A 72,089-nucleotide genomic window follows, 5' to 3' on the forward strand; every position below is an offset into this window, starting at 1 on the left:
AGCTTAGCTCTTTGCAGCACTGCATATGACATATTTCACTATAAATGACCTCAGTTCCCAACTTGTGACCTTTCTAGTAAAATGCTGGTATCCCTTCCTCTGAAGAACTTCACATCTTCCGTAAGGTAGGATGGAGGCAAAACTGAGGACACTAAAACATGCTTTGGGTCATGAATTATTTGTTTCCACTAGCAGACATAATGTGTAATACTCAGAAGAAATGCAAGATGCTAAGCAAACAAAGTGCAAAAAACTTTAGCTTACTTTTCAAAACACAATTGGTTTTGTGTATTTCTACTACATAGCACTTCTTGAGTGTCCATCTGTTAAAACTTTATCAGCAATTTACAAAATACAGAAATGCTTTTAATTAATTGTGGTAATACAGTGCATAGAAAAAAGTCAATGTCTTCTGGTTCCTCTTTTAGGAGATTTCAAACCTTCGGTACTTCTGAGGTAACGGTGGCAGTGTTTTAAATTATTTGTATCAAACTAACATATCACAGGCTCAAAAAGGACTCAAGATCCTCTGTCTCCACATGTTCAGTTCCCTGCTTGCTGCACTACCAAACCCCTGACAGAGAGGTGCCTGTCTCTTAACTTTAGTCATCTAAAAGTGATGTGTCTAGTCTAAGCTAACTGTCAAGCCATCTGGTCAACACAGTAATAGCTCTCCAGGGAATGATTAATATCACCTGCCTAGGACAATATTTTAGGATGGCTTGAATCATTCTCTGGAGATGTAGTGAGAGCACCTACACCGCTAGTTCACACTATCTGCCCAACTTCTAGGCATTTAAAGTCATATAAAGTGAACCCCACCAATATACCAGAACATCAAAAATATGATTATTTATATGATAATGTCAGGACACTGAGCTATTCCAGAACTTTACGATTACTGTTTTAATTTCCTTATTAGCAAGCAGCAATCATAAAGAGTAAAAGAGTGCATAAGCCAATAACCCCTCTGGTTATTCTCAGCAACAGTCACATTTCAGTATTAGTAGTGTCTAATTGTCTGTTTCTTGGCAACCTAGACCACAGTGAATTGCAGAAGTCCAAGAGACAGGTATTGTCTTATTATACTGATTAGAGTGTTAAAAAAAAGTCTGCCATTTGATCAAAGCAGACACAGCTACAGTCAATATACAGTCGAGGATGCTGCTCTGTTTCCATGCTAGGGTGGCATGCCAGATTAGTATCCTATCTGAAACAAAATTCATTTCCTTCCATCCTCTTCAGATTTCCTGAGTAAGATCAGCATCAGGCCAGTTTTTGAAGGATGTCTCCTACAATGATTTCAAAATAAGCAAGTGATAATACATCTACGTGCAAAAACACCCAAAGATATAATTATACAAACAATGGTTGCTCTGTGTCCATACATAGACACACACAGAGACAAACACACTCATACACTTAAGTTTCCCAGAAAGGTAGGTTTGTCAGTCTTCATGCAGTGCTACATCTGCAAGAAAAACAAAAACTCATCCACAACACACAATGTCCAATATACATAATATTCCCAGCAGGTGATCTTGCACCTTCCAAAGGCACCTGCTGCTACCTGTTGTACTAGGCATTGGAAGAAACACTCTGATGAGGATTCCCATTTTGAGAATCTATCATCTTGCTACTGCTCCAGGCTTCATCAGTATTAGCATGTGATTTTAAGTCTGCTTTGTCCATTAGTGTGGTGGATTTGGAAGGCTTGCAAACAAAGCAGAGGAACTTGAAACAGGACAGCAAACCTTCAGAAATGCTGGATGAGAAGAGCTTTTTGCATGGGTGGCAGAACTGATAGAACACCAACATGAAGAGGACAGCCATGCAGTAACCTATCAGGAGCTGCAAGACCAACAACGGGGCACAGACATACAGGTAGATATCCGTTTTATAGATGTACCACATCAGCAGAAGGAATGCATTCTCAATGAATCGCAGCATATAATACACAGTCAGTCGGTACCAATTTTGGGATTTATTAATTAAGTCAGGATCATTGAGCTTCAGCTGTACTGCTGACCAGCAGAACATGTTAATGCCAGCATACAAGAAAGTGAGGAGGCACAAGACAATGGTAGTGCCAACCCTGCTCAATGCCTTCTCTATGTTCTCAGGAAATGGGGACTTGCTTTGCCAGAAGAGAATCCAAGGATAAAAGAAAAAAACAAAGAAATTCACTAGTACAACAGGGAGAGTCCAGATTTGAAGGACTGAACTGAAAAGGACCAAAACTATAACCCGTGTAGCAATTTCAAAGCTTCTCCACATGAATATGCAGAGGTAGGCAGCTGGTTTCACACTGACATCGTAATCATCGTACTTAATCTTAATAGCCAGGATGTTGCAGCGTAAGGCGCCATATACAATTGACAGGAGAGAAAGGACCATAAAAATACCTATAAAGAGAAAAGACAAATCAGAACCTCCAGCTTAGCAGAAGTAATCACAGTAATGCAGAGAGTCTTCATGGCGTAATACCAAAAAAGTCATTCCTTGTATCCACTTCTGGATTATTACGCTAATCTTGCCTCCCATTTTCTTCATCATGTTTCTTTTCCAAGCAGATACAAAGCAAAAAGGCACTGAATGATCACAAGGGTCTCCCCCCACCCAGAGCTGTTTGTACATAAACTACCTTTGGTAATTATACAGCTTAATAATAAAGATACACAAGTTAGTCTCAAACTTCAATATTATTCTCACAGAGGAATGCTATTAACTCTGTGTACAGATGAAGAACAGAGACAGAAGCTAAAATTCTTATTTGGGCATGCAGATACCACAATGTTTTTGAAGTTCTGGGCTGAAGCAACTTGCCTAAGTACACAGAAGAGGCCTGCAGTGGAGCTCAAAATTGAAAGCCAGAGCATGCAGTCAGAGGCCAGAATTATACCCAGAACTGTTTTCACTTTTTCAGCCTGTGTAGACAGATATTTGCTCACCTTGCTACACTGCATTTTCCTTATATCTATCTATATCATGCATTTTTTTAAAAAAAGAAAACTTTAAAAAATTTTCTTTAAAATTTAGACCATGTAGTTCTACGGGATCACCCTTCAGTAATCTCCCACTGACCCTAACTCCCTCACGTGAAGAGGTTTCACTGCTTTTATATTCAGTAGAAAGTGGCAGAGGCCAGCTGTTAATTTGCCTTCCAGCCTTACAGAGGGAAAACCTCATGGCACTGAAGCAGGGCACCTCGTCTTGCCACTCAAAGGCTCACACCATTGTCCCAAAAGCTCTCTAGCACATTTATCAGCTGAGTCTCTTGGCCAAAAATGAAAAAGAAACATAGACTAGAGTTCTGAACTGCCCTATCACAGCCAAGACCCAGCAACAGACAACCTCCGGGGCTACAGCACTCTGCCAGCTGAATGCCGCACAAGATGTGAATTACAGTGCTGCATAAACAAGCATACTGGAAGCTGGGAACAAACTAGGGGAAAATTTCAAAACTAAGTAGGTACAGCTGTATAAGAACTCTAGATGTATGACATAAACATTCAAAGAGAAGTATCTTGACATTCAGAGGTGCTAATCAACCATTTTGTTAGCATTAGCATACTTCCTATACCACTTTTACTGGTATGATGATTAGCAGACTTAGGGGACTGATTTTAGGCACCCCTATTCCATACTTTCAGCTTCAACCTTTGCCTTTTTTCCATTCAAGGAACATCTCAAATGCAAATGAGTTAAGTACAGTAAAAATGATTCAGTAGTTTCTTTTAGAATTTGAATTAAAGTAACCAAGCTAATTGGTCATACTACAGAGCACTATGTTGCTTCAGATATAAAAACAGAGTTGTCAGTGCTTGATTAGGTCAATTACTTTAAGTAGTGCTTAGCAACCAGGGCCGTCTGCAGCCTTCAGTCTGTGTGTCATTATCCTTCAAATGGACTGGATTTTCTGTTTTGCTATAGCTATTTAAACATGATTATCAGTTTCTCCTGTTTAAAGTTATTAACCTCTGAGCATGACTTTGAAAGAAACAAGTATATTTTATAATCCCCAAAAACTTGCTAACAGGATTTCCTCTATCCTTTTAGCTAACCTCCCCCCCAACCTCAATCCTCAGAAACTCTGAATTACTCTGGGGGAAAAAAAGATCATTTATATCTGAATTTCTTATAAGCTGAAAAATGTTTACACACGCCAGCGTGGTGGTGCACATATTCTCTGAAAATAAACAAACACATAACCAGTGTTTCAATTTTTAGTGTGCATTTTCAAACACCTTTTTACAGCACTGCACTTGATCTGAGAATTTTAAATGTTAAAAGAGTTCAAAAATATCAGTTAAAAGCAGAAGAGCAAGTAAGTGCATTCAAGAATACCAATGATATTCTGTGGCTCTTTTCAAGAATATTTCCTGCAGTTTGGAATGGGCTCTAGAACTATGTGATAATAAATAACTTCTATGAACTAATTCAGCAAAAGAATATTTTGACAGTTAAATACATTGCCCTCACCCCAAAAAACAAACAAACAAGAAAAACCCTGGAGACTGACTGCTTCTGTCCTAGAACTCTGCCTGTCTTCTGGTTTGATAAGCTGAGAAATATTAAGCTCACTACCTGACTTCACTTTAAGGCTTTTAAATCTTAAATGTGTCTTAATAATGCTATAAAGACATTCCTCTCTGTCCTCCCCACTTCCAGAAGGCTATATTTTTCTTAGGAATCAGAGATGCATGCTCCCGACATCATCCAGAGAGGCACTGTTATACTTTGTTTTTTCTATTATGTCCTGAGTCTTTTCAGGACCTGATCTTTCTTACTTAGAGTTAGTAAGAAAGTGAACTTTGCACTAGAAGAAATACATCAGAAAGTATCTATGACTGAAATCTTACATTCATCTTTGAAGAACCATAAGTTACGTGTTTCATATATTACAGCTTTCTAAAATGAATCATTGTTCTACATTTCATAAGGGCATCTATTTCGTTCATTAGAGATAATATCTAGATACCAAAACTTTTGCCTCTAAGATGTAATTTCCACATTTAAAAACAACAATTAATGATCAAAAATACATAAAGTATGTTGCTCAAACAACGAAAAAAAGCATTTTGTGCTCAAAGCTCACTGAGATGAGAAAACTGTAGAAGCATCTTAAGATATATAGCAAAAACATCTAGAAATCATTCAATGGCTTTTCATCTTTGTCCCAAAAGCAGACTTTATACTCACTACAAAAAGTGATATTGCAGAAACTACTGAGTTGAAAAAGACCATAAAAAAAAAAAAAACTTCTGTTCTTGGAGATGGCAGTCACAGTTACAAATTTTCATAAAAAAAAAAGATGACATTCAGCTTTCAGTAGAATGATTTTATTTTTAAAATGGTGGGAAATCCACCTTTCGGGATGATTTTATCACTATAAGCAACAATCAAAGAAAAGAACTTCACTGCTGTTAATGACACTGTTTAAAGTTACAACAAGATCACTACCCAGTGGAAGCAAGTCTTACACATTCAATACTGCAGGCTGAGGACTTGCCCTTTTTCAAGGGCAAGAGGCCAAGCCATGCATCCTCCCAACTATCTCCAGACAGCTATTTTTGTAATTAATGCCGACTCAGGCCTTTCTGGCAACTCCTGGCCTTGGCTTTTTCAGGTGATAATACCTAAAAGAAGAGGTCCTGGTATCTGCCCAACACTGTGTAAGCAGACCTGAGCCTGATGCCAGCCTTCTCCTAAATACAAGGTTGCAGTTGGCTCTAAGACAATGCCTGATACGGACAGACCCATTCAGTAGAGGGTGAAGCCTAGATGCACAACAAAGATGTCTGTAATTGCTGCTCCCAAAACAAAGTCAGACTAGGGATTTCACAGAGTAACAAGTCAAAAAACTCGTTCCCAATTACACTGTAGCTGAAGAAGGAGCTAAATGTCTAGGACCAGGACTCAAATTGGGCTATTATTTGTGGGTTTCCAATGCTGCATTTTATCCACCAATTCTTTTACGCATTTCACTTAACAGTTCCTGAAGTCATTATGTCTTCCACCACAAAGCTAGGGGCTTTGCCCTGTTTTTGCAACTGTCTTTAGCTCTCTTTATCTTACGTTCTTGGCTGCAGTGGGTTTGGCATACAGTGATATGACAAATTTCAAGAATACACGATATGGGCAAAAATCTAATCAGTCAGTAGAAAACATTTAGAGAACATCATGAGTGCCATGAAGTATACAATAAGGATGCATCGTGGGTCTGGCTGACAAAAAGGATTAGCAGCTCAATATCACAGATGATACTGACCTCATTACCACTAACTAAGCCAAATCTACAGAGAATGATGGATAGGATAGAGTAGGAATCCAGAAAATACAGACTGATGATGAGACAAGACAAAAAAAAAGTGGAAATCATAAGACACAAGGAAGAGATTAATATTGTAACTAGGACAAATGGAGAAGTGCACACACCTTGGAAGACTGATGTCAAAGAACAAGGAAGATGAAGACCAGATGATGTGTGGAAGAAGAGCTGGATCAAGTGCTAAACTATGTTCCTACACATGAGAATCTCTGTATATACACATATATGCATATATAACAAATGCCAAGCTGAAACTGTGGTATGCATCATTCTTGCTTACTCTGGAGGCTGAATAATACTGGTGGACAAAAGATATCACTGCAGAAATAAGCCAAATGAAGAGACTGTAGAAAGTTTCAATATTTCAGAAGATAAAATAAATCCAAAAGGAATATATTTATGACAATAAGGTTCAAGGGATGACAGCTTTGGTTTGAACACATGCCCAGAATGGAACCAAGAATATCCACCCTTTACAACAACAAACATAACAGAATGGTATGTATAAGAAATGGAAGAACTCAAGGAAGAATAAAAAGGTTTGGGATGAATGACACTGCAAATTTAATACAAAGCAAAGAGTAAGTCTGCCTGTCACACCGGTCAGCTGATAAAACACTTGTGTGTACAGCTCATTTAAAAACTGCACTGGCAAAGCAACGTGGCTTTTCTTCAGCTTCTCCAATTCAGTCTCAGTCTGTTTTGAGTATGGGTCTGGTTTCATTTTCAGGTGTCTGGAGAAATGCTACATTAGGATTTCTTTTGATACCTTCCTCCTATAGTACTTTTTAGTTTTTCTGATGAATGAAGTCTAATAGACTTTGCTGTTGTTCCTAGGTCACTGTTTTTTTTTTTTCCTTTTTTCTTTTTTTTTAAATATCTAATCTTTTTATTTCCAACTTCTGTATTTTATGGTTACACAGGCTCTGCAGTGCTGATAGCCTCTGGGAGGCACAGGATGCCTTCTGCATTTGTCACGGGCTCTGTTCTGCTCTGCCTAACTATGCATATATATTCATATGTATGCATATGAACTCTGTTGAGCCAGAACATCTCTGGATGTTTAAACTTCACCACAGAAGGTCATTCACTAGTTTATGATTCAGAGTCACCCTGGGCAGTAACTGATAAAAGTCAGAAGTAATATAAAGTTACAAAACATAATTAAATACATAATTCTCTAATGATCTGGGACACAGCATTTTTCCTTGGCAACAGTGAACAATAATGTCAACACCAGCATCAGAAAAAATACAGCAAGATTTTCTTTCTCAGGCAGATGCCATCTGCAATTAACTACTTGGAAACTGTGTGTTAATGGCACTGCTCAGCAAAGGATTCAACTGTCCTGTTCTTATTCCCATGTCGCAGACACTACAGTCATTCAAAGAGCCCATCATAACTGTGAGGTACTTGGACACAGTCAGGAACAACGCCTTTCAACTGTCAACTGCCACAGTCTTAAACAACCTCTCATATATATAGTGTGTATGTATATATATATATATACACACACACACATTTTTTTATACATACTTTAGATATACTCTATCCCCAAGCAATATCCCTAACTGCTTTGTCACACTAAGGTTTTCTGTTCCCTGAGTTTGGGGGAGAACCCTGACACTACTATGTTGGCTTCTCCAAAAACCTCAGCTCTTCATCTTGGTACGCTGTCAACAAAGGCATGGGGAGGGGGGAAGAAAAACAAACAAACAAACAAACAAACAAACAAGAACATAGCTGGGTTCGTAACACGTTATCTATTCTCAACCTCCCTCCCTGTGGAGTAGATAAAGATCCTTGCCCTTTTAAGGTCTCGTAGCTACAAGAGCTATTTTGTTTTCCAACGGAGATGCACCTGAAGCTCACACAGGTGACACAGCCCTTCCTATACTCAGTCCATGGTGAGCTTGATCTCAGAAGATCTTATACAAGAAAACAGCTGTCCTGCAATCCAACAAGAATAATCCTGCTATTATCAGCCAGCCAGCAAATCAAGATTTTTCAAGGAACTGGGGCACATCATGAAGCAAGATGCAAAGAGTCCCATAGCAAGAAAGATGTGACCTGCTAATTCCATGTGGTACAGCACTCCTTGGTGAAGACTTGAGAGAGTCCTCTGGAGATCATACAGCCACCTTTGCATATTAAGCTATTCAGTCCTGCCTTTTGATTCCATGCTCAGAGGCTGGCACAAGCAAAGCCAGCTTATGTCTTCAGTGTGTATTTGAGACTGCATTCCTTTAAAGTACGTCTTCCTTAATGCAGCATGACAAAGTATACTTTGCATTGTACCCCTAGGAATTTGCCAGAAAGCTTGCCCAGAAATCTAAAGGGAACAGGTAACTTTTTCTTCTCTTCAGAGAAGACAGCTCAGTCCCTCCAGCTGCCTCCCTCTCCTGCCATAATGGTCACTTATCAAATTAACGTTTCTACAGCAAATGAAGTATGCTACAGTAAGTGTCATAGTCTAAAACATGCTGCTATAATGCAGTAATGATACTGCAACTTGAGTGCAGTATCATCATCAAAAGCTGTCAGGGAACTGAACCCTTTGCACTGTTTTCAGTTCTTGTCAAGGGCAGCTACACCTGACTGCTGACCCTTCTCCTCTCCCTCCCACAAAAACAAGCAAGTGTTAACAACAGCTCTACCTACTTCTAGCAGCTGTTATCTCCTGCTGCAGGACACAGATGTAGAGCTGGAGTGTGAGCTGGGGCGCAGAGCCAAGGAATGCCTGGATCACAGATGCCCTGCTGAATGCAGATCTGTGCGTACATAGTTTGCCTTCAGCTTGGCCCACTTCTTTCTCAACTTCTTCCGAGTACCCATCCTTGGGCATCTGCCTTTTCTTGGTGATGCTGACATAGGGCTCTTCAACTCTGCCGGCACGGAAGTAAATGTAAAGGACTTCCACACACCTACAAGCAAATCAGTAAACAGAGTAATAGGAAAAAAAATTAAGCAAAAGCATAGGTTTTCCTACTCCTTAGTATTTTAAGCAATTAGAGTACTATGTCATTTTTTGTTTATAGTGCAAAATGTGCACATTTTCCCCTCTTGGTATGCTTGAAATAAGACAGATTCCATCTGTAAACATGAACCACAGGTGACCAGAGGGCAAGAACCTGGGAGCACCCTTTAGGCCGTCTGTAGCAATATTCAAAAACGAGGTTTACTTGTTTCCCAGGAACTGCTATTTCACTCTGCTGCATTATTGAAGTCCTTAAACTACTTGCCCACTGCAATGATCATAATTTCCCAATCTGGGACCCAAGTTGGAAGGGTTTCTGCAGATCCTCATGTCTTTTCGCCCCACTGTTATCCATACATCTGTGACACACTAATGGGACATTGCAAGAACACTACCTCCTGATATCTATACCTTAAATAAAACCCCTCAAGACATTGGAGAGAAGCTTAGGGCACAGCTGGCTCCAAGCAGGTACATGCACCTCATAAACAGTCACCAACCAGGGATCCCAAAACACAAGTCACAAGCAACAGCAGCAATAAAGAAAACAAGTAGCCATCTTGTCTTCAGTTTAGAGCCTTACAACTCACGCAGGCTATTAACCTTTTTAAAAGGACATAAAAATCACAGCTTTACTGTTTGCTTACATTTATTCCACAGTTTAAGGAATATTAAACACAGTGTTGCAAAAATACTCAAAATAAAAAGATACAGTATTTACAGTTGCTGTAACTCTCTGTACTTTTCACCAAGGTGAACTAAGTTCCCTTGTTTATATATCTCTAACTTACTGCAGATCAACTTCCACAGGAAAAAAAAGGGGTGCCCACACATGCATTTCTATTCAGGAATTACACATTGTTAGGTCATGCTGCCACTAGCTATTTGTGTGCACAGAAAAATCCTGGTGTTAGGAAGAGAATGGAAATGGCCTGAAGGGGTTCGCCAACAACATAGCAATGAGGAAAATCTGGGCTCCCTAATTTGCAAATATAGGCAATAAACTCTCAGTCAAATTATCCTTTCTGAAACTCCCCCCACCCCATGACTATTTTTAGACCAGCTAAAGCTCTAGAAGTGCAATTCTAAGAGAGTTCCTGGGGTATGAAGGTGTCAAGGATGGGTTTGGACAGCAAGCAGGACCTCAAAGATGCCGGGGAACAGCGAACATTGTCTGGGAAGTAGTAACAAGCAGGTACAGGTGGAGTCACAAGTTGAGGGGGGAGGGAGAGGAAAAACTCCCTACTTGAGTCTGCACAGTGTCCTGAAAATACAGGACCTGCTGTGGAAAAGTCTATATATAGCAAGAACATTAATGATAAATTACATGGCTGAAAAAAAAAAAATCTCCCCAAACCCAAACTTGGTATGGGCACAACCTATTTTCTCTTTTAGGCCCAATACCACTACAGACTTCAAAAGGTTGTTGTGAGAGCTGCAGAACTAAGGAGGTCTGGCTGCCACCGAAGCTCTCTCCCATCTGAGAGAGAACTCCCGGGGAGGGAGCACCTAGTGCAAGGTGTTCTGGGGTGCCTGTTCTTGTCACGGCTCCTCGAGCTGCCAGACATGCATTGCATCTTCCTCTTGGGTAGCTCCTCTGATAACCAAGGAAGAGTGAGCTGCCTTCTCTCCTGTTGCAATGCCTCACTGAGGTTCATCTCCTTTACTTGGTTGCCTCCATATGTAATAGTTACAGGAATGTAATACCTTTGAGACTACTGTAGGTCAAATTTGGTTAAAACTGACCAAAGCTTTGAAAAGTTACCTAAGTAACTGAGTGACAGTCAGACACACACACGGATATATGCACCACTATTGGATAAATCTCATTCCTGTAATAAACCAGGATAAATACATGATATATCACCATTTGTGCCTCACTGACTCCTATAAACACTTGCCAATAAGCTTTTATAATTAAAAACTTAAGGCTTAATTTTCTTGCTTTTAAATATATCTCTCAATTACAAACTATGAAGGTATGCTTATCTGAGACTACTACTTTGAATTTTTCCCCTCTTCTCAGCTTTTTTTTTTTTCCCCTTTTTCTTTCTCTCCTTCAAACTACTAGCCAGTCTGCTACAGCCATTTGGAGGAAAGCTCACAGACCAAACCACAGAATAGCACAGATGAAAATAAAAGTCAGAGCATTCTGATCCTTGTTTTCATAATCTTGATGTCCTTTTTTCCATCCTAACTGGACCTCTAGCAAGTTGCAACTGCTCTAGACAGAAGCTAGTTTTAGGATTCTGTAGCACTATCCTTGATTCACTAGGCTTCAGCTACTGTTACCACTATTTGAAGGGCCTGGTGCACCAGAAGCTCCATACACAGTGGTGAGTTTATGATTTCCCCTTGTTAATCTTTCCAATCTCTGCCAATCTTGTTCTATGTGAAGGAATCCATACAGTGAAAAATGTGCGGAAAATTAACAGAGTACAACAGCTTCTGGAGCCATCAGAGATTTTGAAACCAGCAAATTGATTTTATTCCAAAAGAAAGATCCTAGAGCATTTAAGTCTCCCTTAGTGTTCACATTAATCTATTCATTCTGAGCTGGGGGCAAGCCTGAAACTATCATGGAAACTGAGATCTCAGCATCAGCCTTTGAACTATTTCAGAACATGACTAGAAGCAGATATAGCCAAGGCACCCATCTAACAAATAAGCAATAATCCCAGAAAAGAAGCAATAATATTCGTGAAACTACTGACAATAGCAAATATTACAGTCAACAAAATGTTGGGCTTTGGAGCAAGTCTTTGATATGTATTAGCTAGCTATTTAGTAGCAGTGTATTGAAAATATCCCATCACAAACATGGTATTATGTCAGTGTATGAAAGCAAAGACTACCAATACACTGTGAAATGAATAGTCTGATCAGCACACCTTACAGCCAAAGGGGATGTTTATTAACATAACACGGTCATAAAAATGATGTATGTAAGCATGCAGATTATGTCAGTGGTGATGCCCACCTTCTCCTGAGCCATGCCAATCTCAAGCAAGAGCATCTTTTGAGGTCACTGCTTTTGGGGCTGACGTCAAACGCACTCAAGACTCCAGCTGATGCCACAGGCCAAGCAGCTTCTTCAAGGAGAAGCAGATTGACAACTGATATGCTAAAAAGTAGCACCAACCTAAATGTTGAAGTAATAGACTGTAGAATGAGCACAGGCACTTCAAGGGCCAGGTAGACCCGAAGGGTTCAGAACAGTGCTGAAGAACCAAATTTTGTACCTGTACTGTGTTAAGATTTTGTTTAAAAAAGTGCATTCAAAGAGGCTGAGCATCTGGTCTTTAAATGTACTGGCTTGTTTTGCTGGTTTTGTTTTTTATTTTTTTTAAAAACATAAAACACAACTAAAAGACAATGCAAGATGGCAATTGCTCCAAGCCAGCTTTCCTCCACAGTTACAAAACTGTTACAAAACGGGGAATTTCACAGAAGTCCAATATGCTCACTGCTCCTCTGCTCTGGAGGACTGGGAGTGAGAGATCCTAAAGTAGGAACAGTCCTGCACAAACCCTCTCCTGCAATACAATGATACTTAGTGTCTTTCCAACAAATCCTAATACAGAATCAACAGTAAATGTGATTGGATTTAAAGCAATGACAGTTGCAGCATGGGCCCAATAGGAACTAATATTATTTCAAAGAAAAAAAAAATACCAATTCACCCTCCACAGTGCAAGTTAAGAGAAAAAGATCCTGCTGCTGCTCTCTCCTGCTACCAAATCTTGGCAGAGGAAAGAGCTGTACATTTTCAAGGATCCTGATGATGCCTGTAAGGAGTGACAGCAACACATTCGTCTTGCACAGTCAGTAGGAGGAATAATCCTATCTTTATATGCCCACTCAGACTGGGCACCTCAATCTCTCTCTTAATCACAAATGTGTGGGATTTAAATACAGGCAAAATAGTGCTATGAAGAGGGAGTAGACAGTGAAAACGTGGAACTTTCTACACTCAACAAGTGCTCCAAGGGCAAATGTCTTTCAAATGGCTTATCCATATGTCTACTGCAAGAGTACAACCAAATTAGCCTAACAACCTTTTAAATAATTCCTTTTCTCCAATGAAGTGTGCAAAAAAAAAATCTTTTAGTTTTCCAGAGTTATTCCTAGGTTATGGTATACTTCAGTTAGGTAACACAAAAATTTGCTCCTCACTCATTATTCTATCTTTTCTGTGCTGATTTATGTCATCTGGGACACCTAATGCATCTGCTTAAGAACAGAGGAAAAAAAGAAAACTGAAGAAGGACTAAGCACATTCATCCCATCTGGAAAAGAGGGAGATGCAACAACAATTGTAAAATTCAGAGCTAGCAAAATTTCCCAAAGTCTGCCAATGGAAGTCCTACTTCTTAAAAAAAACTGTGCTATTCTAAATTATAAAGCAGGTCACCAGAATAAACAGAGTATCTACAAAAGACAATCTTTCTGCAGAATATATCTGAAGCACTATTAGATTTTAAGCTGCAGAATTAGGTGCCTAAAATCTTAAATAACTTTGAGAATTACAGCCCACAGGGTTTTTCTTCCCTTCCCTGAAGCTCATGAAATCTAACTTCATCTGTAACAGCCGCTCCTCAAGCAGCTGGATGAGAACTTCCTACTACATCTCCTTTGCTGCTGCCCACATTGTACATACATGTATGTAATTTTATTTCTCCTTATGCCTTGAGAAACAAAGCCTGATCTCATTAAAAAAAAAAAAAAAAAAAAAAAAAAAAAAAAAAACTACTGATTTTATCCTTGTCCCATTAAAATTAGGAGGAAAACACTCATTAGCATTCTATTTACTTGGAGATTTTTGCAAGAGAAGCTCATCACCATGCAGACAGAGCTAGCTCCTAATTGTATATTTCTTGTAAGCAAGAATCTGTGGACACATATTCAGTTAACAAAGCACTAAGGACAGTATTTTCAAAGACATCCTGAAATCACTTCACTTTCCTTCCCCTGAAGTTGATATCAGAAGGAAGAACCACCAGTCCCTTCTACATGCGTCACCTCAGTATTGTTTCTGATTAATGAGACAGCAAGAAAACACAAGCATCTAGTAGACTTACAGCACAATATCACACACATGCACCGCTCCTGACTGTAAGCTCTGAATTGTTCAAGTCAGTTTGTTTGAAATCTGCCTTCCCTGTTTCAGTACCAGACCTATAAAAAACTAGAAATGGACTAACTAGTTAACAGGGGCTTCTTTGGCATCTTTCATGAAGAGTCATTTGCTTTTTGAACAAGTTCCTAAACAGGGCAGTATACTAGTACAACTTTTGCCTTCTATGCCATATGGGTAAATGTTCCAAGAGCTGTGCATGAGGGCACAGGAAAAGAAGATGCTTTCAGAATGGTAAAGCAATATATCCTCATGATAACCACACATACTCATGGGAACTGTAGCAGTATCTAAGATGCCAAGATAATCTTGATGATGTAGGTGCTGTTGCTGTCCAAACAAATGCAGAACAAAAAGACAGTCCTCCAGGAGCTGCTGATAACGAGCCAAAAAGGAATTTGGTAATTTCTCAAGAAAACAAAATGTATTAAACCTCTTATTGACATTGGCTACTGTTTTAAGTCCTTTCTTGCTTCGTACATTTATTTTGTACAAGAAAAATATGCCTTTCTACAAAAATATCCAGATATATTTTCTAAGCATCTGGATGAACTACTGCATTCACAAGGAGTGGCAGCAATTTGAAATGCTGCAGAAATCCCCCACAGTGCCCAGAAATCTGCAGTCACCCTGTTCCTGCCAACTACTCTGAAGTATTTCAGGCACACATACATCTCAGATCAGAGTCAGGCCACCGGAAGTTATGAATTTTACTTATTGCTCTGACTTCACAGAGAAACTGTTCCTCTTAGGGAGTGAAAGAAGAAATTAAAATTCACAAAAGGGTGAGTAAACAGTACTCTCCGGTACTCAAGCAAATGTTCTCTCCAGGAAGAGGGAAAATTCCTAATTTTAGTGCTTCCCATGGCAGCACCAGGACAGCAAATGCCTCCTGAACAAGTGGAACGTGGGTGTTTGAGGAAGGTGGTGCTATGCAAGAAAGGTTTATAAGAGAACATTTTTTTTCCCCCTGTGATATAGAGGATTCAGAACAGGCTGGATCATTTGGCTTGCTAAGCTAAACATCCTCTTTCCCCTTCCAAGGTATTTCCATACTCTTTTTCAAAACCTAAACTTAATTTCTTTTTCTTAGAAGAAAAAGAAAGAAGAAAATCTAGCTTTTAAGATTATGAAAAAAAGTCTCACAAAATGTACATGGGAATGTACTGGTAAACCAGTGCAGTGATATTTGTTATTTTGGTAGTCTGAATAGGGAAACAATAAATGTCCTGCATTATGCCACAAACAAAACAGTGATTGTTAAAAAGTTAATGTTAGCTTTTTTCAAAGCCAGCCCAGGCAGTCAGCCCTCTACTGAATTATGTCATCTTCTGGAGTCTGCAGTCTATTTAAGGTTTCAATCTGGGGTCACAAGGGAACAGAGCCTAGAATGGTTCTACTATTTATGTGACCTGTTTGACTTAATTTGATTCAGTACTCCCAAAAAGGTGCTAAGCTGTGCCAGTGAGGTGTAAGAGCCCCTGTAATGGGAGAAAAAACACAAGCAACCCTACATAGACTGAAGGCTTGTTTGGGGGCCCCAAATTTCTAGAGCTCAGCCGGACTTGCACTGAATCTCTGCTTGCTCAGTTGTGTGTGCTTGCGTGTTGTACAAGTAGAAGCAGCAATAGGGTATCACTCAGAAGAGAGAACAGGATATCTACTTTTTTTCCTTTCTCTTCAGCCCTTAGCAACTACTGGGCAGAAGTAGGTAGCTTGGGGGGAAAAAAAAATCATAGGATGGAGATTAAAAAACAAACACACACACACACACACACACTAAGAGCCCTTCTAAAACAAGGAATCAAACTGCTAACAGCAGTAGAATTCTCCAGTTCAGAGAAGCTGCGGCTTGCCTAAAGGGATGGGACAAAACGGCTCCAGGAAAACTGTTCTTTTTCATAGAATCATAGAATCAGTAAGGTTGGAAGGGACCTCTGGAGATCATCTAGTCCACCCCTCACCGCTCAAGCAGCATCACCTAGAGCACATCAGACAGGGCTGCATCCAGGCGGGCTTTGAATATCTCCAGAGAAGGAGACTCCACAACCTCTCTGGGAAACCTGGTCCAGTGCTCCATCACTCTCACAGGAAAGAAATTCCCCCTCACGGTCAGGCAGAACTTCCTGTGCTTCAGTTTCTGCTCATTGCCTCTTGTCCTGTCACACAGGACAACTGAAAAGAGTTTGGCCCTGTCCCCTTGACACCCTCCCTTCAGGTACTTGTACACATTGATAAGATCCCCCCTCAGGCTTCTCTCCCCCAGGCTGAAGAGGCCCAGCTCTCGCAGCCGTTCCTCATAGGGCAGATGCTCCAGCCCTCTGATCATCTTCGTAGCCCTACGCTGGACTCTCTCCAGTAGCTCCATGTCTCTCCTGTCCTGGGGAGCCCAGGACTGGACACAGTACTTGAGATGAGGCCTCCCCAGGGCTGAGCAGAGGGGCAGAATCACGTCCCTCGACCTGCTGGCAACACTCTTCCTAATGCACCCCCAGGATATCATTGGCCTTCCTGGCCACAAGGGCACATTGCTGGCTCATGGTCAGCTTGTCATCCACCAGCACTCCCAGGTCCTTCTCTGCAGATCTGCTCTCCAGAAGGTCAGCCCCCAGCTGGTACTGATGCCTAGGGTTATTCCTCCCTACGTGCAGGACCCTGCATTTGCCCTTGCTGAATCTCATGAGGTTCCCCTCCGACCAACTCTCCAGCCTGTCCAGGTCTCTCTGAATGGCAGCACCGCCCTCCGGTGTGCCAGCCACTCCTCCCAGCTTGGTATCATCAGCAAACTTTCTGAGGAGGCACTCTGTCCCCTCATCCAGGTCACTGATGAGGAAGTTGAACAGAATGGGACACAGTACTGAGCCCTGGGGGACACCACTAGACACATGCCTCTAACTGGACTCCAGGTTGCAATGGCTAAAGCCATATTGAAGTAGTAATACAACCCAATAATATTCTGCCTTCTAGGCAAAACTGCTCTCAGACCTCTGCTTATGGCACTTGAGGATAGAAAGTTCACTGTGTAAAAGAGGGAAAGATGAAGAATTTCATATGCAGATAGCACCTGGACTTCTACAGTCTAGATCTACACTTGATAAAAGTGATCTGTTCCCTCTTCTGATGGACACAAAATATTTAGTGGCAGTGGATAGGAAGGTGATGCAGAGGAATAAAAGAAGAAAGAGCTTGTAACTACCTTCGATGTCTGTCTCAGACCAATTACTTCACTTTCTCAGTTTTGTACTACTATCCTAAGAACAGATACATTTCTCTGCATCTAAAGAGAAGTTTGTTTCTTTAAAATTCTTCCTCTTAATTAGTACAGTCCTTGCAGCCTTTAGTAGGAAGTAGGTTTTTCAGGCAGCATGACAGTACTGCATTCTTAATTAATAATTATAATTAAAGTTATCCTGGGTCTAAATAGAGGTTACCAGGCATCACTTAGTACTGTTTAAATGCTGCCATGGCCATTGTGCTACAAATATGCTGTAAATTTTCTGGAATATCTTCAGACTTTCAGGAAATTCTAAGTTCAGTAAATCTTTGAGAAATGGAGAAATGCAGTGCAAGTTACACACCAGGATTCATGGAAATGAGATGGCTCCCATAAGCCCATGCATAATTTTACAGTAACTACTGTATCTGGGAGTTGACCAACACAGAAGAAAATGTTTTCTATGTAATTGGGGTGGGGGGATGCGTCTAGCATTGTAACTATGTAACACTTGAAAAAAAAAGTGAAATCCTACTTAGTTACTTAGTTCAGGTCAAAGCAAAAAAAAAAAAAAAAAAAAAAAGTCAAGATCTATTCCTGAGAATTAAAAAGAAAATCCACTAATCTATTCATCCTTTCATTTGAGCATCTCAGATCTTCTGTTTCCACCCCTCCTCCCCTCCGGGAATTTCAAGAAGTTGGAGATGCTTCTCCTAACCTGTACTGCAAAATTGCTGCACTTATTTCCCTTTCTTTTTAAGGATGTGATCTGAACATAATTTTAAAATGAAGTCCCTGGCAAATGTTTGTCCTGGGTTTGTACTAACTAGCCATCTTTTTTCTAAGCACATTTGCAATTGGAATTACACTGATGCCTCTAATTGTTTGGCGGGGAATTTACAGCAAGAAGCTCACTTTCTGAAAGAAGAGACAGACTAGAGCATTACTAGTATTTCCAGCACGTAGAGATGGGAGCGTTGCCATCATTTTGTTAAACTAACAGTCACAAAGTCTTCTCCTCTCTATTGTAAGTGGTATTGCACTACGCGTAGTATTAAGGACAAAACGGCAGTGAATAAACACAGCCGTCAAGTGGTTGATCTCATTTGCAAAGAGTCAAACAACTTGAACAGAAAATAGATACGGCAAATGCACACACAGAAGGACCAGCCTCTGTAAGGATCGCCTCTCTACCGCCTGCCTGGCTGTTACCTGCAGCCTCTCAGGAGAGCCTAATCCATTTTACCCATCGGTAAGTCTTTACTGAAGGCCAGAAAACACCACGCCCCGCATTATGTTTCTGCCTAGGGGGCATGCAAAAAAAAAAAAAGAAATAAAATGGAAAAAATATATATTATCCCTCCCCTAGGCTTTCAAAAACAGTGTTTACCGCGCACAAGGGCAACTCTGCCGCACCCAGGCCGCGCAGGTGCGCGCAGCTCCGCCGCCGCCACCGCCCCCGGCCACGGGCGGCGGCCCCGCGGCTTCCCCCGGCCTCACCGACCTGACGAGGGGCCCCAGCTGGAGGATGTGCAGCAGCAGCACCAGCGGCCTGTCGCGGCTCACGTCGCGGTGGACGAAGACCAGGCTGAGCTGCACCAGCACGCAGGGCAGCAGGGCGAACAGCAGCGTCAGCCACTGCCACATGCGGTCCCCCGCCGAGCCGTACGTGCCGCTCAGGCACAGCGCTGCCGCCGTCTCGGCCACGAAGAGGACGACGGAGATGAGGACCGAGCCCGGGAATTTCATCGCCGCCCGCCCCGAGCCAGCGGCTCGCATGCGGGCGCCTTTCCGCCGCGGCCGCCCCTCCCCCCCAGCCCCCGCCACCGCGCCCCGGCCCGCCCAACGGCCGCCCAACGGCCGCGGCGCCCGCTAGCGGGAGCCGGCGGCGCGGAGGGCGGCGCTCGTCTCCGCCCGGGGGGAGGTGGCTCTCGGCGGCGCCACAAAGCCACCTGCGAGCCCAGCTCCTTCTTCACCCCTGGTGGAGGGAAGGCTGGCTCCCGAGCTGGGCAGGAGGTCCTGTGCTTTGCCTCTTGGTGGGGGCAGAAACAGTGCTGGGAAATGCCTGCGCCTCTGGCAGCGGCTCTGCTGAACGGTTCTGTGCACAGGGGCTCGGTGAGCCTCCGCCTTGCTTCATGCCGAAGCAGCGGTCGGGAAGGCCTGAGCGGCACTGCTCGTCTAGCCGTCCCCAGTACGGATCCACGAGCATTGCTATGGCTTGCTGCAGGCAGTGACGCAGCTGGAATAGACAGGCAATAATATTTGTGTGCTGTAGCGTTGGAGCCAGACAGCCAAACGAGAAGTACCTGCTCCTCAAATAATTTTCATTCCCACAGAGGTATAAGAAACAGTGCTGAGCTCCTTTGTATTGTAAGACACACTAAACTAGGGAGAGAGCTTGACAGACAGAAGGTAGGGCTGCTCTTCAGAGGGGCCTGGACAGGCTGGAGAAAGTGCCTGAAAGGAATGGGCAAGTACAAAGTCCTGCACCTGGGATGAAATAACCCTGTGCAACAGTAAAGGCTGAGGTGCTCGCTGACTAGAAAACACCTTCGCAGAAAAGGACCTGCGAGTCCTGGTAACCATCCCCAGGTGTATCTAGTTTTAAAGAGTTCCTCATCAGATTAGCAAGCCTGCTGGCAAAGTCACTCTTGTCCCACTTTGTCATATGGATCTCATCCTTGCTCATCAAGCCTTTTGCCTCAAAGGTTCCTATGTTCACAAAATACGAAATGCTGCCTGCCACACCTGTTGTGCAGCCTGGTGTTGCTAGCAGAATTTGTCTGCTCCTCCCTGAGCCTTTCCCCTTCACCAGCAGGATCTGGGAGGCCACATGCCTCTCATGCCCTTCTTCCTCTCCACCAGAGCTCTGCAGTTGTGCTGGATGTGATCAAGGTCACCCTGACAGTATCGTTGATGCCCACTTGGATGAGCAGTGAAGGATTACAGCCCAGGGGCCAGACAAGCCTTGGCAGTCTCTCCACAACATCCTGAATCTGAGTGCCTGGTGAGAAACAGAGCTTCTGACACATCAAATCACGTTGGCAGATGGTGTCTCCATCCTGCACAGGGAGGTCCCCAATCCCTGTCACTCCTCTCTTGGTGCAGATACTTGGTTCATGCTCAGCTGGCTGTCATGCCTTCTCTGATAGACTTTGTTTGTCCTTGCCTGTTCCCAGGTAATTGTAGCTCTGCATGTGGAGATTAGCTGGAGACCTGAGACCTAACAGGAATATAACAGGAAAGGGAAGATATGGGATATGAAATGTTATTGGCCTATTAATGGGATAACATTAATAGCTATTCCTGTTTATCAGCTACCATTCTTCAATGCAGTTTTGACAAATCTGGAGTCCTATCACTTGCCTCTGCGCTCAGCTGGTGATGGCAAAGATGGAAGCCTTGCTAAGGAAAGGCTCTGGTGAATTCACCATCTAATGTTCTTCACTGGGAATGGAGGGTCCTTTCTGGAGAAGGAAGAGGCCATATGTAGTGGGAATTTAAGTAGGCTAAAAATAAATGCATAAGTGGGAAACAAACCCATAGGCCAAAAGCTTCTCTTTTCTTCTCTTATCCCCTGGAAAACTACCATGGGATAGTTACTGTGTGCAGCCTGGATGTTTTATCTAACTCTCAGATGAAGTTTTACCTTTGATAACACATTACCACTGAAAAGCTTTTGGGGCAATGAGTCATCACTGCTCCAGAAAGAAAAGTTGCTGGTGCTATGAAAAATAAGTAAGGAATTAACCAATCCAATGCCAAATCATAATATTTAATGTTTATTTAAGGCAAAAGATAATCACAGCTTTTATATTAATAATATGGGTATACACAGAGTTTGTTCTGTCACTATGTAGCCTAATATTAACACTGCTTTTAAAAAGCTATAAAATCCAGTTTCTATCATAATCTACAATACAAAACTAGCACAATAAACACATTTTGAGAGATCACAGTGTTTAAAACATTAGGACAGCAGGGGTCCTGCTTTTAAATAATAAGGTGCAGTTCTAAAGAATCAAATCAATCTTGATTCTAAAGGGACTATATCATATCTTACTATGGCTGTGAATCGCTATTACACCGAGAAATGAATCTAGGATGCAGCAGGTACTCAAGAAATGGACATCATATGCTAGAATATATTGAATAACCAAGTGTCACCAACACAAACTAGATATGAAATTAATACCCTTTGTTAGTAATGCCATTTAAATTCCCTGTACTTTTTATTGGTATTGGTATTTATGTATATTGCAGATATTTTGAGCCAAAGTGGGTATAAAACTGCTATCAGATAGGGCCCTGTATATGCAAACACCCATGCTTTCCTGCTACTATATGAACAAGTCCTACTAATCCCATGGGTGTCAGGATCAAAAATGCATCTCATGAGTTTAGTCAAGCACGTATGCACAAATGTTTGCATGTTTGAGGCTCAGAGTGATGCAGTTTTGCCCCTATTTCACACAGGTTGGAGGGGCTGACCTTGCACCCCCTGAAGTCTAATGGAGATTCACCGTTCGGGGTGGGTGGTAGATCAGGCCCTTCAAATGAGTGCTCAAGACCAAATCAGTGGAAAAAATGGACCATTGTTAGAGGAAGTCTTTCTTCTCTCATTTGTGTTCCTTATAATGTAGACAGAAGCTGAGTTCATTTGCAGGTTACATGGTATTACTCTTCTGTATGAAGTAGAAATAAATGCTTGAATAGGATTCACTTTACACTCAGTACAGGATGTAATTGACTTCAGGACTTCTATATGAAATTTTTGGGAGGGATACAGTCATGCAGTGCTATTGATGAGTATCACTGCATTTTACAACATATTTTATTCAAGTATCATTATACTACTATGCAAAAAAAGTTTTTAATTGATTTTCTGCCATTTAATTGGTATTGCTGTATTGACCTAACTGCCTCCACCTTCCATTTGAGTCATGGCATGAACAAAGTCAAAGAACTCCTTTGTATATATTAAAGATAAATACAGCTTTACATATTTTAAAGCAGTTTGTTTTTCTTATGAATTGGCTTTTTTCAGAGCATGATGTGAAATTTTAAATATACAGCATACAGGAGCAGCAGTGACATCAGCAAAAGTACAGGTTAGTCAGGCATTTTAATAGATCAAAGTATGGTCAAAAAGTTTGTGCATGTTGGCTTTTTGGATTTTTTTTCCAACTGTGTAAGCATTCATAGTGTTTATCACTTTTATTCCATTAAGAGATTGCAGTAGGTTCAACCACATGCAAGTCTTCCATAGGCAGATTTTTTTCAGCAAGTGTGCTTATGATGGCTTCACTGTAATGGCAAAGAAATGTTGTTCAAGGCAGCTGAAACCTGTTAAGTACAGTGCATACTGTACCAGTATCTATGCAACGAAGCAAACTCCGTGCTAGTCTCTTGGAAAATGCCTACTCACATCTCTAAATTATTTTGTTTTGTGGGCCCTGAGCATTTCTGGCTTATGGCTTTGCAGTATGTTCTTCCTTTAATAATGAGATTTTTGGTCATTATCTTACAAATTTTCAATTTAGCATTAATGCTGCTTACTACCTAATCCAGGACATTTAAGTATAAATGCAAATGTCTTCTCAGAAGACTCTGAACAATTATATTAGCCAACAATTGCTCAACTGTGTAGTTCTTTACAGGAAGTATACTCTTTCTCATCTACAGAACAGTTCTTTGTCCTGATATGCTAATTTTCCTACAGATTAGAAAATGTACACGTGCCAGTAGATGTTCAAGGTAGTAGAAAAAGATTACCAGAGTTGAGATTTATATAGCATACCTCAGAGATACATTCTGTCCATGGATGTTACAGGTCAGTTTTTTAAAACAAGTGACAAGGATATTTTCTCAAAATGCCTGCATATGCTAAAATAGGGCATTGTTTACAGAAAAAATGCAGTGTAACTGTATATGCAAATAATGATTTACCTACAAAAATCTGATTGGTTAGGAAAGTTTCCATTTGTACATTTCACGTGTATGTTTCTGAACAAATCAGTTACCCACATTTAGTTTTTCTATAGGATTTTAAAAACGAATCTGTATTTTTATCATATTCTCTGCATGTCCATATAATGAATATTAGAACAGCAAAGTGGCATTATTTAATTACACAGAGCAGTGAAAAGCATGATCATTTTACTTGCATTCATTTGTGCATATTTTCCAGAATTATTTAAATATATACTTTGAGATTTTTAGTGATTTTACTCAATTACTTTTGATTGTCATACTAGAATTGAGATACTAGAGAAGTGAACATAATCCATGGAAAGTCATTCTTGTGTTTCATCCAATGATGCAAAACATCAGTGACAGTTCTTACACTGTATATTGATTTTTGCTAAGCAGGTGGGAATGGCATTATCAGGGAAAAAGAGACCAGCTGGGAGTGTAAAAATCTCATGTAAATAAGCAGACAACCCTTCTTAAATGAAATTGATGCATCTTATTTTCAATAGCAGAAGACCTGGCCTACATCTTCAGCCTTCTGAAGTATTGGGAAAGAAAAGGAGGGAAACCGAAGGAAACATGATGCAAACAAAGCAGGTATTTAAATAAGCAGCACAAAACAAATATATTCTGATCCTAAGAAGTTGTGAGTGGTAGAAAAAAATAAGATATTTGTTAGAACTGTACTGTTGCTGAAACATGTGTTGCATCGGCTCTATGAAATCCTGAAATCCTGAATCCTGAATTAAACGTGACATTACAGATCTAGTTTCCTTCAAAAGTCTCCATGACAGTAATCTGTGGAAAACCTACTAGCAGTTATAAATAGTATATAGCTCCTTAAACTGATTTGTAAATCTACAGCTTTACTCACAAAGAGCATCTCACAAACACAAGTATATCACAAAAAAGCACCAATACCGAATGCATTCTCTTTGCTTTAAAAGCATAATCACTATTATATCACCTAAATTCCTATTGCCTACACTTTAGAAACCAAACACAGTAAAGAGACTAATGTGCAAACAAGATTATGTTTTACACTTATGTTTTACACTTTGAAAGAGGCTTCTCAATGTTCTGGTAACATAGTCTTTTGTCACACCACCATGGCAGAACGTGTTTGGGCATACAATTTTTCAGTCTATTAGGGCTTGATTCTGGAGCAGGAGGAAATAACATCCAGCTGGGGATGGCTAGCAAAGGTTGCATGAGTGATTTCTTGGAGCAGTAGGGAACATAATGGACCTTATTTTATTTATTTTTTTATCATACTGGAAAGTGCTCTACTCAGGTTGCTTTCCTGACTGTTTTAAAAGCAATAAATAAAGGTTGGAACAGCATATGCTTAAAATTGTACAAGTGGAAAAAAAAAGCAGATACAAGATTAAGAGGAGGAAAAAGATAATAATAATAATAAAAGCCCCACATTCATGTAATGGTTAGCATTTTCAGAAGAGCCCAAGGGTATATTTTCACTGCATTCAGAAGCTCTGACTACAGCACATCTAGACATAACCACCTTAATGCAGCCAGGTCAGGTAAGAAAAGCAATGAAGTAGTAAGAATGAGCTTGAAGTGCCAAATGTGCTGTCTGATAAAACTGATGAATAGTTACACTCCAAGATTTTATCAGATGTATTCTAGGAGACTAGATTTTTATGTTAGTTATTTATATCTTAAGTGTCAGTAAACAAGGTTTGCATGCTGCTCTTGCTGAAGTCAGTGCCAAACTTGCATAGACTTGCAGAGCGATGTATGAGACCTGGGTTTTGAAGTTGCATCACTTTTCTCATTATTGAATGGATAAGAATACACTAACTCTTACTCACATGAAGTGTTTTCTTCCTCACAGAATTTGTATCAAATGAAGTCAAAGATTACGTACATGAAGAAGAGAAGATCATTTTGCTGGTGCTTTAGAGTACAACACAGAGCAAATCAGAGTCTTCTCTGAATGGAAATCAGAAGGAATTCATTCAACAGAGAGACAGTGGGAAAACCACCAGAAGACCGATGCTGAATTCTTAACATGTTTCCTGCCATTTATGAAGAATTACATTAAAAGACAAATACAAACATGACTGTTAAAAGTTAAGCATAACAAAGCAGAGTGATCTTATCAACAACTATTATGGTACATTTTAACATACAAGTGGTTTGTATGTTACAATATCAGCACTCATGATTTGGTCAGGATCTAAATTATTGTATTTATCTATTGTGCTCTAGATTTATTGAGGTTTTGGCAAAGATCTTCTTCAAGCATCTCCTGAGAAATAACTAACTGGATACAATTAAATGTTGTGGCTCAGAGAAAATTGTAGTGTAAGCACTGGAGACAAAATCAAAAGGTGATGATTACTGTGCTGATATGCACAGATTCTTTAAAGGCTTAAGTTTGGGAGTTTTTCTGATTGTTTAGTTATCAAAACACTACTTTTTTAAGTATGCTTCTGTAGATAAAATGATTTGTAATGCATGTAGGATTACAACAGCCTTGCATCCAAATCACAACAGAACTCATTTCTCTGTCTTAAAATAAAATACAATTAGAATAGCTACCTAAATGCTGTGGCTCAAGTACATTACTTGTACATTTTAGCTGAATATTGTTACCCTCCAGTTTAGAGTGAAAAGCTACAGACCACAGGGACAAAGTGGATAGGCCAAAAGTTTTACCTTCCTTAGTCATCTGTTCAAAAAGGTTCCAGTTAGGAACTATATTGGCCATCCAAATTACAGCAAGTAACTCTATCAGAATCCAAATAGACTTAGAATGTGCGCTACTGAAAATGGATTTTGCTGTGATCTAACAGGAGCCTTAAAATATCGCTGTGCAAAGCATATGAGCATTCCCATTGACTTCTGATTTAGCCTCGCATGTATAGCTCCCCATGAAATACGTATTCCTATGTTCACATCTCCCTGCTCACCATAACGAAGTAAGTGACATTAATGGCTTTCTTAAAAGATCTTTTATCCCACAGAATAAACAACATGTAACAACTTTATATTGAATTTTAACATTTTGGTTTGTCAAAAGTTTCCCAAGTATTTGACAGGCTGGTACAGAACGGTGCTGCTTCATTCACCAATGAAATGTTGTTACTTCTGGGCTGAAGTGACTAACTGGAGTTACAGAATGCAAGACTAAATAGCAAAAATCTTAATCTGTAGCTCATAATAAGGCAAGTCATCCTATTAAAATAACAGTGGCACAAGTAGGGATGGGATTACCATATTAAAATGTAGAAGGATTACAAGACCTGATTCCATTCTGCAGCCTGATCAAGGCCCACTGAAATGAAGTGGGATCTCTAATGGATTGGGCATTAAAAATAAAATAAAATTAAAATAAAGCAAGCTGGAATCTCCTCCAGCTGAGAATATAGGGAGAGCGATTGCAATGCTTGGCAGTGCATGTATGTCAAATTTTTTCACTCTAACTGCAATTTTTGACCTGCTAGTCTTTGCAATATGTCTTTAAAGGTAATTGTATTCCAGTAGAAATAAAAATAAATAAATAGTCAAATATATTTTAAATACAGATATTTGCTTTTATAGCTTTCTGAGTGCAGATCTATGTTAGCATGTTCTTTAGCTTTCAATTATCATATTATATATATATATATAATATATATAAAAATAGGATATAATTGCAACCTTAAGTGCTAGTGCAACTAGTGTTGAGCAAACCATGTATTTCGACAGCTACAAATCATTTGGGCATATACATTATTTTGTTAACCAGGAAAAGAAGCAATTTTGAGTTTTATCAGGATTTTCTTAAGCTTTGTACGCCATCAAAAGTTTTCATTCAATTTGCAGGGTTTGTAGTGTGCAATTCATCAGGAAGATTTTTTTCCATTCTCTGAAATCTGTATATTAGTATTCAGTAATCCTGCTACAGGAATTTAATATTTAAAGGAAGTTTTTGTATTACAAAATGATCTTTATCTAGCAATGCTGTACTGGGAAGAAAGCATCTGCCTGCTGTATCTTTGCTACAAAACTTTCCGATCTAAGTCTTCTACATGGCTCTATTCATCTTCCCTCTGAAAGAGAAGGTATTGGTAAGAAGCGATACTTCTACAGTAAATCAATAAGGAGACCAGCTCCTCACCACAAACTGAGCTCTGAAAGGAAAGGTCAAATTCAGTTCTCATTTACACGCAGGAAACCCCACTAGCTGAAATGAACCTGTGAAACTGCAGACTGAACATATAGCTATACAACTACCATTATATGCATATGAAGATGAAAGAGCTCCAAGATATAAGTATTTTTAATAGGTTTCTAGTGCTAGTAAATGTAGTTTATGTAAAACTTCCCAGGTTTTGCCTTTGTGCAGTGTAGTGACATATTGAGGCCACCCTCCTCTATAAGTGCATTGCTGTGTAAAGACTTGTTTCTTCAGGTCTCTTTTTAAAACGTACTGTATAGGTCACTTTTGTTTTTATTTTGCATGTCCCTGTAATTCTAGCTTGCCTTTTTTTCTTGTGTAATCACCACATTATGAGTTTGATAATGCCTTTTTCTCTCTCACTTGAATAATTAGATTTTGCTTCTTATTACAGCTAAATATCTACCCCCATCAGTTATTCCCCCCCTTTTTTTTTCCAGTGAACCTCCCCCCGCAAATCTCACACTTCCCTCCCAAAGCCCCAGTATATTTACTGTTTCACCAGACTCCCAGCTACATTAAGGCTAGCATTAGTGGTACCACTGGCTTGTTTTGTAAAGAACCTCTCTTGACAGATAAGTGAAACTGCACATGCCCTCTCCCATAGCCATGAGGCCGTGGACTTGCAGCATGTTGTTCTCTAGACAAAGACACTGAAGAGGGGGAACTCGGCTTGGTTGGGTTGCAGCAAGTCAGTCAGGAAACACACAGTCCCCGAGAAGCCTTCAAACAGACTATACACACTTTCTAATGCCCGGGAACCAGCCTTAAATTCTTCTGTAAATAAGAACTCTGCAAACCTAAGAAACAGAAAAACAAAAGAAAGCTTTTTATTATTTGGTGTTCCTGTATATCTGCTTACTTGTTGTTTGAAAGCATCATTTTAATACTATTCAACAATTAAAAAAAAATAGGATGTTTGTTATTTAACTTCATCTGTAAATTTTATGCTGTTTTCCATACTAAACTGACATCCATTAGATCAAGAAGAGCAGAACCTTTGCTTCTTTAAGAGCTATACATTTTTGCTCTTTCTCTATATCTCATTAAACAAATACTTTTTAATAACTTTCAGGCTGATTAATATTTTAGTGTGCTTCAGGCAGTGTTTTGTATTGATGCAACAAATTCTGTAATGCTGAAATAACTAAACAAATGAAATGCTCTTACTACAAAACAATTGGCTGAAAATAAGTCTCCCTAATTACCATACCATTTCCTCTCATTATTCTATGCTATAAGGAAAACAGTGATAAACAATGAATACCATCATTCTGAAGATGTGAAGGAAATCACAGAAATATAAATTAAAGATATGTGACAATTAAAGCAATGTGACAAAATTATCAGCTGGCTGTACTTTCTTGCATCAGGACAAAATGGAATTAACTCCACTGAAGTAAGCTGAGCAGCGCAATGTCAAACTAGTTAAAGCTGGGAGTGAGATCTGTGTTTATACAGAGCAAAGATGGTCTTAAACTTTTTTTCTGCTTTTGTAGGTATAGTGTCAAATGCTCTGAAAAATCAGAACAAATCAATATAATAAACAATATCTCATTTTATCCTGCTGCTGGACTTTGCTATGCAACTTGGCTGGTTTTTGACCTCATGTCATGATGAGACCTAGAGGTACTCCTTCCCACCCACCCAGATTTCCTTTAGAAAGAATCCCAGGCTTGTAGGCAGGAGCGGAGCCAAGGTGAACTCAAATTAAACTCTGGGCAACCTTGAACCACAACTTCAGGGCACTCTACAAAGTGCATTTGCCCCAGGACATGGACACAACCTTCAAGAAACAGAATCGTATTGGAGGTTTAAACACACAAGTTACATCAGAGGGTTGTGATCACAGACTCTAAGCAGCCTCCCAAATATCCTTGAAACTTTGTATTACTGCCCTACATCCAGCAGAACAGGAATGCTAACCTTTGTGCCCTGTAAATGTATTTGGAGTTCCCAGTGAGCCTATATAGAAGCAGGAACACATAGGCACTACCAGCCACGCCATGGCAGATTCCTGGTCCCTTCTTCAACAGGCCTTTCTGCCAAGTTAGCTCTCCACAGCGGATGCAAGTGTCCAGATATTGAGGCTTCTTGGAAACCAGGTAAGCTTTGGCAAACAGATATGCAATGCCTAGAAAATAGCAGAGAAATTCTCCTTTATAGTAAGTACAGCCAAAGCCTTAGAAGAATGCATAATAAAATGCAAGATTAATATATATAAAAAAAGAGCAGTCTCATGATCTATACACATTTCTGCATTACATGTCTATATGCTAGATATGGGGGGATGCTATCTGGAACACTAAAAGCATACGGTAAGATATACTTAGCCACTACCTTTGACAACACCACTTTCAATCTTCTCAATGATTACTTACTTAATTTCAGGGTTTACTATAACATTCCCAGTCTTTCAGCAATTTAAAACAGGAGTTGCATTTTTGCCTTTAAAACAGTAAGCTCTTAACACTGTCTTCTATTGGTTTTGAATTCCTGTTCCCTCACTTATTTACACTAACAGAGCCACAAAGATGGGTAATGTCATTTCTTACATTAGCAACAGACACAATTTCTCATGGAGTGAAAAAAAGAAATTTGTCCTCTTTTCAGCGGGGCAAATGACACTTTATTCTATTTATGAACAGTTATGAGTGCTGACTTCTGTATGAAGACTTCTTACTTTTAGAAAGGATTCAAATATATTAATCATAATCTTCAAAACAAAAGTGCACAACTGTGTTCATGGTAACATTAAAATAATCATATGACATACAACCCAATTGAGCCCCTTAGGAAATGTTTAGAATAGCTTGCTTGCGGTCTGAACACACACTGAAGTAGCTGGAAAATGTTTTTGTAAACTACACGAGTTTTATTACCCAGGAACAGTTGTAGAACAGAGTAAACTTTCTGGGAGAGAACAATAACAATTAAAAAATTTAGATGCCTCTAAAATGTCTCCTAAAATAACTTCTTTATGGCCTCTGGGATTTTATCACCTTGGTTCAGTCTCATTGCTAAGTCTCCAATAATACTTAAACCCAAGTCAAAGATACTAGGACAAGCAGTGCATCCTCCCCACAGATTTCATCACTAGGCGAGCCCTCACACAGAAGTTAAGTTTCCTTCTCTTAAAAATAAAAAAAAAGGTTGATAAACAAAAGCTGTTTTCAATTCACTTTGTCAGAGCGTAACAGGAAGAAGTTTGTTCCTTAATCATACCAACAAAAAGATAAGGCATCAGCAAAATGCATAATTAGGGGGATGTTAATTATGATTTATTTTTTGTAATTTAAGTAGAACATCTTTAAAAGTAATGCAGGAACCAGCTTTCCTGTAACCTATTAGGTTCACATTACAGAATCAATGACTTGTTAGCTACAAAATTCTGCCCAGTGGCAAAACAGCGATTTCAATATACAGCACTACTTGCCAAAATCACAAGTCTATAGGATTAGATTTTGAGCTGACAAACATCATCCTTGATTCATGAACCCAAACTAAGAACTCTCCTCCTGTCTTAAAAGCAGTTGTATATGGGCGAGTTCCAGAAAAAAGACTCATGCTAGTGCAGCCTCTTCTTCAGAGTCTGATTTGTGCATTATCTATGTAATAACTGCAGGCTTACACTTGAATTTTGGTAAGGGGGGAAAAAACTCTTCTGAAGGCCTCCCAAAACTCACAGCTGTATCTGCATCTGTGTTGTTTTGTATACAACTGCTTCTCCAACCACATGCTGTCTTCCAGCTCATCTGTACCATTCTTCAGAGGCTCACTGAAGGGAGCAAGAGCGTAGAACAGATGGATCATGCCTTTTCTGTATGACAGTGCTGAGCATTACAACCAGATCACCAGACAGAATTCCTTCAGCTATGATCACATATGCTTTTAAAGTAAAAGATATGTCTGCCCTTCCAGCTGCTTTTATTATGGAAATAAACCATTCCTAACTGCAAGAAAAAAAAATTATTTGCCTGCTCCCCATAAAATGTCAAAATCAGTCAAATTTAACCTGACATATCTTCTACATGGGATCACCTAATGTGGAAAAACAACATGATCAGCATCTGCCTATTTCATAGCATCAGTTTGAAAAAGAACCTGGAGCTCCGTGACACCAGTGAACAAGCTCATTCTCCCGCTCAATTGTCTCTCCCAGCTCAGGAGGCCAGTTGCTGTTTTGTTCTTGGTCCATAAGAAAGTCAATGCTCTGCCATACAAGCTCTTGGTCTGCTGGCTGGAGGTACTCATAATAGGAGAGTAACATCTGAAGGATTGATGAAAGCCCATGCGCTGCACCTGTGAAGAATAGCAACAGTCAGAAAGAGAGGGTAGGATTAGGTCCTCCGTCCATCTCATCGCATCCTGCTCTCGGGAATGATTTCCTTGTCAATGCATGGCTCTTTTTCTTTTTTAGGCAAATTACAATGGTGCTTCAAATAGAAGTATTTTAGGTGCATGCCACTATGATTTGTTACCACTTCTGTCTTTTCCAATCCCCAACTTAGGCAAAAATTCATATGATTTTTGTCTCCTCTCACTATGGTACAACTAAAACTTGATGTGTGAAGTTGAACTGAGCCTAAACTGGAAGATGTTTCAGTATGTCATTTTCTAGGCACAGAATTGAAACTGAACCATTATTCTGAGGTCTTTGTTGAAGCTAAATTGAAATTGGACCATAAAAGATATTTCCACTTACTGATTCAGAGTTAACAGTTAGCTGAAATCTGAAGTTCAATGCAAGAATAGTCTGTACCTGCCAGTATCTGTGGAGCAGTATCACACTATGATTTCTCTGTGCGTTTTCCTGCCAAAGACCTCACTAATGTCTGCAAACCCATCTCACACCTCCTGCACTGTGATACTGCACCTCGAGGATCCCACTAGGGACCTGCTCAATGACTTGTCACTGCTGCCTCAAACGAGCTCCTGGCAGGTGGGGGCTGATCAGTTTGAGCCCTGTTTTCAAACAGGACTAAGGAAAAGAAAGAGGAAAAAAAATGAAGAAGAAGAAAGATGCATTGCTACAGCCAGAAATGCTCTGCAAGTTCCAGCATGGCAACATCAGCTTATAAAGTACTTCCCTTAACAAGTCTCTCTGGTGACCTTCTCTGGAAAGGCACGGGCACCAGCACTTCTCACTGCCTCCACCTAGCAAGGGCAGATTACCAAGACAGAAAGGAGAAGAGAGTCTGAAGCTGCCCCTGTGGCCCAGGTGCAGGGCCAGCACCTCTTGTCTCCCCCAGGGCATTTCAGAACCACCCCTTCCCACCTGCTCCCCAGCCCTCTTTCCAGATTCAGGAGGCAAGCTGTGATACCAGGCTGAAGTTGCAATTGCAAACTAGGAGGGCTTGCTGGAAGACAAGGGATGCTAAAGCCTTCCCCTGGCTTAAAGAAAGCTGCAGGCACATTTCACATTTGCTGCTAGATTTGTTTCAGCTGGAGCCGATTGCGTCCCATTAAACCAGTTGACATAGCTGCAGAGGAATAATGTCAATCATGGCTAGACCCAAACTGGAGACTGACTGAGAAGTTTAAAGGTTCAATTACCTTATTTTAAAATAATGAAAATAAAACATTTCCCTCCTGCCCTCCCCACACACACAGACTCAGGAATGATAAATTCATAGCTAGAAACACTACTCTGAGGAAAGGAAAAGGTCCCAACTCAGTGGGAAGAAATCCCACACTGCATGTTTTATATATTTTATCTCTGAAGTGTTCATTGCCTCAGCATCTGAGCACTGCATCACTTACACAGCAGTCGGTGTTTTCTACTCACCCAGATACTCTGTTCCATAGTAGGAGTACATGAGCGGGAATGGTTTCCTCTTCTTCACTGCATATTGCTTTCCGGATTCTAATATGGCCAGGCAAATCGATTTTATCTGTGCTGCAGTCAACACCTAAACAGAAACACCAAAACAAACACCAAGTCTGTTATAACGGTTTTCTTTTTCCGACATTTTTCAGACCTCTGTTTTTTCCCTAGTGCACAAGACAAAGTACTGCCTTTAGTATTAGGAGCATGCTATACCATACATTGTTATTAAAATTCCCTTACGTAACACAGAAAATTTATATAATGTTTCTCAAAAACTGAGTTTCATCCCATCTCAGGAAAGCCAGTGTCAAATCTCCAGCTGCACAGAGGAGGTGAAAGGAGGCCCACTACGAGCTACTGCCTCCTTTCTCAGAGATATTTCAGCCTGATGGAAGCTGACAACGAGCACCAGACAAGCTGCAAAACAGCAGCCTCGAGACTGCAGGGAGAGAGACTATGAAAAGACAAAGGAGACAGACCTAGGAAAAAAGCAAATATTACAGCCTTTACCAGGACATACCGAACAGCACAGATTTTTTTCCAAACAAGAAAGAAAGACGAAGCAAGGAAGAAGGGGTAGAGTTTTATTCTAAATAAACACCACATATTTGGGTTCAGAAACATCTTAATATAAAAATCAGGCATTCTTACTTTGAGCAAATGCTAACAAAAATGAAGCAGAAGACGGACTTGTACGAACAGAGGCCAGTTACATTTGTTGAGCTTCTTCATCATGAAAAGATGAACTGCCTTAGTTTTAACGGAGTCGTAAATGAGCTATCTAAATGAGCCCACCAATATCTCGGTCATTAAAATCAGTCAGTTGTAGCAGCTTCTTTGGCTTTAGGGGAAAGCCAGTATGACAGCAGTATTTTGAAAAAAAAACATAGATTTCAAATTATGAAAAGAGCCTTGAGAAAGAAAAAAGGCAAAATAAGGCAGAAAAAAGGAAAAGGCTGAATAAATATCCTTGATAAGACAAATAATTGTCCTAAAACTAACTGGAACATCAAGAGTATGTCTTTAATACATTTCTGAGTATAATTCCTTTTGCTATAACTTATATTTTCGGTGGACTTTCAATTACTTCTTCATGACTAAAAAATACCTTTAGCATTAAATATGGAGGGAATCTTTATTATAAGCCATATACTCATTTGGCAGATAAAAGATGCTACGAATAATTAATATCACTTAGAACTTGACCAAGAAATAATGAATGAAAAATCTTCTTTGCCTGTCTTATCTTGCTTCCTGATAACAATGTTTCATTCTAGCTGTTCCAAATGACTATGATACTTGCACAATTTGGAGAATAACCTAGTTCTGATCTTGATTAACGTTCTGTAATTTTCCTAAAACAGAGGTAAGTAAGTTGTTAAGATGCAGACTTCGCTCATTTTACAGTAATTTTAAATGAATTGTTTTAGCATCACTGAATTTACAAGAATGGTTTAAATTTGAAGCAAATGAGCAAATCACAGACATAGTGGGAGATAATGCATTCTCTTTAAAGTTCTGATTTTGCAGTCTTGCAGTTTTGGATCTAATCCTCCAAATTGTATACTTTGTAAAAGGATTAGTAAGGTAACCCTTTAAAAGTAAATGCAAAGGGTAAGATCTCCTAGTTGTAATTCTGAAAAGCAAAGCCATGCTGATTAGAAAAAAAATTATCAGTTCATTTTCTGTATTTTATGGTTCCTCTATTTTATAAATCAACTATCTTTCAATACAAACCATGTTTTGATAAACTTATTCTTATGTTCCGTATATTTAATTTTTAATTGAATTCATGACCACTTTAAAATGTATTTGTGTATTTTAAATGGGTTCCAATTTCTACCAAAATCCACCCTGGCACACTGCTGAGTAAAGAAGTGTCACCCAGAAAGAAATGCATTGTTCACCACTTTTTAATATAAGTATAGAAAGTAGAACGCTTAAGCTCTGTGATTACTTAAGTGTGTACATGGTGTATCCTTGCAGTTGGCATAAAGAAATTATGTCAGCGAAAAAATATCACTTCTTTTCTAAAATGCAAAAAAAAGCCTACATGCGAAGCTAACTGAAAATTGATTATTTAAATCAAGGTTTCTAGCTTGATAATTTAAATCACAGTTAAAATGTATGACTAAAATCAACCCATCTTGAAGCATTTCCAGATTAGTAAAGAGAAAATGGAAATGAAAATTATCTGTGTCTCTTAAAACATCCTTCACTCTCTGGCTGCTGAGACCGTGCTCTGACTCCAGACATCTGTGCTGCCTCCAAACATTTCTTACCAAGTACCTTGCTCCACAGCCAGTGTAGGGCTGCTGCCTCTGTTTTCCAAAACACTTCAATATGAAAGATTTGTATTTATTCCTTATTCTAGAAATTGGTTCACTGAGAATAGAGACTTTCATTTACCATGGTTATTAGTGGCTTTCCAAAGGGTTAATTATTAGATACCACATTTCAGATCCCCACTGACTGGCTACATTTCATTTCAACAAAATCTCTGCTGAAACTGCCTAAGTTTTCTTTCATTTTGCCAAGAAATATGAAGTACAGGTAGTCTCTGTATGCGCCATCACAGTGTCTTTAAAAACAGCTAAAAACATAGAATACATTTATTATAACCACAGAACGGTTTCACCGTGGTAATACAAAGTAGACCTAGAGTTGCTTGAGTACCTAACACTCATTTTTACTTCATTGTAGTCACAATTCCTCCTTGCCCCTGGGAATTACTGCAGCATTATGTTTAAATAGAGAGAGCAAAGAAAGACACTGATCAACCCAAAGGCTTTTAAAGGATAAATTGCATACTGATACTGCATCCTCCGGTGCAACCTATGAGATGCTCTAATGGAGAATAAAGCCATTAATAAAATATGCTAGTCAGAAAAAAATGTCACGCTTGAGATATATCTGTATATTTGAGAAACTTGTTTAATATTGTTTGAACTGGCTACACAGTAGGTAAAATTATTCTTTATTATGTTAGTACTAATTCAAAAGACTAGTGACTTCAAGAGATCTCATACTGTTGGTAGTTTTCTTTCAGTCAACTCTTTTTGTACTTTTAAAGATACCACATACCTATCATATGGTAATTGAAGTGTTCACTTTAGTGTGCTCACTAAATCCAAGTTCAGAAGACATTTATTTTATATTTCCCCTGCAATTTCCATTTCAGTTGGTTGGTGGAATTATTTCCTGTTTTAAATCACTGTCTAGTGATGTTGTGTGCTGTTAGAAAGCCATCCCATTCACTCTGGCGACAGCTGCATTCCCATATATCTTCTACTTTAAGTACAACACTTAAGGAGTTGGCGATACTTGGTATTTGCACTATGTCGATGTCTAGGAGCCCTACCTACAGTCAAGGACATCATTATGATTTTTTCTATAGTTTTTCCATTTTCTTTTTGTGTCACTTCAAACTATGTGCCTTCTTCCATTAAGGGATTCCACATATTCGGGAATTATTTAAGCCAGGTACCTTAGTCAGTAAATCCCTGTTAAAAATCAGCTAGGAAGTGCTATGCCTATAATAATCACAGAACATTGTGCTTTTTTGCTGTTAGACAGCATTCTTCTGCAGCCTGACACTGTTAATCTGGAAGTAAGTAATTTCACAGCTCCTTTTCATCTGCCAAGAGAGAGTTCATAATATATTGATTATAACAATGTTAAGCCATGTATACATGTTTCAAAAGTTGCAGACAACTAGCTTGCCTTTGAGGATTAGGCAAAGGAAACAGAAGAGCTCACACTTATTGGCTTCTTATTACAGTAAAATATTACAGTAAAATTTTCCATATTTCATCACTCCTCTGAACGCTTGGCACTAATCCCTTGGGTCATGATTTACCTTTTGGAAAACATGGCTACATAAAGCTGTATATTATATTGTTTGGATCTGTAGACTGTAAACTTTTAGTTTAGGGATTTAGATTTGTTTCTAACAAATCTTTCCTTTACATATATAATAGAAGGCATTACAGAGTGTTAAGTATCTGCTTATAGCTGCATATCGTATACATTTTCTGCATATAGATGCATCAGTCGTTTTAGGAGGCAACACTTATATTATTATGGAGAAAGCCTTCTATGCACATTAAATCTTCTGAATATACATTTAACACAACAACCTTCTCCCTGACGCACTTCTAAAAAGTCGTTTACATGAATCTGATCAGAGGCTTTTTGCAGTGCTGTATAGAGTGTCAAATATAAGCTGAAAAAATTGGGTCAGCCTAGAAGAACCTAAGGGAAGCTGTGTCACTAGTCTCATATTCGAGATGTCCAGCAGAGGGAGCTTGTGAATCAGGTATAATATTAAAAAAAATGCTTTAAAAGACATCTTTGTGTTCAGCAGGACAGTAGACTCAAGCAGAAAGATGCTGAAGCCAGCTTGGTAGTTTAATGGTAACCTACTGCACTGCGTGATATTTAAGTTCGTTTCTCAAGCTTGATCCTTTTCTCCAAAAAACAGGGTTTAGGATTATTCAGACACCTTTCTATGCAATGCCATGGCCATTTTTTGTTTGATGGGATCTCAAAACCTGAAACCACAGAAGACCAGCAGGTACAAAGACACAGGGACCTACTTCTCCATAGTATTACTCCAGTTTGATTGATGTAATGCTGCTGCAGCTCAGTAGGAAACCCAGCTCCAATTGTACAGCAGGCTGCATTCCTTACAGGCAGGGTCAAGTCCACCCTTAGAGGAATTTTTTTTAACTCTCCTGAAAACTTTGTTCAAGGAATAAAATTAGTCCCTGAATTAGTGATGACACCATTTCTAATATGATATGCTTCGTGCTGTAACACCACCATGCCAAGTACTTTTTAGAGAGCATACTTTCCCAAATTATATGTTAACACAACTACATGGGTGTGCAGACACAGTAAAACTACAAATATAATTATGTCAGCTCATTCCCAATCATTGCTGCTTAACTACAATCTTTGACAATACAGCACTCATATCATTGCTAATAAAGTTCAAAATTTCCACAGGTCTCACTTGTCAAGACTGTATAGCACTAAAATTATCAATTTCTGCTGTTAAAATTGTCCTTTACAAGCCGAAAATTTTTGACATAGCTTCAAATGAAGTCTTGGAAAAATGGATGGAGCACAACTGTTACTGTGGCTCTCTGAGAGCAGCTGGTGCTTTTACAGAGTTGGCCAAGTGGGATAAGCATCTTTATTCACTGTGTCTCAGGTTAAATATTGCAGTGATTCAAGGAAAAAGAGTAACCAACCTTTCTCCTGGCTGCCACTATCTTGGGTCAATGAAGAGACAGGGAAATCATCAGTCTCTTTGGCTATGCCCTGTTACTCTTTCCTATCCCTCCCCTGACAGCTAATGACAGATCCCAGCATCTCATTCAGCTGCACCAGTGGCTTACTGGATGCAGCTGGTTAGCTCTAATATCGTGGCTTTCCAGATCTTGAGATGGAAAGAGAAGGTCCCTGTCTCATCACTACTTCCCTCTTTGCTTGAAGGGAGTAGGGAAGCACAAGCCCCAGTTCTTCATCGCTGGAGAAGTGAAGCAGGAAGTACATCAAGAAACATATTTAAGACTGGAACAGCTCAGACAACTGACACTGTTGAGCAGGTATTGATCTGTCTGTTGAGAGCTTCAGCACCATTCAGCTGGATGGGCTGGTCAACAGCAAGGGCAATGTGGACTAGATCAGGAGCACAAGTTCTAGCATGGCAGAAGTGAGCTACCACCTCTGGGGTGCATTGCTTTCAAATGAAACCTCTTTCATATTCTCCATCACCTGCCTGCCTCCCACCCGCATGTCCTGTCCTACCTAGTAGAGGGTTAAAGTTACCACAGAGCAGAGAGCTAAGAATTTAATTTTGGAGGACAAATGCAATTACTGATGATGAATTAATTAGCATAATTTTAAATGGTACAAATATAACATTTACAAGTAACTAAGATACAAAGCTAGTCTTGCTTAGAGAGGACTATTTCTACCTTACAGAATTCTACCCAGACTTTTTTTCAACAAACAAATAAAATTGTTTTCCTTCTTTTTTATTACTGGTCATCCTCATAAAGCATGGCTGAGCCATTTCTGCGAAACATATCCTGGGATCTGGCCAAAACACATATATCAGTGGTCACCTGTCTGCTATCCAAACCCTTCTCTGGAACTGCTGTGTGTCAAGCAGGCCTCCTCTGGACATCGCCGCAGTTTATGACAGCTACAAACGAGCAGAGACTGGTGCTGCATAGAAACTGCTTTCCTTCTGTCTATGCTCCGTGCACAGACAGGAGGAAGATTAGTCATGTAAAAGCCTGTTCATCAGTGGGAAATCCTTCAACTGAGTTTAGCCTCATGCAGAAGGTGTATCAGTAAACAAGCCCTGTAGTGAACTTATGCCAAAACCGCAGCCACAGAGCAGTCATATCCTGATGGGAGATCTATCCGTCTGCATTCTGGAGGTGCTGCTGACAATTTTTCATTACAAGTCCATACATCTTCCAGGCTGGGCATGATGTACTCTGCTTTCAGTAACTGACAGCCCAGCGTGTTGTAGCTGTGCTGCCCCAGGATCCCATCCCATCTCTTACACTGGCAAGCAAGCAACATATGCTCTACCCGTGTATTTTGGATTAGCTTACTTCCCCTTAGCAGCAGGTCTGCTGGCTCATTTGAAGTGAATCCATACCCTCATCTGCTCCACAGACATTTCTTGTTGTAGCAGAGCTGGTCTGGTGTGTGGAGTGGTTGTAACCTATGCATAAGCACCATTACCCCTTCTTCCAGCACTACCATTGAAGGAGAGAAGATTCATGAGATATGATCCTCGTTCAACAGCTTAAAATTTTGTAACATTGATGGCAGAACATTCCCAAACTTTGCAGAAGCCATGGCAATGCCCTTACTCTTAACTCAAAATTGATTCAAGTCCAGATTAATTGGACACTATCATTGCTATGGCAACTTAGACAGTTGTTTTCAGATGTTTTCTCCTTGGAAAACATCAATTTGTTAAGGAAGAACATGGGACAACAACATAGTGCATCATTTCTGGCATCTGACTTTACAAAACTTCACAATTGTAGTGATATTTCAGAGGCTCTGTGCTCTGCAGTTAGCTAGCTCTAGTGTTTCTTTCCTTGACCGGGAAGAGACAACTGAGTGCTCATTTGAAAGATAGCAATCAGAATTACACTGGAAAAGGTGCCACGGAACAGAGACTGGTTGGTATAACTGGTCCTGGGAGAGAAGAAAAGGAGAGATAGGAGAAAGAAGATGAAGAATAAAAGAGCGCCGTGGTCTGTGCTAATTATCTGTGACTGAGGAGAACAGTCTACACACAAATTTAGTCTGGTACTGGCCTGGAAAAAACAGTAAGCAGCTTACACAAAGCATATTTGTATGGTTACATGCTTTTCTACTGCACTCTTTACAGTAGTATGTCTGTGACTGAATTACTGCATGAAGCTTGTACGGTCACTCAGATTCCTGTATCTATGTCCAGGGTGTCATACACACCATTTTCATGCAGCAATCGTATATGTTATTAAAGCTGCACTTGTTTCAACAACACTAATTAAATTGCTCAAGTGAGATCAAGGAAAAGGAAAATAAAAAGATTACAATTAAATAAACTATGTGATACAATAAATAAAAAGTACAGGATAGGGACTGAGAAAGATTGATTGCTAGTTCTCTGACAGTATCTTTAAAAACATTCATAGTCCAACTCATCATAAGTAATTCTGTCATCCTAATCACTTGGTGTGATGGAAAAGAGCCGTTCAGTCCCTTCCAGCATTTATTTTTTTCATTTTGTCAGTCATTTCACTTATTAGATCACTCATCCTGCTTTTAATATCAAAGTCCTCATTGACCTGAATGGGTCTTGATTTGGGGAGTGTTATTCCTTGCAAGTATTACAGAAGCGCTGGAAGTTTTACTGGTTCACCTAGTATCAGTTCTAACACAGATATAAAAATGGAGCAATTTCATGATTCCCAGGAATCGATTTCAATAATTCACTCAGTAATTAGGCCAATAAACTAGAGTTGCTATGCTGTGTAATTGTTTTTCCAAATTATTGTAGTCCCATGTCTTGCCACTAATGCTGTAGTCCATTGAGCTCAATGAGAATTTTTGTCCTGAGGTTAGCCTTTGAGATTGAGACTGCAGGAATACAGTTTATTTGACAGAGTAAAATGCTGACCTTGCTTTCAGAAGCTGATTAGAGAAACCTAACAGATACATCAGAGCAAACACCTAACTCTTCAGTGAGTGTGGAACACACAACTTCACTATAACATTTTAAGTTACACAGGATTAATTAAATTCTACAGGATTAGGGCTGGAGTATACTTGTCAAAAATACATTACAACTTTTCAACTGATCAAATATAACAGTGTAAGCAACGGCACATCCATTTATTTATGAATATGAAGTGTTTTGCTTATTTGTTTGAACACTTATTTGTTCTTCCTTTTTTTTGGCTTCCTCAGTGCTATGCTTAGCATTGTTTATATGGCTGCAACTCACAAAATATGCCAGCTACATTCAAAGCAGAAGATAGAGACTTTATCCTATATGCTGCTAGGCAGTCTTATGGTTTTCTTCTTTTTATGTTAAAGGTACTGAATTGCTCATCTTTCATCAACATCCAGTTCTCTTATCTTCCCCATGCAGCAATTTCTAGTCTAACTCCAATGCCTTTAGGCTTGCTTTTCAAATATTCAGATCCACTCTATGCAAGCAAGCACACTTCATTCACAAGCTTAGTAAACTGAATAAAAAATAAATATGCCTTCTCTAAGCCTCATGGCAGAAGTGTCCAGAAAAAAAAGGCATGGGAGAGATAGTAGCTAAGAGAACAGTTCCAGGCAAAGCATTCATTCCATTTTGTACCCTTCTATCCAAATTAAAACACTGACCCTTTTGCTCAAAAACAATTGTATAGATTGCTAATGAATTCTGCTACAGAAAGTAGCAATTGGGAAACAGCTTAATGCAAGAATTTGTACCTTGTTACTATGCTAAACTTCAAAATGAAGCACAGAAGAGCAAAATAATCTTCACCTTTTCTTCATCTATTCCAAACTAAATTTTCAAACACAAGAAAGTTAAGTGACAGGGTTGCTGCCACTGCTGAAGGCACCCAATTAATGCTTTCAAAATATTTTTTCCCATTTACAACTAGTAAAAGTTTGACTTTACATATTAATGTACATATTATACTACACAGAGATGCCTGGAATGCCATGGTAGTGTCTGCACAGTTATAGTAGTTCAATACCATAGAGGAGTCCTCAACCTTCTCAAGTCTTCCACTCATGCACGAGTAGAACCTAAATTAGTTGTGATGATTTACACAGTACTGTGAACAGCTCCATGAAAATCTTTTGTTTAGTGCGTTGTAGCACTTTAAAAAGCAAACAAAAAGTTTTAGGATGCATGAGAATAATACTGAAATGATTATTAAAAAGCTACTTGATCACGCATTGCTCTGTTCTCTCTTCTGATATTTTTCCAGTTCTGTTCTCTGATTCTCAAAAAAGAATCCAGCAGAAACAAAATTTTTGGAGACAAATACAAGAGTCTCCTAAGAAGTAAAGCTGAAAAGACTGCAACATTTATTTTATGGACAGAAGGTAATTAATGTGATAAAGCACACAAAGAGATATTTTATCTTGCAATATAAGAACAAAATGCTAGCTTATGAAAGGCAGCAAAAACAATGGCAAAGTATTTCTTATGCACACCCAGCACTCGAGCAAGCTAGGGAACTTTTTTCTGCAGCATTTAGGTGAGTCCACTAGCACCGTGGAATTTTAACAAACCAACTGAACCTTCCTACAGGTTCAATTTACACTGCAATTAGTGGCAAGAAATTTTTAAAAATGATTTTAGGGCTAACTGCAGGTAGTGCTCATCACTCCAACTGAATTACAGTTCTTTACAGTCTGAACGCTTTAAATGGAAAGATCATTTAGTTTTGACAGATTTGACATGGCTATGTCATACCATCTTACAGCTCAAACCAACAGCTCCGTAAGAAATGTAAACCATTATGCTTCAGAACATAAAGCTAGCCCTTAAACATAGAGGTTAGGGATGCTCCAGACACTGCATTTCAAAATCACCCTCCACAGAGATTCCTTCATCTCCTCTGACTCGTCTAGTACTGGTAAAGATAACAAATCAGAAGAGGAACTCAGTCCCATGACATCTAAGTTTCAGACACCCTCGTTATTTCACAGAGTCTTTAGCCCACACAAGGCATTGAGGGTCCCCTGACGATGCGGAAGGAGAGCTTAGAAATTTCAGAATGGGCAGAGGATGGAGCATGGAGACGCCAACAGAAACATTCAGGAAAGCCCCCTCTTTGGGCTCTCTCTGCTTTGGTGCTCAGTGTGGTATCTCTTCTGAAAGTGCAGGTCAGGTAAACCCCTCTCATACTAGCAGTATGTTCCTCACAGTCCAAAGAGTGGAGCATTCAGGCAGATGTGGGGAATACAAGTTCACGTCTCTGGTCAGATTTGAGTTACAGTTAGTCCATAAGTTTCTACTATTTGAAGATGTATCCCATTCATTAGACTCCCTAAGATTTTGCTTTTGTACTGCTGTGAGGATACCAGCTCCTCATTGCAAACAAGCAGAAGCATTCCTCTGCATGGACAATGTTCCTGGCTGTGCTGTAGGTAATGCAGTTTGGTGAAAAAGAAGCAGAATGACTTAGGAACCTGGAGTTTTGGACACTTCACTTCAGGCCCTGAAAACAGAACATTCACATATTTTATACAAGTAATTTCAGTTAAACTGGCAAAAGAGAGACTTGTGCTAGCAATCAGCACATTCAGCCTGAAGACTTAAATTCTTGCATGGTATCAGAAGATGAAGGGATGCAAATTTGAATCCTCATCCCTTGTTAGCGATGAAATCTCAAGGTTATTAGCGTAAGGAGGAAGGGATTATGGGTCCTACTTTGGCTGTAATTTGCACAAAGCCCAGTTTGGCCTTAAAATCTTTAAGAATGGGCCCAGAGGTCAACACATCCTGTTCTTGTGAGTGGAAAAAGATAGGAAGCTTAGTCCCCTCTTACTCCACACCAGGTGGGACACCTTGCCTTAGCTGCTGTGAGAAGAGTAGCTCCATCAGACCAGGAGAGATTGTAACAGAGAGAAAGGAGCTAGGTGGGACATATTTCCAGCTGTTGTTCACGGATGCAGCTTTGCAACCACCTTTGAAGGAGTGACAGAGTGGTTACAACAGGCGAGATTGTGTGCAGACTGTCACTGCTGTGGGAAGGCAACTGCAAGCATTAGCATAAGCACCATGAAGAAAAGATATCACTATAAATCTGTACTAGAGCCCTGTGGATTGATTGTAAGTGATGCAGTCTATGAATCCTGGTGGGACTCATGCACCCCACAAGGCAGCACTGTCAGGATTTCCATGCATACCAAAGGCCAGGAAATTTCAAGGGCATAAACTAAGTGACTTGGATATTTGCATCTCCAATGTCAGTCAGCAGCAGGAGAAAAAAAAATGATGACAAAACTTTTGGACTTGGGCATCTAGAATAGGTTTTAGGTAATGCGAAGACCTGAAGAATTGTATAGAGCAAAAACACAATATTTCTATGGGATGGTACACCTATTTAGCAGTTCAAACTCCACTGGCCTTCTTGATGCTATATTGCATAAACCACTATCAGAACTGGCTTCACTTAATTTCTACTAGCTGTTCATTCCCATGCAGAATAAATGCAAGAAAACTTGTAATATTTTACATTAATGTCTAGTACTCTGATGTGCTATCAGCTTGCACCAGGTGTGCAAGCAATGATGCAACAGATATGCAGACAATACTCTAACACTCGCATGAATTGAATATATGTGAGTAACTCAAGCCTTGTCATGTTCAGCATTGCTTGAATCTCAGATTCTTCCTAGCATAGAAGATAGTATTGTAGGTAATTCTTCCCAGACACATGTGCTCACATTGCTAAAAATAGCTCTTATTTTAGCTCATTTTTTTAATCTCTTGAACTGTCTTCTTACTTCCCCTCTGCCTGTGTAGTGTAGTTGGCACTTGTCTCAGTCTGAAAGCCAAAGACACTCTTATCCATTAAACTGCCTCTTTTGGATCACTAATGAAGATAATATATTAGGCTGATTCCTACATCAGACTCTGTAGTTCAAGTTCTCATCCTTTATTAGCATTTATGACTGTGGTCTTTCAGCCAATTCCAAATCCACAAACAACATCCTCATCCAAGTCAGTGCAAATTAGGTTTTCAAGGAAGATTATATTTGACACTGCATCAAAAGCTTTATTCAAATGTAAACAAGGTATTGGCTACTGCTCTTCCATCAGTCAGTAATTCTATAATTCTGTTATTTACAACAAGTGATCTTGTTTGTCTTGCAAGACTTCTTTATTCTTCAAGTCATGCTGCTTTATATGCATAGTTCTATTATGTAGGTATTTATAAGGCATCTGATATCTAGAAGTATGTCTAATTATTTGCTGCTAAGGAATAATGTGGCTACCTGCAAAGTCAGTTAAATGAGGTAAACCACACAATAGTATCATTCACAGGATAACAGAAGCCCAAATTAGTCATTTTAAATTTTAAAGTGGTATCAGCATTGCTTTCAAGCAAAGATAATTCCAGAGAACTCCATATTGGCATCATGACAGTTTTACTCAGTCTGATGATCTGCAGCTTGTGCCATGCCAATAAGCCACTGAGTAGAAATATCAACTTAAGCTACAAGAAGAATGCTGACAATGTAGTGGAGGAAAACAAGATGAAGGTGATTGAGTCCTTTGAGTCATGTGAATTTTACCCTACTCCCCAACTGTAGCAGCAGTCTCATGTAGTAATAAGTCTGATGATCTCTATGCTAGTGCCTAGATCTTCCCAGGCACATTGACAAAGACAATTCTGAAGCAAAAGACAGTAACAAGAGTTTCCAGTGGCATACAGCGCCATTATCATTATCTCTAGATATCCCTGCAAATCCAGCTATAATTCAAGTCACACTTCAAATACAGACAACCACTTATAATTCAATATTGCCGTTTTTCAAGGGCAGAATAAGGGTCACGGGATTAATTTGAGGAAGTGAGGGACACCACGCTCTTTAAAACACAAATTAGTCAGTAAGTAATGAAACCAAAACTGTACTCTTCGCTTTGTTAAAAGTTTACCATTTGATCCCAGAATAAAAAAGGGGTTATCAGTCTTCCCTTTGTACAACTCATTCTCAGTTGTTACCGTGTATAAACCAAGTACACCTCAGGAAAAAGAGACTGCTGTGCCAGATTTGATTTTGATTACTCTAAGAGTCCAAGCTTTGCAGGGAAAGAAGGAAGAGGAGTAGTAGTCATAAGACAAGTCACACCACCACTAATAATAATGAACAATCATTCAGTGAGTGCACTTGGCTGTTACCTCGCATCTGAAGATCTCAAAGTGCTGTATAATTAACTGACAGGAATCACTCTCACCTGCTACCTATTACAGTATGTTATTGCTGCCCTGGGAGTACTCAATACTGTGCTCCACTTTCAGTGGATTTGCTTTTTCACATGATTATTCTCTGCAGCCGTACAGAGGGAATTGTGCAAGGTGAAAGACAGGAAGATGTGGCAAACTGTATCTGGACCTATGAATGACAAAATATGTGTTTTCCAGTCAAGCTTATCATGTCAAACTACATATATTTAAAACTGCCAGATGCCTCTTCTACTTTTTCTGTGTGCTTGATGTTCTGATGACCTTGGAGTAAAGTAACTTCATTTTAAGGCCCCAGGAGGATACAGAAGTCTCTTCAGCTGACTGTCTGCTTTAGGGTCTGTCTTGCAAAATTTTAAAAAAGAAGCCATTAAAAAAAAGAAACATGACAAAAGAACCTCTCCTCCCACCCCTACGCTTGAGGGGTGTCCTGGCTATTCCCAGGATCCAGGAAGAGTGTTTTATCATCTCTGGCATATAACTCAGCTTCTGGAGAAAGATTTTGCCTCCTTCCCCTGATACATCCAAGACTAGTCACACATAATGTGGGACAAGGAACTCTCTTCCTTCACTAGCAAAGAGAAATCTAAGGTGCTTGATTAATACCTAGAGTTAGGAAATAATTTTTCTCTAGTGGTGATAGGGCATTTCTTGTCCTCTCTTAATTATGGGGTATGGTCCACATCATAGGATCATCCAGGCATTTTTACTAACAGACACACAGCATTGCAGGGATGCAAGGCACTGAAGGTGCCCTTCAACCATAGCGCACTCTAAGTTTTGTTTTGTTTTTAAAAAAATCTTTTATACTAAAGCTCTTCAGAATCAGGAGATTTGCCAGCAAAAAGCCAGAAGTAATTTTGTCAATCTTAATACTTAACCATCAGGGGAAATTTTTGCCTTTCCCTGATACAGCAAAGATCGACAACAAGGAGGGATGCATTTACTGTTTGAGGCTCTGTGTAAATGCGTGGTGCTGAGTGGTGCCTTTGGACCCTTCTGGACTTCATGCTTTCTGCTGCTTGCAACTGCAGTGAGCTGGACATGACCGAAAAACTACAATCCTTTGCCCCTCCAAAGTACTAGGGGAAGTCAAAGGAGATGGAAAAGCACTGTGAACCTAGTTCAGGGAAAACAGATAAAGAGGACAGGAATAACTGCAATTTATGGGAGTATCATTTAATTCTTCTGATATTCCATGGGTGCATTCAGGGACTGTTTAGCCTTGAGAAGAGGCAGCTTGGGGGTGATGTTATCTTTGTGTATAAATACCTGACAAGAAGTTGTAAAGAAGATGCAGCCAGACTCTTCTAGTCCAGTCACTCGGCCTAGTGACAAGACAAGAGGCAATGGGCACAAATAAGTACAGGAAATTCCATGTAAATATGAGAAATAACTTACTTTGTGAGGGTGGTCAAATATTGGACCAGGTTCCCCAGAGAAGTTACAGAGCCTCCAACTTTGGAGATAATCAAAGCTTAACTGGACACAGCCTTGAGCAACCTGCTCTAGGTGACCCTGCTCTGAGCAGCAGGGTTGGACTAGACAATCTCCAGAGGTACCTTCCAACCTCAGCTACTCTGTGATTCTGTGATTCTATGACTCCAAACCAAATCCAGAGGTAAGTGGGTACATGTCAATACATAGATCAGCCAGATGGTGTGGATTTTACTCCTCTAAATATCTTTAGATTCAACTCTGATTTTGACTCAACTTACCTTTTTCTAAAATTTACCCCACAATATTTGTTCACCTAAATAAACCAACAGTTCTGTAATGCTTAGAGAGCAAAACCAGAATAAGCTGCATGCACTCCTATTATAACTCTGTCTCTGTTTTGCCTTCTGGTTTTGTAGGAATTACATAAGCATTATTCCCAGATACTTTTACTGGCATCATCAAAAGGCATATGTACAAAAATGGCAGCCTGGCATGAGAAAGCTTATAACTGATTCCACTCTACAAGATTAAGAACAAACAAATCAGTATTTATTTAAAGAGCTTGAACAGCTCCCCCATAAAGAATATTTCCCAACTTCATATTTGACTCACTTATAGTTCAGTTGGCTATAGCGTGGTACTAATAATGCCACAGTCATGGGTTCGATCCCCATATGGACCACTTGTTTGAGGGTTGGACTAGGTGATCTCCAGAGGTCTCTTCCAACCTTACCAGTTCTATGATTTTGTCTCATTAGATTTGAACAGTTACATTTGGGAATATGTATTTTGGGACCCATTGCTATTATAACTGTAATTTTGACTATTTTCAACCATTGGTTTAGCCTTAAAAACTAAAACAACGAAGTGTAACACTCAAAATTTTACAAATGGCAAGTAGAAATGTTGACAGATTAGGAGTTAGCTTTGCAAAGAGAAGACAGCAGAGATTAAAACCTTATTGAAAATGACATGCTCAAAAACATCTATGGCAAGAGGGATGCTTCCAATCTTTGCATACAGTATTATTTTACTACAAGACAGTTTTTGCTTCAGTTACAACACTGTTCTAGAAAGCCAAAAACCACCTTTGGTGATGCTGAATGAAGCTGTAAGAAACTTTATTTATAAAGATAAAAGGATAGACTTCCATTGACTCATGCTGGTGGTGGGTCTAAGAATATAGAAAACACCCCTCAGTGAAGCACAGAGAACTCCCAAGACAAACAAAGAGGGCTGCAGGACATAATCATTAGTCAGGAAAGTCCTGATATTAACCTTTTTCTTTACATTAGTAACAGAGGCAAATCACAAGAAGAGAGTAGGTTTAACTTACATTCACTCCTTTAGATTTCGTTTTTTCTAATATGGACAAAATAATGACTTAATGTGGTCCTCTCAAACACATTGTTCCAACTGTACTTCAGTAATGGAACTCTGTTACTGCATCGATGCCCTTAAATATACCATGGCACATACAGTGTTACAAAGTAGAAAGCCATACCCTCAGTTTTGTTCAGTAAGCAAAGCAAAGGAAACTATTTGGCATTTATGAAAGAAAGCTCCTTCAGTTGCAGGAGCTTCTCATTTTGCATTTCCCAGTACAATCTCTGTGGTTCAGTGGTCCCTAGCATTACATCACCTCTACCTACTCCACTTATTCATTGGCCTTTCCTAAAATACCTGGCTATGTAGCAGCAGCCTATTAAAAGATCTGGATTATAGCAGGTCACGAGCTGGATGTCAGTATCATGCTGATGTTAAATGCAAACATCTTACTGAGCTGTATAAATAGAAGAACTGGAGGAAACATGAAGTTATCCCTCTGCTCAACTAAAAAGACCTGTGCCAAGACTGTGCACCCAATGTCTGGCAGTTTTCTGGAAAGGCTGGAGGGAATCTAAAGGAGTGCAACAAGAGTGACCAGAGGTGTAGACAACACGACACATGTAGAAAGACTAGAAGGATAAGAGTTGTTTGTTTAAAGAAAAGGTTAGGGGTGGAAATTATAACAGTCTTCAAATATTTGAAGATTTGCTGCAAAGAGGAAGAGAACAATTTCTTCTCAGTGCAATGCACATGACAAAGAATAACAGGCTTAAATTACAACAAGATACATTCAGAATAGGCAAGGCTTTCTAATAGTAAGGCTAACAAAATACTGCCTTAGGCAGCCCAGGCAGACCATAGAACCTCCCTCATCAGAAGGTATGAAGAACAGGTTAGAGAGATACTGTTAGGAATGATCCTGCTTAGATGACATATTAGAGGACCTCTTAAGGTCTACCTTAAGAGCTCTTAAATCTTAAGGTCATCTAATCTACCAGTCTTTTGATTCTGTGTTACCATTTTGACTGCCAAGATTGAGTAGATAAACTGTAGAAAACTGCCAATACAGAATATGCAATGCCCACCATTTTCCCACACTGACTCACTGGCAGAGGGCAGCTTAAAAAATTGTCTGACGCATCTTCTAGCCCCTGGCCCAAGTATGTTTAAGAACATCTTCCATTTCCTTGATATCAAAACCTGTATTTGACCAGTACATCCCAAACTCACCACCCTCCATTATGCTACTCACAATTAATCCTTCACCATCATAAACCACTGTGCCAGTGAGGGAATCAAAGTTTTCTGTGAAGAACATATTAGCCAGACAAAATAGCTAAATGCCTTGGACATCTAGAAGGTGTATTTACCTTCCATGATTAAAGATTTTTTTCCTTACTATCTGACATCCATTCAGTCTCACTGATGATGCTTTGTTCTTCAACAAGAGATACTAAGCCATTAAAATGAGGGATTCAGGGATGCTGATCTGCTGCAAAAACAGATTTATGGTTCTGCTTTCGGACATAATATTCTGAACTGAGAAGCACCAAATGACTCAGCAACAGCTTGGATTGCTATTAAGATACTTCTTGATCATGTTTCTCTTAAACAAAAATTAATCAATTCAGTTACTATCACCTGAAAAAAATCCTACAATATAGATAAGAAGTAATTGTTTTTGACAGAGTATTTTCCTTGAGCTCTGTTGTGAGGGGGTGGACAGAATGGTTACGCAGCGTGACACAGTGCTTAATCTCATGCTTGTCAATAGTTGAAGAACTGCATGACGGACACGGGCAAAGAAGCATTTTGACATACTGCCTCATCAAAAATGGTGACCTGATTGCATATATTGAACTCTGATTAAAAAAAGAAGGGGGTGGGGGGATTATGAACTTAGCTGACAAACAAGATCCCAATTTACAGCAAATGTCTTACACAATGTCTTGCTATGATGCACTCATGGCAGCAGAGCAGGCCCATGGGACTTAGCCATTTTAACTGCCTTTCTGCAAAGCTCCTCTGCTGCTTGAAAGCAGAGTTGACGGCAGCAGCATCTCTGCTCACTGGGCTCAGTAGCCACAGCCGTACAATACCTGCTCTGCATTTTTTACACAGCCTGTCAATAGAATGGAGGGTTGATTTTAAGACTGTCCAGCTGAATTAACAGAGAGGAAGCAGGACTTACTGCTTTAATGAAGGGAGAAGGAGAGAAGCAGATCATTTCTATATTTGAGCTCTGCTACTTTGGTGCATAGCTGTGCCCTGCTTTACATACAATTCTAATGCCCTAATGATGAGTATTAAACGACTACCGAGATACTTAAGGCTTAATTTTATCCCTCCATCTTAATGATGTAAAGTGCTGAATATGTTAGATTTTCACTGGTAATTTCTGTTGACCTCCTGTGTTCTTTTCTTCTTTTTAGAGCAGTTCAATTTTTTACATTTTAACGTCTTTAGCCTGGTAAGTAAGGTTTCCTAACAGCATTAGAGTTCGGGTTATATACTAATTTATATTATAAAATGCATGTAATAATAGAAAAATGTTAGTATCATAAGTACAGAAATGTTCATGAAAATATCCACATTTGCTTCCAGACAGCAAGCAGTAATCTCAGCTATGCCTTAGAGAAATACATTATGAAGTATCAGACACAATTTTGTGTTTGCTATTGGCAAGCACTGAATATAATGACAGTTAATGTGAGTACATGTATGAACCTAAACAAAGAGAATACGGTAACACAAGTGTCACAAACAAAAAAAAAGCGGACAAAAAAGTATTCTTCCTCAGCCTAGTGCAGTGTTTACTCCTCTTCCCCTTCCTTAGGCTGCTTTCTCCCTGCCCCTACTCTTCTGTAGAACATACTTCTTTTAAATCAAGTGCATTGGTCACCATATACACACCAGTTTGCTAGAAGACCTGATTTTAATTTTATTTTCTTAATCTCTCCTGCTCTAGGGTCTATATGATTTCTTGCCGTTCTTCTATTTACCTGTGAATTCTATTACTCCTCTCTAGATGTCTATTTTTATATTTTTTGCCTGTCTTTTACTCTTCTACCTTTTTCTCACTCGGTTCTTGCCTCTTATCTTCTCCTCTCACTTCAGCCTCTGTCAAACTTCATTTCTTTCCATGCCTTCACTGTCTCTCTGCCTTTCAGCACTCCAACATAGGCACATGCTCTGCTCACACTCTCTTTCTGTTACGCCATTCAGTGCTGCATGATACATTACTCTTGGTGTTAACTCCAAGGGTTAAGCTCTTAGTCCTTTGTGAGAACCACATCAAAAGCACCACGCCCTGAATCACTATTAGGCTTTGTCATGGATGCATATATAAATACCAGACATACATATCTGAAGATACACAGAATGATATCAAAGGGATCATTGACATACGTACAAAACATAAAATATAAAAATATAAAAATCATTAAGGTGATGAATTTGAAAAACTTCTTGTATTCTACCAAACTGACCATAAGTAACTAATGCTGTGAATAACACTAGCTGCCATCCCAAAGCTTACACCTCTGCCGAACATCTCCACTGATTCTTCAAGTGCTTGACAGCTCTGGCTGCTTCAAGAGATCAGACACCAGATATACTCAACAGGTCCAGAGTACTGAGTAGCACAGTGTCCACAAAAACACCCTCATTCTGACTGCTGTTTTTTGCAACTCAGATCTCATTCTTGAGCCCAGGAATGCTGCGAGGCAGTAGGCTCTGCTATGCAGGGCAGAAGGATGCTTTGATGGGCTTCTAGCAGGCTAAGGAGTGGTGCTTTTAGGGTGACCTAAAAGTTCTCTAGAGTGATGATAAGGAAGATGACTGAATTGGCCAGAGTTAAGAGTTAACTTCCAGAATGCGAAATTTAAAGGATTTAGGAGGATGGGAAACAGAGAAATCCATTTTGGATATAAGAGATTCCCCTGGATAAATATCTACTGCTTTTGTTAAATACCGATATTGTAACTTTGGTTCTGCATAGCTTAGGTTGCTTTTTCAGCAAAAAGATGATGCTGCATAGGCAAATATTTTTCACAACAGCACAAAGAAGTACAGAGAAACTTGACACTGTTTTTGTACAAAACTGTCCTTTTAGAAGACAAGAATGGCAGATTATTACCACTTGTCAGCTATAAACTGTCAAAATCCTTATTCCTGCAACAGAATATATGCGTACAGTTAAACTTTTGTCAATCAAACTCCCAATCCTGGCAGGATCCACTCGGAAAGGTCTGTATTACAATGCTTTCCACTGGCAGTTAAACAATACACTTCGAATTCAACATTTTCAAAACTAAATTCTCTATTTCTACAATTGGATATTCAGCTTTCACTGTGTAGAACTGAATCCATGTGGCCATTCGCTAGGTGACCCATGCTCAGAATCTGAACGCTAATTGAAAAAAAAAAAAAAGGCTGATGTTACCCGACTGAAGAGAAGTAGAGTAAGTCCTTCCATTTTTAACTCCTGATTTAATGTCACCAATTTTAACAAAATAATTCAAAATCTATCATAAGTGTGTGCTTTGGAAAACCATGGATAAAAGAATACACATTTAAATGAAGCAGGTTAAGATCAATAGCCTTTTATCTTTACATTTAAATTCTCCATGACCAAAACCTCACATCCACTCTGTGTAGTGGCCTATATAAAATGAAATAATGAAATCAGTAGAGTTCCAGCTAGCACCACAATATTTGACATTTCAAATACTGCAACATTTCACATAAACTGCCAAATTCTGCAGAGACAAAGTACTTTAATGGGCACAGATATAAAATGAGATCTGACCTCCAAGGAAAGCCCTTCCATTTCAGAGTTCAGTGAGATTAAAAGCCTGATGTGGGGACAGAACTTGCACTACAGCAGTAAGAGGTGTATCTCCTCAGTGGGCACTTTGCAGATGTCATTCAGACCAATCCATTAACTGTCTGTCACAAACACTACATTCAGCATGAATACCTTTACATTTAATTTTTAAAAGTCCCAAATGAACATGTTCTGGGCAGGTTTCAAGAAGCTCCTTCTTCTCTTTCAGAAAAAGAGATTGAAAAAAATGGGCCAAATATTGTAGAGAGGAGTAACCTACTAAGTGTTACATACTAGGCATAGAAAAGAGCCTGAGGAACAAGTCAGATCATCTAGAGATGTCTGAACAATTGAAAGAGAAGCACTGTCATTCACTTACATCTTCTCTCCCACAATACACTGCCTGCACCATTGCAGTCCCACGCACTGCATATGCAATGTGTTCCCCTGCCTTTTAAAATCAGTCCTGCCGCACACTTCCCTTGCTCTCAGATTTCCTTGCACTCAGGTCTCATGAAATTGCACAGCAGTGCTATGCCTCTTCTCATGTCCCAGACCAAGCTGGTCAGCCTGATGTGCAATCTTGTGAGGTCCCAGAGGAAGGAGGCTGTGGTAATAAACAGCAGCCAGGGCAGATACGCTTTCAGTCCGGGCCCTACAGTCAGAGCAGAAAAGAAGCCTCAGAAAGAGCACTGCCCTTCTGCAGCATCTCTGTGCACTGTGTGTCCCAATATATTGGTAGAAAAACATCAGGCTCATGCACTCACTGTAATAGGACAATCAGCTCAGAAACACACACCACATCGTGGCATCTTGTTGGTCTGAAAAGGAAACCAAGATGCCTCTCGGCCACGGAGGCAGAAAGCTCAGATAATGGCGTGAAAGACTGTAACACCTCTGCAAACTCTCAGTCACTGTTCCAGTGGCTCAGTCCAGGGAACCGCTCTGACCACGTGGCTTCCCTGTGTACTCATTCAGCAGACCACTACTGCAGTTACAGGCAAGAAAGGGTCTCTTAGGATGTCTGAAATGTAATTTAAAATTATTGTCCCTTTACTGAAACTACAGCATAGGACTGACATCCAAAATGCTGTTTTGCCTCCCATGTGGTGTACTGTTGTTGGGCATTACATCTTTTTTGCTGCATCTCAAAGCTAGTCAGTCAAGCCCGTAGGACCAGCCAGTTACTAAAAGAAAACCTAAGCTGTGCTAAAAAGCTGTAATGTCTTTGCAAATGGTGATGCAAGAAGCCATTTGAACTTCCACATCTCTTCCTCATTCATCTGACAATGACATTGCCAGAAGGAAGTGCAGCTATGAAGACACAGATCAACCAAGAAATGGGATAGAAACTTCACTGAGATAAAATGAGAAGAGACAATGCTATCCAAACAGGAGGATGGGACCACCATTCCAATGGGCTCTCACGACTGTTTGCACAAAGTGAGTGAACAGAATTAAAAGCAGGAGTGACAGATTTCTCCAAGGATGCACAATGAAGCAACACTAGAAGTATCAGAAAAAAAGATGCACCTAAAGAAGACAGAATGCAAAATAAAACATTCCTGAACACAGTGAGAACAGGGAGGTTAAGAAAAGTATAAAGTATATGCATCTTATCTTTTGTAGCAAACAAAAATGATACATTGTTTCTGCCAAACAACATTTTATCTATTTCTGTCCAGGAAGCACTGATTACACTGTAACAGAAATTAAAGACAGGATGAAAACAAACATCTTTCCTAATGCATAGCATCACTATGCATGATGAACGACAGGTCCTGTGAAGTCTCACCAGCTGAAGTAACCCTGACTCATGCAAAACCTTCCAATTGATTCATTGGGGAAAAATGTTGTATTAGCCTGAAACTCTGAAAATGAGCAGAATGGGAATCCCATCTTCACATGTGGTCAGCATTACTCAACAGACTGGATCCTTTAGGGCAGTCAGTTAACTTTCTGGAGAACGTGTTAAGCTTTGAAATATTTAGAGATTGTTAAGCCAGTAGCTGCAGTATGAGGGAATGAGAACTGAGCTAAACTGACACTTACTGAAATAAAGCAGTCTCCTCCCTCCCTTGCCCAGAAAAGACACCAAACCCACAACATAAACTGTAAAATTTGTTCAAGAAATCAGTTTTCAATGGCAATACATTTCTTGCATAATTAACTTCTTCAGAGGAAAAAACAACCATAGAAACAGCAGTGGCCATACTTCAAAATAAGGGATAGACTTCAGTTTGTGCTGGAAATGTTTGCACAGCAGCCTCAAAAAAGAACATGGAAAGAAATAAAACATACTGCAATGATCCAGGTGAGATTATACACAATCAAATCACAGAAGATAGCATTTTCTACTAGTTGGAGTCACAAGACATTGTTTCTATTCTAGGGCATACTTCACTTCTGTTTGACCTTGAGTAATAAATGATGTGTACCTGCTCTGGGCATCCATTTTTCCAATTTAAAAAGATGCAGGATCTGGCCTGGTGATGTGTTAACTAAAGTAATCCTGTATTAGAATGGGAACTCTCATCAGTAGATGCAAATTTTTCACAGGCATGACTACACATGGCCACAGATCATTATTATATTACAAAGAGCAAAAGAGAAAAATATTTTAATTAAAATTTCTAAAATTTTTATTAAAATTAAAGACTAAAATTATTTTTATTAACACTAAACAGTCATAATTGCTTTGCTTCTCCATTTCTTTCACTATGCACTTAAAATTACAATGTGATAACAGAATAAACAAATACTATGAAAGGATGTCTAGTTTACTGCTGAAAACATCAGCAGGAGGGCATAGAATTTGGATTCGGGATGTTCTGGGTGACTGTGTCCTATTGTGGCTGTGTCAAAATAACCCCCCCAAAAATTGTTCTCAAACCACCCACTAAAGGGATTCCGCAATACATGCAGACCTATGCTCAGCCATGGGGAAGTTTAACTCTTTATTTCCGCGTAAAGTATAACTCTTCAGCAAAGAAGCAAATGGAGAAAAGGGCTTTTCCCTTCTTTGCATTGCCTATCAGAAGGCATCAGGAGATTGCACCTGCCCTTGGAACTGCAAGGACTGTTTCATTGATTGCTTTAAAGGATGTAAGACAAACAGAAGGGGAACATAAATGGAGCTGCAGAGTCCAGGGTGCTATCTCATATAGCTGGCATATCACAATACCATCCTAAGCACAGACATGAGCACCAGAACAACTTGAACTACAAGGACAACTTGCACCTTTGTGCAGAACCTCGCAGACTGGTGCTGCTGCACCTGTGTGTAGGACTGGGGTGCATCTACCAAAAGCAGACTAGCCCTGAGTACTTGTGTGCTTTCCTCATGCAGAAAATGCTGCCAGAAAGAAAAGTTATGGTTATGTTATTCATAACACAACCATTTTACAGTTATGTTTCTTCGGACAGAATCCTGTCCAAAGAAACATTTAGCACTAATGTTTAGTACTGTAAGAATTTTTGTTTAAGGGAGTCAAAAAAATCAACAGATTTAACATTCTTCTTGCCTTTTCTGGATTTTCTGGACCCACGTCCTCCATTAAATGGATTTCCTTGGGCTCTGACTGCAATGACCAGTATTGGATCAGGCAGAACTCCTTGTTTTTACAGCATTTATTTACTTGTAGCAGTTGTTCCCTTTCCCAGGAGAAAAAGAAGCCAGAAGCTCTTGAACTTGGAAATCAGTGATTAAGAGAGGAAACAGAGATCGGATGTGACAAGAGAATAGAACGCAATATAAGAAATGCTTGCTCAGATACAGCACTGACCACTTGGTAACAAAAAAATCACAGCAAGCGGAATCAGCAGCATTAATTATTATCCTATAATCAGTGGAAGCCCTGAATTTTCAGCACTGACCAGGTAAAATCCTGACTACCAAAATCAACAGCACATTGAACCATAATCACATCTTACACTTGCAAAAGAACCCAGCTTCAAAGCACCAAAATATACAACACAGATTTCCAAAAGACTACTTGCCTCTGTACAGTGGGATCAGTAAGTCTGAGTGCCTCTGAAAATCTGGTTGTTTGCATGCAAAATATAACACAGTACCACTTATTACTATAAAGCACCTTATTCTATTTCAACCAATACTATTCATTTTCTTACCAACTTCATTTTATGGAAATATCCTTGAAAAGCCCAAGGTAATTCCTGCCAATAACTCAGTACCAGGCAACTAACTACTAATGCTCCCAGCATGCCTCCCCCTCCTCCCCCAGTGTGCCCTATTTGCAAGATCCTGCCTAGCAGAAGAAGCCCGTCCTGCATGCTTTGTGCCTCCCTGTTCTCGGCAAAAGAGGCTTCTTTATTTAGGAGAAGAATGCCATGGAGCCAGAGCCGCAAGAGAAAGGCGCCCTGGGACCGTGCTCCCTAAAAATGCCCCAAGACTGCAACCTGAAAAGGATTTTTTTTCTTCTTTTCTTCTTCTGAGAGCCTAAGCACCAGTGACTGCCCTGCGGTCACTGAGCGCGGGCAAGGGCGCTTCCCTCCCACAGAGGCCGGCGCGACGCCGCGGTGACAGGCGGCCGCGGGGCTCCCTCCCTCCGCCCCTCGCTCCGCGGCCGCCCTCACCTCCATGCCCAGGCGCTGCTTGAGCACCAGCGCGGCGCACAGGTAGCCGGCGCGGCCCACGAAGAGCTCGTCGGAGCCGCACTCGAGGAAGGAGAGCGGGGCGCAGACCTCGCACAGCTCCCGGAACTTGCCCAGCGGCCGCGCGAAGTCGGGCAGCCCCAGGGCGCGGTAGACCAGCGCCGCCACCGCGTACACCCCGGCGCCGCCCAGCAGGAAGGCGGCGCGGGTGTCGGCGTCCGCCTCGCCGCCGCCCTCCTGGTAGCGCACGCAGGCGTCCACGACGCGGCGGGCCGCCCGCAGGTAGGCCTCCCGCGACGGCGCAAAGAGCGGGCACTGCGAGACGTGGTACAGCATGTAGGCCACGCCGGCCACGCCGCCGTATAGCCCGCCCTGGCAGCCGCGGGCGCCGCCGAGCGGCGGCAGCTCCCGCAGGATCCGCTCGATGGTGGCCGTCACCAGCGGCACCGCCGCCTCCTTGCCCGGCGCCGCCGCCAGGCTGCCCTGGTAGTCATCGAAGCGGTTGGCGAAGCAGCGCTGGCTCGCCATGCCCCCGCCGGCGCGGCGCGGCGCTCTGCGCAGCGGGCGGCGGCGGCACGGAGGCAGCGGGGTCTGCGGAGGGAGGGAGCGGGAGGAGGAGGAGGGAGAGAAGCAGGGAGGGAGGGAGAAGCAGGGAGGGAGAGAAGCAGGGAGGAAGGGAAGGAGAGAAGCAGGGAGGGAGGGAGGGAGCGCGCGGGCGGCGGCAAGGGGGCGCCTCGCGCCGCCTCCGGCAGCCGTTGGCGCGGGCAGCCGTCGGGGCAGTAGCTGTTGGCGGGGGCAGCCGTTGCGGCCAGTAGCCGTTGGCGCGAGCAGCCGTTGGGGCCAGTAGCCGTTGGCGGAGGCAGCCGTTGGCGAGGGCGGCCGTTGGGGCCAGCGGCCGTTGGCGAGGACAGCCGTGGCCTTGTGAAGCGGCGGCTGCTGAATCACCGAAACCAGCGACGGGGGAGGGTGGGGGGAGACCGGCTCGCCGCCGCCTCCGCCCCCAGCCGCGCTGCTCCCGCGGCCGCGGGAGGACGGGTCTGTGGGGGACGGGTCTACCGCACAGCAGCCGCCCCTCGGCCCAGCCCCTGTCGGCTCCCCCCCCCCCCCCGCCTTTCTTCCCCCTCACCCCCGCCTCTCCCCCCGGAGGCGCCTTTCCAGCTGCTCTCAGTCGGCGGTTCCTAAACGGTAGTTTTGCTGAATTAAGCATAGAGGTGGAAGCATAGGTGCGACCAACCGGGATTTCCAAGCCAAAAGCCCCATGCGGCCAGGAGAATGCTGCCTCATTTGTGATTTCCCACTCGCAGCGCATGGCTTTTGGCTCGTCCTGCCTCACTTTGCTGCCTTTTGCACGCCAAAGGCAGAGGCAGCCTCTCCTTGCTGGGTTTGCTGTAGCCCCCTGCAGGACAGGCTGCTCTGCTCTACTTTCTTCCGAGCTGTCCAGCAGCTGAGAAAAGCTCACTGTCAGCAGGCTCTGCTGCCAGGCAGATCCCTGAGGAAAAGGGGTTATTGGGTTTTTCATCCTCCCTCACCTCCGTGGGGCTGGAAGATTTTGTTCAGGGATATGTGGCAGGCCTGCAGGAGACATGTAGGGAAGGGAAAGGTGGCCAGAGGGTTGCTGAGTTATTCTTGGCTGTGGAACAGCCCCTGAGGGGGTGCTGCAGCCAAATCTGAATGATGTAGCCAAATCTGTACAAGAGTAGGCTGAGGCTGATTTGCATGGAAAGCTGAGCAGGTCCTCCACAGAGCGACAATGGCACAAGGCCATCTTTGGCCCCTTTTCTCCATTTGCGAGCCAAGCAGAGGTTGGGAGGAACTGATCATTTAGGCCACTGCCTTCATTTCTAGTTAAAAAAATGAAGAGAAAGCCTGAAGCAGATTTTTAAGACCAACTCTTACAAGATACAAGTATACTGTGGCCCTACCTACCACTGATTATGTGAACTAGAACAACATAAATGAATTTGCCATCAAAGATCCATGACATGTCACCAGCTACCACCTCTGGTACCAGTTCTGGAGGTGGGACTGGTGGTAAATGAAGGTTCAGTCTCCACACTAGAAGAAGCAAGGAGAAACTGTCAAAGTAGCTATGTGTGCAGAGCAGGAGGAAAATGTTTCCAGACAAAGCTGATGGCAGCAAAGAAGGTGGAACAAAATGCCTGGAGTAGTAAATGCAAGAAACATAACATCAAAAACATGGGATGAAAAGGAAGCAGGAATGGGTCCTGGCCCTCCCTGATCGCTGAACATGGTGAGAGTTGGGAGTCAAAGTGCCACCGTACCTATCTGTCCATCAGTATTAATAAGAGCAGTTTTCTTATGCATCTAAGGTGGCAAAGAGGCTTGAGAATAACAGCTGGGATTTCTCTTTATTCCAGCATCTCTGAGTCCAGAGCCATGAAAGTGAGATCCTGAGTTCTGAGTTTAGAGTGTGTAGTTAAGCTATTACTATTCAAAGTATGAACACAGTTTTTTCCAGCATAATTTCTGTTGGTTGAAGAGAAACACCTTCCTTAAGTGCTCTCCAGACCTTATGCAATGTTCTGTCTGTTTCCCATTGGTAGTCAGTTCATACTAAGTCAGAAGTTAGCAACCTAGGAATGTAACAGTTACATACAAATAGTTTTTCCTTTTTTCCCTTGCACAGTTCCTTTGCACATACTACCTTTCTTCTTTCAGTTCCTGGTACACAATAGTAGGACAAATAATATGTTTTAGATCAAAGAATCCTATTGTCTGCAGTAGGCTTTGAATCAAGCCACTTATTAGCAAACACTTCAAGCACCAGTCTCTTGACATTGGATGCCTTTGACTTCAACAGGTTATGCTTGACATTTTTTGCTGGCAAAAATAAGAATAGGCACAATAGGATCGTTTTCCTTTTCTTTGTCTGTTTTTTCTCTCATGCAAGTTTATTGATAAAGTGCCAAATATTTCTCAAAAAGATAAATATTATCTGAGTTTTCAGCAAATCAAAAAGAAATTTTAAGAGAGACATGGAGCTACTGGAGAGAGTCCAGCGTAGGGCTACAAAGATGATCACAGGGCTGGAGCACCTGCCCTAGGAGGAACGGCTGCAAGAGCTGGGCCTCTTCAGCCTGGGGAAGAGAAGCCTGAGGGGGGATCTTATCAATGTGTACAAGTACCTGAAGGGAGGGTGTCAAGGGGACGAGGACAAACTCTTTTCAGTTATCCTGTGTGACAGGACAAGAGGCAATGAGCAGAAATTGAAGCACAGGAAGTTCTGCCTGACCGTGAGGGGGAATTTCTTCCCTGTGAGAGTGACAGAGCACTGGACCAGGTTGCCCAGAGAGGTTGTGGAGTCTCCTTCTCTGGAGATCTTCAAGGCCCGCCTGGCTGCAACCCTGTCTACCATGCTCTAGGTGACCCTGCTGAGCAGGGAGGTTGGACTAGATGATCTCCAGAGGTCCCTTCCAACCTTACTGATTCTATGATTCTATGAAAACCAGCTGGGTTAGCAACACTGTCCTTCACAAGTGCTGAATAAGAATGCTACAATATTTTTTGAAAAGGAGTCAGTAATCACATGCAGAAAAGGAACGTCTTCAGTGCTCTTCAGAGTCTTTTGACAAAATAAAGAGCGCTTTGCCACTCTAGGATTTGCAGCTGAGATATAGCAAACAAGTAAGAAATGAGAATGACTGTTTCTGCTGTACCTCCTTTGTGTAAGGGTATTGAACCACCAAAGCCAAAAAGAAAATCAGAAAAAACTCCAGAAACATTTTTATAGGTATGTAATTAACAAAAAAAGATAAAGTCTTAAGCTGCTCATGTTTTTGTGTTTAAAAGTTTACTGCTTTTATATAGTATGTATTCTTTTTTACTTTAACCAAGCATGAATGCAGTTGCGATATGAAAGGGAAAGAAGGAGGGGTGATCCTCAGATGTAGGTCACGTGTGTTTCTCATCAGATCACAACTTGAGGTTTGCCTTTCCCTTGGTCCCAAGGTGAGTGTGGGCCTACAGTGCATAGCTTCAGCTTGAGAAAAATGTGAATTTCCACTCCCCTGTCACAACTCTGCACTGTTTTGTGCTCCCTGAGCATGATGCACCTTCTCTTTGGCTCTACAGATCTCATGAAGGGAACCAAGGAGCTAGAGACAAGTTACAGATCATACAAGGGTATGCTCACACAATAGGTATGGTACCAGTGTGTTTAATAGAGATAATGAAGGAGGCAGCAAAAGCCACTGAACTCCTGCATCCATTCTAGGAAATCCAACTTGGTACAACATGTACACTGATGGTATGTTTTTTTCATGTTGATAAAGTATATAAACATAGACTGGTGTATGTTGGAAGGGACTTTAGGAGGTCATCTAGTCCAAATCCTGATCAAAGTAGGACTAACTAATTGGTATATTTGTTCATGTATGCCTGTTCACTTGTTTATTTACATATTCCTGTAGGGAATCAGTATCATCAGATATTTCCAAAAAAGCAGAGTAATCTGTACTCAGCTGTAGATTTGGGACTGAAGGCATCTTCTAATGCATGCTGTATATATTAGTATATCATTTGTTTTATACACTTTTTACTGACAGAATCACCGAATAATTGAGGTTGTAAGGGACCTCTGGAGATCATCTACTTCACCCTCCCTGCTCAAGCAGAGTCACCTAGAGCATGTTAGACAGGATCACTTCCAGGCAAGTTTTAAATATCTCCACAGAAGGAGACTCCACAACCTCTCTGGGAAACCTCTTCCAGTGCTCTGTCACTCTCACAGTAAAGAAGTTCTTCCTCATATTCAAGTGGAAATTCCTGTGTTTCAGTTTGTGTCCATTGCCTCGTGTCCTGTCACTTGACACCACTGAAAAGAGTCTGGCCCCATCTTGTTGACATCCTCCCTTAGACATTGATAAGATCCCCTCTCAGTCTTCTCCAAGCTAAACAGGCCCAGCTCTCGCAGCCATTCCTGCTCCAGTTCTCTGATCATCTTCGTAGCCCTACACTGGACTCTCTCCAGTAGCTCCATGGGAGCCCAGCACTGGACACAGTACTCCAGATGTGGCTTCACCAGGGCTGCGTAGAGGGGCAGGATCACCTGCCTTGACCTGCTGGCAACACTCTTCCTAATGCAGCCCAGGATACCATTGGCGTTCTTGGCCACAAGGGCACATTGCTGGCTCATGGTCAACTTGTCGTCCACCAAAACTCCCAGGTCCTTTCTCTGCAGAGCTGCTCTCCAGAAGGTCAGACCCCAAGCCTGTACTGGTGCATGGGATTATTCCTCCCTAGGTGCAGGACCCTGCACTTGTCCTTGCTGAACTTCATGAGGTTCCTCTCTGCCCAATTCTGCAGCCTGTCCAGATCTCTTTGAATGGCAGCACAGCCTTCTGGTGTGTCAGCCACTCCTCCCAGTTTGGTATTGTCAGCAAACTTGCTGAGGAGGCACTCTGTCCCTTCATGCAGGTCATTGATAAATAAGTTGAACAAGACTGGCCCCAGTACTGACTGCTGGGGGATGCTGCTAGCTACAGGCCTGCAATTAGACTCTACACCACTGATCACAACCCTCTGAGCTCTGCCTTTCAGCTAGTTTTCAATCCACCTCACTGTCTGCTCATCTAGCCCACACTTCCTGAGCTTGTCTTGGAGGATGTTATGGAAGACAATATCAAAAGCCTTGCTGAAGTCAAGGTACACAACATCCACTGCTCTCCCCTCATCTACCCAGTCAGTCATTCCATCATAGAAGGCTATCAGGTTGGTTAAGCATGATTTCTCCTTGTTGAATCCATGCTGACTACTACTGATCAACCATAGTTTCCTGGGTCCTCTTCCTTGCCCTTCCTGAAGACTGGAGTGACATTAGCTTTCTTCCAGACCTCAGGCACCTCCCCTGTTTTCCATGACCTTTCAAAGATGATGGAGAGCGGCCTAGCAACAACATCTGTCACCAGTACTGGTGGGTGCATCCCATCAGGGCCCATGGATTTGTGAATGTCAAGTTTGCCTAGAAGATCTCTTAATCTGATCCTTCTTGAGCAAAGGAAAGTCTTCCCTTCTTCAGTCTTTCTCTCTCATCTCCAGGCTCTGGGATTCCTGAGGGCTGCCCTTAGCAGCAAAGACTGAAGCAAAGAAGGCATTCGGTAACTCTGCCTTCTCTGTATCCTTCGTCACCAAGGCACTCACCCCATTCAGCAGGGGCCTGCATTTTCCCTAGTGTTCCTCTTGCTAACAGTGTATTTGAAGAAGCTCTTCTTGTGGTCCTTGACATCCCTTGACAGATTTAATTCCAAATGGGTCTTAGCCTTCCTTGTTGCATCTCTGCATACTCTGACCACATTCTTATATTCCTCCCAAGTGGCCTATCCCCCTTTCCACATTCTCTGTATTTTCTTCTTCTGTTTGAGTTTTGCCTGGAGCTCCTTGCTCATCTGTGCAGGTCTCCTGCCCCCTTTGCTTGACTTCTTACTCATAAGGATGCACTGCTCTTGAGCTTGGAGGAAGTGATGCTTGAATACTAGCCATGTCTCTTGGACCCCCCCTTCCTTCTAAGGCCCTAAGCCATGGGATTCCTCCAAGTAAGTCTCTGAAGAGGCCAAAGTTTGCTTTCCTGAATTCCAGGGTTGCGATCCTCCTTATTGGCTTGCTTCCTCCACCCAGGATCCTGAACTCACCATCCCATGGTCACTGCAGCCGAGGCTGCCCCCAACCTTCATGTCTCCAACCAGTCTTTGTTTGTTGGTTAGTAGAAGGTCCAGCAGGACACCCCTTCTCATTGGTTCATCAACCACCTGTGTCAAGAAATTATCATTGATGCACTATAGGAACCTTCTGGACTGTTTGTGCCTTGCTGTCTTGTCCTTCCAGCAGATACCAGGGTGGTTGAAGTCCCTCATAAAAACCAGGGCCTGTAATCCTGAGGCTACTTCCAGCTGTCTATAGAAGGCCTCAGCTACTTCCTCCTCATGATCAGGTGTCCTATAGTAAACACCCACAACAGTGTCACCCATGTTAGCCTGCCTTTTGATCCTTACCCATAAGCTCTTGACTCACTCTTCATCTACCCCAAGGCAGAGCTCAATACATTCCAGTTGTTCTCTCACGTAAAGAGCAACTCCACCACCTCACCTTCCTGGCCTGTCTTTCCTAAAAAACACATAGCTGTCCATGATGACATTCCAGTCATGGGAGCTATCCCACCATGTGTCCGTGATTGCAATGAGATCATGGCCCTGCCACTGCTCACAGATCTCCAGCTCCTCCTGTTCATTCCCCATGCTGCATGCATTGGTGTACAGGCATTTCATAGAGGTAGTTATGCATGCAGATTTCCCAGGAGGGGTGCAAGGGGATCCCCCATAGCTGGGTCTCATATGCTCATCCCCAGCTGCATAGGCCTGCATGGCCTCTCAACTTGAGCTGTGTTTTGTTGACTGCTCTGTCTTTATAACTCTCCCCTTTCCCCATCTTTCCTAGTTTAAAGCCCTCTTTACCAGGCTGGCCAACCTGTCAGCAAAGACATGCATGCCTTGCTTAGTGAGGTGAATCCCGTCTCTCCCCATCAGTTGCTGGTCTTCAGAGTCCCATGCTCATAGAAACCAAAACCCTCTTCCCAACACCACTGGTGCAGCCAGCTATTAACTTGGAAAATCTGTCTGTCCCTTCTCCTATCCTTCCCCCTCATTAGTAGGATTGAGATCACCTGGGCTCCCAGACCCTTGATCACCTATTTCTCTATGTGACAGAAGTGATACAAGCTTCAGTGCATGTAGCACTATTTCATCACAAGGAAAATTACATATCAGAAGATAAAGAATGTTATTTCATAGAGATTAGGTTAAATATTTTGTCAAATATTTCAGTTATCCTATATAATTCAAATTCTAATAGGTTTCCCTCCCTTACAATGACTGGCTTTGTGCTTTTAAGCAATAGACCTACGTTCAGAGACTCGCATGTATTTGTTGTTAAAGAAGTTGGTCCATGAACAGTGGAAGTAATGAGATCTGGTTTCCTACTGATTTGTTTTCTACTTTCCATAGTCACTCTGTTACTCCCAAGCCTGTCCCACATCAGCGTTTCTCACCTTCGTCTCTGTATCACAGCTGGGCCCTTTCCCATGTGGCTGGAAGCAGGTGCTGCTGGTGGTTTAATGTGCTTGGCAGTTGGCTGTGCCTGGTGGGTGGAGTTCGGTAATATTTAGCCAGTTGTATGGGGCTGAGTTAAATTATTTTTTGTGGCAAAGGGGCACTGAATTTCCATCTTCTGACTAGATTCGTGAAACTTAGAAATTTAATGTCTTTGAGGCTCTTTCTTCCTACATTTTGTTGAAATTGGCCAATGGATACAAAATAATGAGGATGGTGGGAAATGACTGATTGGCAGATGAACAGTCATGCATGGTCACCTCTGCCTTGCCTCCTTGGGAAACAAGGCTAGAAAGGTGGATGTATGTGTCCTTTTTCTTTCTCTCTCTCTCTCTCTCTTTTTTGTGTGTGTGTGTGTTAGGTTATACAGTGAACAACTTAAAAAGCCTGTAACAAGATACTGAAAATGTGGACAGAAGTATTCAGTGCTTTCAGAATTACTTCTGCTTACAGATTTTCACATTTTCTATTTGAAAAGACAGAATAATTTTAGTAAGCGTTTCTATGTAGATAAAAGCTAAGTAGCCTTTAGTGCCTGAGGACTTTTCATTGAGAGAAAAGTATTAAATTTTTGCAGTAGGTCTATGTAGACTTGTTTGCCTGTTTATTATAAACTGGAAAATTCCCACTTGACTATTGACAAATGCCAAGGCTCTCTGCAGAGCAGGAAGTTTAACGTTCTGCCTTTGGCTTAAATGGCAAAACAGTAACTCCAGGCAGTGTTACCTGAACCCTATCCTTAGCTTTTTCCATAGATAGGGTTATTCTTAGCATTCCTTCTTTCAGCTTGAACCTACTCCTCAAACCAGCAGGATGATGGAGTTTTTTCCCTGCAGAAATGTCTGTCACAGTCTGTAGCTTCTTTATTCAGCAGGTTATGTCCATTTTTTTATGTTGAAGGTGATTTCTAATGAACCACAAGTACTCTTATATGATCAGAGAGTGGTAGTTAATTTGCAGTTTTGTGTGTGGTTCGAACATTGGTTAACAGATTAAGGAAAATAAAAATCTTGCTGTGTACTCCATTGTTGATATTATAGCAAAGTAGTTACTTTTGTCTTACTAATTAGTTTGTCAGTACAACATACCTTGTCAATTCTAAATTTGCTTAAGTACATGTATTTTAAAATTGATGTCAGTGTGAGATCCAAGATTTTAATTGTAAATTTTCTTTGGAGTTGGAATTTGGAACCATTTCAAAGAACAAGAACAAAAATCAATATCTGAAATCAACTAATGTTTTTACTTGAAGACAGCAAATTTTTTTGTGTGATGTTTTATTTCAGTTTTCTTGTCTGTGTGTTTTGTTGCTATCTTGTGCTAGCTTTACCCAGTGATATGTCATTATAGGCTGCCATATATTTAAGTTGTATATGGCTATATATATACTATTTTTGAAAGTATAATTTGTTAACAAAAGTCTGACATTTCCATCACAGCAATTGCTGAGATAAACTAGCACTTACGACACATCACTGGGTAGATTCTGGCCTGCTAATGGGTCTGATATTAATGTACCACTATTCAGATGCATTAATCCTGATTGTTTCTCTCTAAACATCCTCTAATACAAGGTGTTTGGATGCTTCTTGCCTGTAGATACAGTTGGAGTGGCCTGACATCAGGGGTTAATATGCAGGTGCCCTTTCCTTCAGAGGGTCAAGCTCAGGTAGCTGAGCTCTTTATTCCTGAGGAATGTTGGAAAGATTGCCAAAATGCTGGAGCTCACTGAACGCCATACAGAAGCTCCTACTATCAAGATGTCATCCCAAGGAAAAAACACCTACATTAAAAAGTGGGTCTTAAGAATAAATGTTACTGAAAGCTCTGGTAGTCATCAAGACTGTTGTAAGGGTCAAGAATTTTACAGAAGAACTCTGTTCTCTGCCCCTTCCTGCTAGCCCTCAGGGAATGGCAAGGGTGAGCCAGCTGAGAGGCCAGGATAGGAGTGGGGCACAGTGGGATCACCTTGGTCAGGGCCTCCCCCACCCCAGGTCCACCCACAGCACCTGGAGGCAGGGAGCAGAGTCAGGCGAGGAGTGATGACTGGGCCAACCATGGGGCAGGGGCGGTGCTGAGGCCAAACTGGGGACTCCAGTGGGTGAGGAGGCAGCAGGATGCAAACTGGCATGAGTGGAGGCTGTTGATGAGGTTCCCATGGCTCCTGCTCCTGAGGCTGGGCACGGCCCCCATGGCGTCATATTGGAGCTGGCCCCAGAGGGGTCATGGAGCCCTGGAGTGCCCCAGGGCTGGCACCTTCCCCTGTCTGTAAGTGATAGAAGACTTGTGGGAGAGAATGGTAGAAAGGTGTCTGAAGAGTTTGTCTAGCCTGTTCCCTAGGCCCAAAGGCAGGATCATCCATAACTGTGCCATTCCTGGCAGGTATTTCTGTAAGCCGTCCTTAAAACCTTCTGATGACGTAGATTTCACAACCTTCTGATGACGTAGATTTCACAATTTACCTAGACAAGCTGCTCCTTGTGCTTACTGTTACAAAGCTTTCTAAAGTTTAACTTCAGTCGTCTTTGCTATAATGAACTCTCCTCCCTGCTTCTTTTTTTCCTTTTCACCATGGATCTACAGTCTTTTGTAATCCCTTGTGACAATATACTTCTGACATCTCAGACTCCTCTAGCCTGAAGAGCTTCATTTCCTTTAGTTATTTCCTTTCTGGCCTCCTTCCAGTTTATCTCATCCTTTTTGAAGAGCAGTGTCCAAAATGGACAATACCCCAGCCAAAACATTGCTGGTGCTAAGCAAAGCTGAAAGATAACTTCATAGCTCATACAGTACATAGCATTAAGGTATCTTTCTATTGATATATGCCTCTGTACTGGTTGCCTTTTTTTTTTTTCCTCAAGACATCATAGCCATTTTGTGATCTGTCATAAACCCAAATCTTTCCTCCAAGACTTCTATCTGGTCATTTCCCACCCTGCAGGTTGATTATTTTTCCCTAATTTTTGCTTATCTTATTGATTTGCATCCTATTTTTCCATTTTCTGTTGTGAATGACTTACTCTCAGATACTTCCCACAACCTTACAGACCCATCTGTTCCACACATAAAGCTCCACCTCTTACTTGCTCACTGCAGTTTCTTGTGAGTTTAGGAACTAGAGATGTCAGTCACAGATGTTTAAGCAATATATGAGGTTACCGAGACAAAAAGGATAAAGTAAAAATGGAAGAACAAATAAAAATCCAGTTTTGTATAGATATGCCTCAGATACAAGTTGATACTTACATATTTGGTCAACCACTGAACTGACACTATCTCAAAGTAAGATTTCACGGTAAAAAGCAACAGCTTAAGAAGCTCCTGGATAGTAATATATGTGGTGGCATTTCAGGTGATGAGATTAAGTCTGATTAAAAAAAAATGCTCTGGGATCTTAAATACCATAAGTGATGAAGTTGGTTTTATGTCCTAGAGCACAGATAGCACCTCCAGAAATAAACTACCCTTTAATGATATGCCAGGAAGTTGAATACATGCTAATGTGAATGGAATATTTTCAAGTCCTGAATCATCAAAACTAGTGTGGTATTGACCTTTTCCTTTTCTAAAAAAGAAAAAATCTCCATCTTGGCCATTCATACTGACCAGGTCTAACATCTCTTAGCTTGACAAAAATGAGAGGTTCATCATACCAGGAGATATGATGTCTATTATGAGATACATGCACGTGCACATTCACACACATTGTCAAGAAACAAAACCTCCTCTGAGTGAGTTCTCTTTTCAAACTAAGAAAACCATAAGGCAACCCTGGGTTTTCCAAAATGAAAATCTTCATATGAGATTGTTTCTGAGAACTTTTTATCCCAGCTATTTCTAGCAGAACTTACGGAATAAAGTAGACTCGATTAGAAAATATGGAGTCAAACAAAATTGCCTGGGTTTGTGCAAATGAGTGCAGCCTGGTCTAGATGCTCTCATGAGCCAGCAGAATGCTGACATCTCTCCACAGGATCATGACAAATTATCCCTTATGAATGCAGACCTAGGAAAACATAAAATGACCTGGCTTAGCATGTATAGTTACTGTCCACTCAAAAAAATGAAACAGATGGCTTAATTTATGACCTTGAAAGTAAATGAATTTCTTATTCAAAAGAACTACAGAAAATTTGACACATTTTAAAGCACAATTCTTGATATGTTCTTGACCACTAAACTTTAATCTACCAGAAAAGTCTTTTTTATTTAGATTTCACAGCTGAACTGAAAATTGGTCTCATAAGAAAAAATAATGCTTCATCAACTAAGGAGGTCAGAGTTTTCATCTCTTAAGAATCCTGAAACAATGCACAGACCACTTTTCTCTTAAATCAGTGATAAGATTTTCTTGGGAAAGTGCCAAGAACATTTCAAAATCAATTGCTGTTCACATTCATTTACTGCTGTTGCACTTAGTGCATTGTCTGTCTTCATTTCATTGCTATATGTTAGTCTGATGTGATGCATAGAAGCTGTGCTAGACGGTATGAAGATTTATTTGGCATTTTGTGCCATTCTGCTTGTTCAGCATCTAAGTGGGGTAACAAAAATGTGAGCAACTTTATGCTCTGTCTTTTTAGTAGGAGCAAA

General features: G+C 40.9%; 2 protein-coding genes across 2 annotated transcripts; both read right to left on the minus strand.

Annotated features, from left to right (window-relative positions):
* Positions 1-1,508: 1,508 nt before the first annotated feature.
* On the minus strand, positions 1,509-19,429 carry XK (X-linked Kx blood group antigen, Kell and VPS13A binding protein). The gene is made up of 3 exons (XM_062574091.1): positions 19,164-19,429; positions 8,993-9,255; positions 1,509-2,405 (listed from the first exon to the last, which is right to left on the minus strand). The coding sequence occupies exons 1-3, from the start codon at positions 19,406-19,408 to the stop codon at positions 1,579-1,581; spliced, it is 1,335 nt and encodes a 444-aa protein (XP_062430075.1). The 5' UTR covers positions 19,409-19,429; the 3' UTR covers positions 1,509-1,578.
* An 8,937-nt stretch (positions 19,430-28,366) lies between these two features.
* LANCL3 (LanC like family member 3) lies at positions 28,367-59,904 on the minus strand. The gene is made up of 5 exons (XM_062574119.1): positions 59,359-59,904; positions 33,607-33,730; positions 31,923-32,120; positions 29,745-29,952; positions 28,367-28,618 (listed from the first exon to the last, which is right to left on the minus strand). Exons 1-5 carry the CDS (start codon positions 59,902-59,904, stop codon positions 28,459-28,461), a joined length of 1,236 nt encoding a protein of 411 aa, XP_062430103.1. The 3' UTR covers positions 28,367-28,458.
* Between the last annotated feature and the right edge of the window lie 12,185 nt (positions 59,905-72,089).

The sequence above is a fragment of the Rhea pennata genome, chromosome 1, assembly GCF_028389875.1.
Source record: "Rhea pennata isolate bPtePen1 chromosome 1, bPtePen1.pri, whole genome shotgun sequence".
NCBI lineage: Eukaryota > Metazoa > Chordata > Aves > Rheiformes > Rheidae > Rhea > Rhea pennata.

Excerpts from the sequence above, each read along its gene's own strand:
- XK (XM_062574091.1), bottom strand. The coding sequence starts at position 19,408 with ATGAAATTCCCGGGCTCGGTCCTCATCTCCGTCGTCCTCTTCGTGGCC. Across the intron at positions 9,256-19,163 it reads CAGCTGGGGCCCCTCGTCAG|GTGTGTGGAAGTCCTTTACA; the intron begins GTCGGTGAGGCC and ends ATTTGCTTGTAG. Across the intron at positions 2,406-8,992 it reads GGAGATAACAGCTGCTAGAA|GTATTTTTATGGTCCTTTCT; the intron begins GTAGGTAGAGCT and ends TTCTCTTTATAG.
- LANCL3 (XM_062574119.1), bottom strand. The coding sequence starts at position 59,904 with ATGGCGAGCCAGCGCTGCTTCGCCAACCGCTTCGATGACTACCAGGGC. Across the intron at positions 33,731-59,358 it reads AGCAGCGCCTGGGCATGGAG|GTGTTGACTGCAGCACAGAT; the intron begins GTGAGGGCGGCC and ends GTTTCTGTTTAG. Across the intron at positions 28,619-29,744 it reads TACATTTACAGGGCACAAAG|GTTTGCAGAGTTCTTATTTA; the intron begins GTTAGCATTCCT and ends TCTGTTTCTTAG.